Here is a 72089-nt window from a genome sequence, read left to right as displayed (position 1 = left end):
CTTTCAGGGAAATATATTTTTGATATTAGGAGAATTTGTTTATCCAAACATATCTCAATATTGAATTATCTCTCTCTAGAATTTTTTATCCAAACATATCTCAATATTGAATTATCTCTCTCTAGAATTTTTTATCTCTCTAGGCAAAAACAAGAAAAAATAACATTTTCGTGTATTCAGAAATAGGGAATGATTACAGGGGATTGAAGTAAAGCTTATTCATTATTCAGGCTGAGGAGGAGTCTTACATCCTCTCCCACTTGAAAAACGCGAGATGTCATCTCGCAAAGTGGGGGTAATCTTTCGCCAACTCTTCTTCTTTCTTCCAAGTGGCGTCTTCTAGAGGGAAGAACTTCCACTTGACTAAAAACTCTATGAGGACTCTACTCCTAAGAACCTTCTCCCGAACGTCAAGGATTTCTTCAGGTTGGATTACCATCTGGGCTTGAGACGGAGAAATCAATTATTCATCATCAAGCACGTGACTCGAGCTGGGTACATATTTCTTAAGCAAATTGATGTGGAATACATTATGTACCTTGAGATGGGGAGGGAGAAGTTTATCAGCTAGATCGCCCATTCTCTTTATAATAGCATACGGCCCATAGTATTTGGGAGAGAGCTTCTTGTACTTTCCTAAAGATAAGGAACTTCTTTTTGGTCATACTCGAATAAAGACCATATCTGATTCTTCAAATTCTCTCCCTGATCTCTTTTTATCTACATACTGCTTTTGCCTACCTTGGGCTGCCTTTATATCTTTACGGATTGATTGCATTTGCTGGTCCATGTCGTCAAGCATTTGTCTAGACATTTCAACTCTGATCAATGGGTCAAACCAATTCAAGCATTTGTCTAGACATTTCAACTCAACACCATATTGGGGAATATGGAAATTTCCCACAAGTTTGGGACACGTGGTCAAAAGTTTGGATTAACCATAACTTGAACACCACTAATCCAAAATGAGCGCTTTATAGCTCTTTAGATTCCATTTTTCAAGCGCTTTCCAACGATAGGTCATATGATAGGGTTTTGAGAAACTTACAAACATGTTATCCATGTCCCCTTTTTTAAGTATTCAAAAATGGGAATTGGGAAATTCCCAAATTCACTAATATGGTGTTACTCTGATCAATGGGTCAAACCAATTCAACAGTGTAAGGCAATCTTGTCCATACAAAGCTTTGAAAGGTCTCATCCCAATGCTTCGATGATAAGAAGCATTGTAAGCAAATTCAACCAGATGCAAATGGCTTAACCACTTCTTGGGTTCCCTGCCGTAGCATGACCGAAGGATATCTTCTATTACTTGGTTCACTCTCTCAGTCTGGCCATCGGTTTTGGGGTGATAGGCTGTGCTGAGATCCAAGAAAGTTCCTACTGCTTCGAAGAATGCAGTCCAGAATTTTGATGTGAATTTGGGATCTCTATCACTTACTATCCTCCTGGGTAAGCCATGCAATCTGAAGATCTCTTTAAGAAAAACTCAGGCAACCTCCACTCTAGTGTATGTTTCTTTTACTGGAATCACATGCGCAACTTTGGTTAGCCTGTCAACCACCACAAAAATGGAGTTGTAACCTAATTGCACTGAAGGTAATCGAGTGACAAAGTCCATACTAATACATTCCCACTTCATCTAAGGAATGTCTAGCGGCGGCTGCAGTTTACCTGGCATCTTGACTCTTTGACACATTAAGCATTTCTGCACATGATCAAGTATATCCTTTTTGAGTCCTGGCCAGAAGAAGCTTTTCTTTTCATAGACATATAGGTTTTTATAAACCCTAGATGTCCAGCTATCAGGCTATCATGGGCTTCTCTCAGAATTCTTTCCTGTATTCCCTCATCATTGTTGGGAATACATAGCCGATTATTATAATACATGCATCCTTCATCCAATTTGTACCTAAGAACTCGACTCATTTCCTGAGGAGTCTTGCTTTCCTGCATCAGAAGGGTAGCAATAGGGGCAAAGAATTTGTCTTCTTGCATGATTTTCTCCTTTGCTTCACTAATCAATGGATTTGACACCACTGTAATTGCAAGCAAGGAGGCTTTTCTGCTGAGTGCATCTGCCACCACATTTTCTTTCCCCAGCCGATACTTAATTTCAAAATCGAATTCCTGCAGGGTCTGCATCCATCTCCTTTGACGCTGTTGAGATCCCTTTGGGTGAAGATCCACTTCAGACTTTGATGATCTATCTCATCAAGGTGAACCTTTGTCCCAAAAGATAATGTCTCCACAACTTCAGAGCATAAACTACTGAGAGTAACTCCAAGTCATGGACGGCATAATTTCTCTCATATGTTCTGAGTTTTCTAGATTCATATGCCACTACATGACCTTCCTGCATAAGAGCACCGCCTAAGGCAAACCCACTAGTATCAGTCAAACTACCTCAAAGGGTTTGGTAAAATCTGACAACTTAAGGATAGGGTTGGTTACTAAGGCTGTCGTCAGCTTATCAAAGGCACTCTGACACATTGCAGTAGTCCACTGAAAAAGTGTACTCTTCATGAGAAGGCTAGTTAAAGGGGATGCTATCTGAGCATACCTCGGTATAAAGATCCTATACCATCCGGTTAATCCTAAGAATCCTCTGACTTCCTTTACTATCTTGGGTTCCGACCATTCTATGACTGCTTGGATCTTTGCGGGGTCAGGAGAAATCCCATCTTTTGACACTATGAATCCCAAGCATTCTATCTAGTCAACAAAGAAAGAAAACTTGCTCTTTTTTGCAAAGAGTTAGTGTTTCCTTAGGATTTCGAGGACCTTGCGCACATGATCTTCATGATCTGCAGCATTCTTTCAGTATACCCAGATATCATCAAAGAAGACAAGAACAAAATCATCCAAGTATTCTCTGAGAATATCTTGCATAAGACGATTATATATCGCTGGGGCATTAGTCAATCCAAACGGCATGACTGTGAACTCATAATGCCCATAGCGAGTATTGAATGCTGTCTTCGTGATGTCCTGTTCCTTGATTCTGATCTGGTAGTACCCAGATTTGAGATCTCATGATCTACTTCACTTCAAGGAACACATCTGCATACTCACTTAACCACTCTGGTTCTTTAGCCTTGCATTTTATGTCTGCTGGATTCATCTTAGCAACATAAACAGCTTTCCTCTTTCTGAGCCCTTTTAACAATTTAGAAGCCTTGACTAATTGCAGCACTGGGGATCCAAAAATTCCAGTTCCTTGAACTTTATTCTCGTGAAGGTCAAGGAAAGAGATGGTTCCTTTGTAACAATGAATGTCAGCTTGATTCTTGTGGAGCCAATCCATTCCAAGGATTCCATCATAGACTCCCCAAGGGTACAACTCTGAACCTGCACTCTATTACGTTCCCATCTAGACTAAATGAATAAGGTCTCAAGGTGTGTGAAAAGAATCTTTCCATTGGCCAATTCCACTTGCATAGGTTTTCTTGATTTTTGATTTAGGACTAAGTTACGCAGACATCTTGGGGAAATAAAAGAATGAGTACACCACCTGAATCAATGAAAAGCTTCAATTACTTACTCTGGTACTCTGCTGGAGTCTGGAGGACTGAGAATTGACGATTCTACCCCTGTACTCAATGGTGGCGGCATAGATCTGTCCTTTTTCTTCCTTCACTTTCTCAACTATAATGACGGCTCTAGCTCTGCTGCAGTCTGAGGTGGAACTCTCTCTCTTTGGTTTTTCCAATTCTGGGAGAGGGAGTTCTGAGACTACTTTGCATGGAGGCTGCAGGCTAAGCTGGCACTCTTCTGGGGTTGCCTGATTTTGGTGAGGAGGTCCCTGATTAGGGACTAATACGAAGGAGTCTGTCTCTGAATTCTAGGACCCTCGCTTCCTTGGCCCACAAAAGGAGATGGACAATCCTTGAGCTGGTGCCCAAACCCCTGACATCCGAAGCACCTGTTCTCACTTCTAAGCTCTTCCCTTTGCATTCTTGAGAGAGCCAGAGTTCCTAAGAAAGTACTTCGAGGGAAAGGTCTTCCTTCATTCCTGAAGCTTCCCGTCTCTAGATTCTGGTTGCAACCTTGGTGTCTCTTTGGAGGTGGAAGGTTGGAAGAACTTCCTGGTGTCTAGAATCTCTTGAAGGATGAGGGAGCTGGCTTTGGCGGGACTTTTACGATGAAGGCTTTGGCGAAGTCCTTCGCCATTCTGACAGCTTCTGCCATGGACACTCGCTTGGCATTCTTGACCAGTGTGTCTAAGGGTTCGTTCATTCCCTGAATGAACCTGGCGATGAGTTGCTCTTCGTTTAGAGGTGGTGAATACTTGAGGAGAAGAGCAAATGCCTATTCTTCGATGGTTTTGCTCCCCTGGTTCAACTCTAAAAATTCATTCATCTTGGTTTCTAAAAATCCGGGGGGACAAAATCTCTTCCTTAGATAGGCTTTAAGATCATTCCAGGATTGGGTATTTCTATCCAGATGGTTGGTGTCACAATGGTTTCTCCATGCCACCCTAGCTGTTTCCAGCCTGGTAAAAGAGCCATTTTGCTCCTCTCATTGTAATCGGTGACATCAAAATACTCCTCCATTGCTTCAACCCATTTCTCTACAGCTTCACCCAAGTTCTCTTCTTCACCTTTGAAGAGTCCTAGGCTGATTTCTATGAAGAGCCTTGCAAACGTCGGGGGTCAAGCTCTTCTTCATCAGTGAGAGGGTCTGGCTAACGGCCACGGTTCCCTCACCTCATGATTCTGCCAAAAATAATATATTATTAAATTTTATATAACATGAAATTTTTCCACCAAACATTTCTTTATTTATATAAAGGTTGCAATATGTACATAGAGCAGCTTGACTCTAGAAGTCAAAATCTCCTCGAGAGACACATAAGACGACGGTATTGTGGGCTATAGCCATGCCCTGATTACAAATGTTCCCTTACTGCTAAGGGAGCTACTATCTTCTCCTTAGGAATAAAGCGACTAAAGAGTCTGTAGATTAGTAGAAAAGTCTAAAATTTCGAGGCATCGAGTGATATAAAATAATACCATATATCACTTTCAGCCTCATCAGAATCATGGTTAATGAGAGATTCTGCATCAGCATTGTACGCTGGTCGCAAGAGGCGTGAACATACTGCCCTCTTGTGCTGCCGTCTCTCCGCTAGGTCAAGGAAATATAGATCCTCGAAATGGCCACGAGTCTGGCTCGGCTCATTCAAGAGATGAGATGCTCGAAGGCGAACGCAGTCATGTCTTGTGAGACTGGGTGAGGTCGGGAACACCAGATAAGTGTGGAACTTCCATCTATAAAACCAAATTCTTTGATTAAAATTCTTCATTAATGAAGCTTAAGTAATGAAAATACAATATGTAAATGCTCTTTCTGAGTTTTTATTATAAATTTCTGATAAGAATTCATTTTTCCTTTATTAGCTTTCAACAAATCTCTGATACCAGTTGTGAGACCCCCGCCCCCTCCATGGTGCCCCCTCCGCGGTGTCCCCTCCGAGGACACTGGCGACGACGAAAGCAGCGTCAGTCTCTCGTGCGCGGGGCAGGGATCCACACTCGGGGCGTCGCCCACCACGAATGTCCGGACAAGAGACTAGTCTGGCAACTCCTTCGAAAACCGAGCCCGAAAAAACTTCCCTCACCCGGAAGGCACGGGCGATTCCTCCAGGGAAAATCTTCTAATGGAAGAATTAATCTAACAGGTCAAAGTCTTAACTATTTAAACTGATCCCACCGAACCTGAAGTCACATGGTCAAATCAAAGAAGAAGAGACTTACACTTGGTCCATAGAATCACCGCTTTTTTTCTCCTTTAATGAGACACAGCCGTTGATTCCCTCCCATAGAACAAGGGTCTTCTTAGGACTTAATCTAACTAACGTAACTAATCGTAACTTAATAGTATCACAAGAATCCCCCGATCCAGCCTACCCCAACTGGCCCATGGGTTAGCCAACCACCCGACCATTGTATTGGTGGGATTCCTTTTAAGGATTTGGTTATGTTTTGCCCGAGTACCGAGGAAAAGAGTTCCCAGGTCCCCTAACATTTCATGCAAAAATTAAGGTAGGCATACAATGTACACACACCCAATATGAAATTGCCATTATAACAGAATCGGTTGTCTTTAAAACAATCCTTCAATAAAAATCATAATATTATTGATCATCATCCTCCAAAATTCTGAGTCCATTATATTACAAAATATGTCATCTGGACTCTCCGTTGTTGAAGACCAGCTGGCCAACCAATGAGATCCAATATCAAAATTTGATTCCCAAAAGTCATTCTTTTAGTCTATCCGAATCTTCCTCGACGCACGCATGGGTGTTCTAGCAACCGCGAGCCCATGCATCACCTGGTCAAAACCCTCCAAGATCCTACATAGGTGTCCTAGCACTTCACTCAGGGACCGCTTCGTCGTTCCTCGCCTATCGTACCGGAAGCGTACCATTTTAACCATACCAAGGCTGGTCAAGACCTCGGCAGGCTTTATCGCGAGCAGCGTCCTCCTCGACGACTCTCCGCCAGCTGTGCAACGAGCCTCTTCTTCGATTAAACACATACCAAATGCTTCCTCTAGCATTCTAGCATAAAATTGTCTTTTAAAAGAAAACAGAGGTTCTATGCAAGTAAAATTCCCAGTTTAAGATTGGTTCCATAAAACCCTTTTTCCTTAAGCCCTAATTTCATAATGAGAATCCTTGATCTCTCATCAAGATAATTTACCCATCATTTGAGTGACTATCCAACTAGATTCTTGGTGATTTCGATCAAGGGAGAACTAGTTAATTCAACGATACTCCATTATTTGTATTAATACTCCATTCTTTGTATTAATAACTGAAATCGGTCACTCATGAGATTTTTGCTTGATTCAGATCGAGAGATAGACAAGTAGTTTGTTGACCATCTCTCTCATAGTCATGGTCTAACTAAAATCATTCAGTTTCGTTCTAGTTTGATTCTAAGGATTTTCTTCAGAGATAAACATCTACTCAGCTTCTAATCGTAAGGAAATTCCAACTTTGTGAATTTCTTTCTTCTTAACCATAATAGATTAAGAATTGATTTTATATGAGAATATCGAATTTTAATAAAAATACTCTTCTTCTATTTAATCTAATTTTGGATAAATACCAATTCAATGATTTAACCACATAAAATATCTAAAGATATTCTTTCTACGACTTAATTTATCAACCTTAACTCCCTAGATGAAATTATGATAAAAATTCCTCTTTTGTCACACCAAAAATTAATTCAAATATTTCTCTACTTAAATATCATAAAAATTCTTCTTTTAACTAAATACAACTATCCATTTTTTTGAATAAGCTTAAAGTTTCTCTTTTCCTCATTTAATGATTGGATTTTAATTGTCGTGGAAATTCTTCTTTTATCATAAAATAAATTTTAATTAAAATTTCTCTTTAAATTAAAAATAATAATCATTATTCGAAGTATACCAAGAATTCTACTTTTTCTATTTAAATGATTGAATTCTAATTATGATGATAATTTCTCTTTTATAATTTAAGTTTTCTCATGTATAAAAATAAATTTAACTAAAACTTCTCTTAAAATTAAATAAAAATATCTATTAATTTAAATATGACAAGAATTTCACTTTTATCATTTAAATGATTGAATTCCAAATATGATGAAAATTTCTCTTTTATCATTTAAGTTTTCTCATGCATAAAAAAAATAACTAAAATTTCTCTTAAAATTAAATAAAAATATCCATTAATTTAAATATGATAAGAATTTTACTTTTATCATTTAAATGATTGAATTCTAAATATGATAGGATTTTCTCTTTTATTATTTAAATTTATTCATTAATAAAATAATCTATCTAAAATTTCTATTTAATTTTAAGTAAAAAATATTCATTATTTTAATATACAAAATTTTCTCTTTCCCCATTGAAAAACATAGATCTTCATTATCATGAAAATTTCTTTTTTTGCATAAAAATAAAATTACTAAAAATATCTCTTTTTCTCGAATTAATTATTTAAATATAAACACTAAAAATTAGTTTTTCATGAATGTAATGAAAATTATTCTTTTAGCATAGGGTAACTAATCGTAGAATATGATAAGAAGTCCTCTTTTTACATTATGCATAAAAATAATTTATGTATTAATTTTCTAAAAATTTTACCATAGCTCCACTGCTATTACTGATAATTTTTAATAGTTTCTAAAAGAATAAGACTTAATAATACGATTATGATAGAGTAACTATCATTCGGACCTAAATCTAATTTATGAAATTCATCATAATTTTATAATAATTTTATTAGTAAAAGCATTAAAAAAAGTCATTTTCTAACCTCTAGCTTAACTAGAGGTTAGAAAATGACTTTTTGATCTTTAAAGTGAGAATTTATCAATGAGAAGCATCATTTGAATAAGAATTGATCATAGAAATAAAAGAGAGATATACATAAAAAGTATCCTAATTAAGCATAAATGTAAACTTTTTGTGATTAATCATTTAGAATTCTTTAGAAAACTTAATTTGCATTGAAAAACCATTCATTTGAAACTTCTCAAGCTTGAGAGGGGTTGAGAAGTGAAAACATTGAGAATATTAGAGAAAAAAATCATAAAATTACATCTTACCTCTTGATTTACTTGCTTCTCTATCTTAGAAGGAAGCTCCCAACCATTCAATTGGTTAGTGTGTTGAGAGGAAAGTTCCAAGGATGGTTGAAGAGAGAGAGAAGCTCCAATCTCTCTAAAATGTAGAGGATTTTTAAGGGATAATAAAAAATATGCTTATTTTAATGTAATACTGGCATGATCTAGTTTACATATGAGAATACAAAAGAATGAGGGTCTATTTATAGATGAGGTAGGCCACTAACTGAGTCCAACTAAGTTCTAAAATTTTTCAGATTCAATTTGGCTGAATTTAGATTTGGATCAGTTTAGCTCCCATTTTGATCTAGTTTCATTCAAGAGAGAGGAGAGATAAAAATATCTTAATATTTTTAAATTAAAAACTCATCCACATGTGTGAAATAGGTGCCTACCTCAAAGTCTCCCCCTCCTTACCAAGGTGTCAAAAATGTATCATTATTCTAAAATATCTCATATTTTAAGTAATATCTCATAGTTTTTAACTAATAAACCTTGTACTCGATCAACTCTTCATCTTATGTGAGCATTTACTCATTTTTGGGTATTTTCTTTTATTCATTGGATTTATCTCATCCCAACACTTGGATTAATCTTATTGGTCCATAAGAATCTTAATTGAATCATAATCTAAACATTTTAAAAAATCTTGACCCTTAAGCTAAGGTCTTTTAAATCATTTTTAATTGATTCCTAATGCACCTTAGAGAATTTATTTTAAACTTCTGTTTTAGCAAAATATTTTTTTGATATTAGGAGAATTTGTTTATCCAAAAATATCTCAATATTGAATTATCTCTCTAGAATTTTTCATCTCTAACCAAAAATAAAGAAAAATAATATTTTCTTGTATTCAAAAATAGGAAATGATTACAGGGGATTGAAGTAAAGCTTATTCATTATTCAGGCTGAGGAGAAATAAGGATAAGCAGATGCACAATGCTATGTATTCACAAAACAGGTCAGCTATATAGTACATGATTATGCATTAGTAATGTGCTATATAGCTCATACTGATTGCTATCTAGTACATGTGAGCTATATAGCACATGCACAGTGCTATTTATGAATCTTAGACTCATGCATCATTGTACAAATGCTATATAATTGGTTCAGTGCTATATAACTGGTTGAGTGTGTTGTAGAGAGTGCTTTATATAGTACATGGTTATGCAATAGAACCCCAGGCTTTAATGATGTGTGCTATATTAGGGGTGGTCATTGAACATGTGCTATGTAACTGGTTAACTGTGCTATATAGCTCGTTAGTGACTGCTACATGGCCATGCCAAATAGCCCTGGAGTTAGTAGTCAATGTGGTATACCAAGGTGTTGTGACTATATAGCACAAAGATGGTACAATGATAGTGCTGCATAAAACAATGATATGCATCATATCTCTATGCTTGAGTGATCATGTGATTCTTTCAGCTATATAGCCCGTGCACAGTGCTATTTGTGAATCTTAGACTTATACATCATTGTACAAATGCTATATAACTGGTTCAATGCTATATAACTAGTACATGGCTAGGTTTTAATGATGCGTGCTATATTAGGAATGGTCATTCAACATGTGCTATGTAATTGGTTAACTATGCTATATAGCTCGTAGAGAGTTCTATTTACTACATGATCATGCTATATTAGGGACGTTCATTCAACATGTGCTATGTAATTGGTTAACTATGCTATATAGCTAGTAGAGAGTGCTATTTACTACATGATCATGCTATATTAGGGATGGTCATTCAACATGTGCTATGTAATTGGTTAACTATGCTATATAGCTCGTAGAGACTGCTATTTACTACATGATCATGCTATATTAGGGATGGTCATTCAAATGTGCTATGTAATTGGTTAACTATGCTATATAGCTTGTAGAGACTGCTATTTACTACATGATCATACAAAATAGCCCTCTGCATTAGTCAATGTGCTATACTAGGGTGTTGTGAGCTATATAGCACAAGGATTGTGAAACATGAATGCTATAGAGGACACTCATATGCACCACAACTACTTGCTTGAGATATCATGTGCTATATAACTAGTTACATGAGCTATAGAGAACATGCATTGTGCTATGAATGGAGAACACGTGTGTTTTATTATCATGAAACTTCATTGAGCAGGTGCTAGGTAGTAGTGCATAACTTGTAGAGAGTGCGTGGTCATGCTCATGGCTTGAGACTTCAATGACATACTATATCACGAGTAGTAAGAGCTATATAGCACAAGGTAGTATATATCACGGGTAGTGTGAGCTATATAGCATTCTTCAATGAGTAATCCATGACCCCTACACCATGATATGCAAGACATGAATAACAAACTACACTCTTATCCACACAGTGGTGGAGGTATGTACCTGAGAGAATATCCAACAAGTGTATCGGATGTTTGATTGATTTCTTGTAGCCAGTTCGAAGCCGACAAACATCTTTCTTGTTTGGAGACACCCTTGTATGCTCTGTCCAAAATTTCACTACTATTTCCTTAACCTCTTCAGTCAGCCTAGAATGGGAAATCTTTCTTTTACATTCCAGTGGCAATGGAGAAGCCTGAGCATCACTACTAGCTCTACTTACCGTAGCATAAAGGTTTCTTAGGTGAATGTTAAAAAGCTTTGCAACTTCTTGAAGAAGGGTGAGTTCTTTGTCACCATATCTGAAAATGTGATTTAATCCATGAACAAGCATTGTTAGAGTGCTGCGCTTCAAAAATAATTCATCCGAGGATCGTGGAGTCTTCAACACCTGTAATGAGCTACTGATTGCAGAGACCAAAAGAGAGAGAGACTTTTTGATTTGTCCTCTGTATATGGTAGAATCTGTTCATTACTGAGGACTTGCTTAAAGATATCTTCCCTATCATTTTTCTCGTAAGGTTTTAGCTCTGTCAAAATGTGCTCAACTAGGTGCTCTACACTTTTTTGTTTCCTTAATTTAATGTCTTCCTCATTGTCTATGACCTGTGATTGGTTCTGTAACCGACGCCTTTTTCGATACTCCCTCTTCGTAAAAGCTTCATACTTTTTGACTGCATCCTGTTCATCTTCAGTGAGAAGCTAATTTCTTCTTGAAGAATGGGAACATGCTTGAAATGAAATGGAATGTGCCTGTGAAGAGTTGCTTGCAACCATCAAATGCGCAACAGAATATCCTTCCTGATTTGATGGCTCTATTCTATCTTCTCTGCCTTCCATTAAACAAAACCAAGAATAGATATGGAAATAGCCTCAAGCAGATATGGAAATACCCTGTTAATCTGTGTCAAGGTTGTTAGAGACGTCAGAGGCGTTTGGTATGAGGCGGGTATGGTACGCGCCTCGAAAGACTCGTATTTTTTAGAGACGTTGTGTGAAGATTTTTTAAAACCTCAAACTCAACTTGTACATGTGTACATGAGTGATGTTCCGTATTGTGGTAAAGTCATGGGAGCACTCATTGACTCAGTGTGGTTGTGCATGGCTACGTGTGTGTATGATGGTCATGGAGGGAAGGTAGTATCAAGGTTTTGTGCAAAGCATCTTCATGCTCAAGTTTTGCAAAATGAGGCATATACTAAAGGCAACCTAGCTCAAAATCTTGAAAATGCATTTTTAAGAATGGATGACGAGGAGTGGACGCACGTGGAGTTTGAAGCAAATAAAGAAATATTCAAACACAAGGATGGCGGGCGTGGTGGTTGCCAAATGCAGGGCGTCGTTTGAGGAGTTGCCCGATATTGTTAGAGGGAGTTTTTCTTGTTGGCGGTGACTAGTGGCAAGGAGGGAGAGAATATTGCTGCCGGCGCCAGAGTTGGTGTGTTTGGCGCAGCTGCTGGTAGCACAGCAGAGGAGGATAGAGGGTGGCATCCACTGTAGAAAAACAGCGAAGGAGCAAGGGTGGCGTCAACTGCAGCGAAGCCAAAAAAGAAGACGGTGGCGTCAACTGCGGAGAAGCAGTGAAGGAAGAGATAGAGGGCGTCGACTGCAGAGGAAGAGAGAAGGGCGTGGATTGCAGAGAAGCAGAGATAGAAGGTGGCGGCGACTGCAGAGGCGAGGAGACAGAGGAGGATGATGAGAAGTGGTGGGAGGCAAGCCGGCCGTGGCTATCTCGAAGAAGAATAAGACGAGGGGGCAGTACCCACGGAGGCTGAAGAGAGAAGGAGAGCGAGCAGCTGGAAGAGACTCGAGCGCAGGAGCATGAGTTGCTGTGGGCTGGAATGAAGGACGATGCAGGGGCAATAAAGGTGGAGGCGAGTTGCTGCTGAGAGGAAGCCTTCTGAGAAAGGCCGACAACTGTGTGGTTATTCTCTTGAGAGCTCGTGTGTTGCAACCGCAAAACACATAGATAGATGGCTGGGGTTTGGTTCAACAGAAGCGAAGCTACAAGACATGGTGATAGGAAATGTAGAGGAAAGGTGACTGGAAGGTGTTTGAAACCCGGCGTTGTGTGACGGTTACCAAAGCATGTAGGAAGTGAGGAGTTCAGTAGGAGGCGTGTAAGTTACTACAGGCCAAGAGAGGTGAACAAACAAGAAGGATGGGTTGCTTGAGAGCAGCGAGAGCCTGAATATCAGGCTGAACTGTGATGTGTATGCAGAGGGAAGCTCTCAGGCGACAGTTGTGCTTGTTCCAACAAAAGAGGCAGCTTGTGAAAGGGAGTCGCTGTGCTGAGGCAAAAAAAACAGGCTGGAGCCTATGTGTTGGGCCCAAAGGAAGAAGCAAGCTGGAGCAAATGTGGGCTGCCAAGAAGCGCAAAGAAGAGAATTAGTGTGAGGATGTCGGTTCTTCAGGCTACAGTCTGGGTAGAAGTGAGCATGCCGTGGAGAGTTTGTTGCTGGTTGTGAGGCAGTTCATGTTTAGAGGAAATCAAGGACATAGGGATGCCAAGCTTGGAGGTGGTGTGCAGTTTGCATGGGCTGAAAGATGCTTTCTGGATACCAAAAACGAGGAGCCTTGGAGGTCGGTTGCCACGTTTTGCTGAGAGCTGGTTGAAGCACTTCTTCACATCATCAAGGCTAGCCATGTTATATGTGGTGAGGTGGCTGTAGACAAAGATATATTGAAATTAAGTTTTGTTCATGCTCTTGGGTCTGGTGTTCTGGGTGTGTTTGTATCAGTGTGTGGAAGTGTGACACTCTATAAAGGCATATACAGCTATACCGCTTCCGTGTCATCACTTTTTGGTGCCTCCACAGAGGAAGAAATTTCCTTCGGTTTGTGAAAGAAGACAAGGGTTTGTGTGAAGAAGGATTGAAGAGATGGCTCAAGATTTTCCAGAGTATTGGGGATTGCCACAGGAGAGTGCAATCAGGTTTCTGGAAAAGATCGAATTTACAGCTTTGATGAAAGACAGGGCGACCCCAGAGATCCTCTCTCAGATTTTGACTTATTGCTTACAGGGTGATGCAAAAGCATGGCTACAGATATTTGTGACTACACACAGGAATGCTCATCAACAGGATCCTGAGTACCATGTAGCTAGAGCTACATTTTTGGCACAGTTTGTCCATGTGAGGAGTCCGAATGAAGTGTGGAAAGAGTTGTGTAAAATTCAGCAAAGGGATGGTCAGGATGTGGATTAGTATCTGATAGAGTTTGGTAGATTGTGAAGTCTATGGTGTGAGGCTTTGATTCCTGAAGTACCCTGCAGATGATAAAGGGAGACCTGTTTGTGGCTGGTCTGGAGCCGACCCTCCGTCTGAAGGTGGAGCTGAAGAACCTGGATAGCTTTGAGGAAGTTGTCAGAGTTGCTCGAGAGGAGTGGAAGGTGAAGCGTCTGAGGTAGTTGGGAATACAGGAAAAGCCAAAGAAGTTTGTGAAGATGCCAGAGATTGAGAGTATGCATCCTGAAAGAGAGGGTGCTGCTGTTTCTAAACAAGAGGATTCATTGAAGAAAGATGTTCATGAAGCAGTGGAGCTCATGAAGTCTTTAAGTGTGAATTGGATAGAGTTTGCAGGAAGAGGAAGAGGCATATGTGTTATGGGAAGGAAGACTGATGCATCATCTGGTTCTAAAGGAAATTCAGCAGATATTGGAAGAGGGAGAGGGTATCCGAGAGATGTGCAATGCTGGAATTGTGGTGAGTGGGGTCATATCAGTCCGCAATGTGAGAAACTAGCCAAAGCCAATGGTGGTATGTATCAATTGTCTATAGGAATGAATGATAGGGTGATTGACCCTAGTATGCAGATGAAGGATGCAATTCAGCCCAATGTTCGTGAAGTCCGTAGGGTCACATTTGCAGAGCAGGATATGAGACAGATTAACCTGTTGGAAATTGGTGGAACCGGTTGTGTTGTAGTAGTAGAAGGTAATTCATCCATGTCGTCATCCTCTTCTAGCTCTAGCATGAAAAAGTATCCTATCCCTCGCATCGACGAACTTCTTAACAGGCTTCATGGGGCCAAAGTCTTCTCAAAAATAGATTGGAGGTCTAGTTACTATCAAATCAAAGTCAAGGAAGCAAATATACCCAAGATAGCCTTCAATATCCGTTATGGCCTTTATGAGTTTACTGTAATGTCATTCGGGTTAACTAATTCTCCTACAACCTTCAACCGCCTAATGCAAGATATATTCCGTCCTTACTTGGATGAATTTGTGCTTGTTTTCTTTGATGACATCTTAATCTACTCCAAATCAATGGAAGAGCATGAGGAGCATGTGCGTAGAGTTCTACACTTGTTGCGCAGACACAAACTCTATGCCAAAAGAGCAAATGTACCTTCTTTACTCATCAAATTGAGTATCTTGGGTTCATCGTCTCCAAAGATGGCATTTCAGTAGACCCTGCCAAGGTCAAAGATATTCTAGAGTGGCCATCCCCTAAATCACTTCGTGAAGTTCGTGGGTTTTTGGGAATCACGGGATGGTATAAGATTTTTATCAAAGATTATGCCTTGGTAGCTGCACCTTTGACGGATCTTCTCAAGAAGGATGCAAAATAGTGTGGCTGCCAATCCATCAAAATAGTTTTGATCAGCTCAAGGTCATTATTATTTCTGCCCCAGTCCTGAAACTTCCTGATTTCACCAAGGAATTTGAAGTGGTTACTAATGCCAGTATTCTAGCACTTGGTGGTGTCTTAGGCCAAGAAGGAAGACCAGTCGCTTATACTTCCCGTAAGCTGAAGCAATATGAAGCAAATTATGCCACCCATGATTTGGAGCTCTTAGCAGTTGTTCATTGCCTCAAATTATGGAGACATTATCTCTTGGGGGGCAAATTCTAGCTTGTAACTGACCACAAAAGTCTAAAGTGGATTTTCACCCAGCCTAACCTCAACATGCAGTAAAGGAGATGGATTGAAATTCTACAAGAATATGACTTTAACATCAAATTTTGCCCCGGGAAAGATAATGTGGTAGCAGATGCACTTAGCCCCGCAAATCTTTCTTGAGTGCAATTTCAATGCCAAATAATCCCATACTGGTCAAGGTGGAAGAAGTCTCATCTCATGATCTAGATTATCAGAGGATGATGAAGTTAGTAGAAGAAGGGGGGAAATTCAGAGAAAGAGAAGAATCTAATCAAGGGATACTATACTCATGAAGGAAGCCTCTACTTCAATCACAGGCTATGTATCCCTAAGGATCCTGCTTTAAAGAAACTAATCCTCCATAAGGCTCATGATAGTCCTACTGCGGGACACCCAGGCTATGCAAAAACATTAAATGCTGTAAGAGGGAGCTTTCATTGGGCAGGCTTGAAAAATGATGTCCTTCGGTACTTGAAGCAATGTCTCTCATGCGCCAAAGGATCAAAGCTGAAAGGGTCAAGATGCCTGGGAAACTTCAACCCTTGGGGATATTCCCCAAATGAAGTGGGAGTGCATTAGTATGGATGTTGTGACAAGTCTCCCCACTGTTCAAGGAGGATATGACTCCATTCTAGTAGTAGTGGACTTACTTACCAAAGTAGCTCACCTTATACCAGTAAAGAAGACCTTCAAAGCTTTTGATGTTGCTCGAATATTCATCAAGGAAGTCCTCAAACTTCATGGTCTCCCAAAAAGGACAGTAAGTGACCAGGATTCTGACTTCACTTCAAAGTTCTGGTAGTCCTTATTTCAAGCCCTGGGAACTCAACTTTGCTTTAGCACAGCTTATCATCCAGAGACCGATGGCCACACTGAGAGAGTCAATCAAGTAATTGAAGACATTCTCAGAGAATATTGTGGACGGGGTGGATTCAATACCTTCCTCTGGTAGAATTTGCCTACAATGCATCTTATTATTAGAGCATAGGAATGTCACCATTCAAAGCACTCTATGGGCAAGAATGCTTGTCTCCTCTAAATTTCTCTGATCCGACCATAAGAGTTGAGGCATCCAGGAAAATGCTCGAAGAGATGCAAGAACAAACCAAGGCAATCCAAAAGGATATTAAAGCTGCCCAAGATCGACAAAAGCATTATGCTGACACCAAGAGGTCTGAAAGGATCTTCAAGGAAGGAGACAAAGTTCTTCTATGAGTGTGACCCAAACGAAGTTCTCTATCACTTGGGAAATATAAGAAGCTCAGCCCTAGGTATTGTGGTCCCTATACAGTTATCAAGTGTCTAGGTAAAAGTCCCTATAAACTCCAACTCCCAGCCCATATCAAAGTCCACAATGTATTTCATGTAAGTTTGTTAAGACCTTATGTACCCAGTCTCGATCATATTATTGATGATGAACAAGTTGTAATCCCTACTCAAGGAGTCCTTGAATTATAGCCCAGTAGCATCATAGATTCTAGGGAAAGGCAACTCCGAAAATAGAACTCTTGCAGAACATCTAGTACAGTGGAAAGATTACCCTGAAGAGGATGCAACTTGGAAAGATGAATCTACACTCTTAAAGGATTATCCCCAATTCATGACGAGATGAGGACATCTCAATTTCTTTCAGGGGAGAAGGATGTAACATACCCATCTTCATTAATAAAGAAATGTCCATGTAATAGATAAATTTATGAGGTTTTTATGGTTTAAAAATCAATGATTTTATTATTTGAGTCATTTCTACTTAGAATCTTCAAATTTTGAGCCCAAATTTGGAATCTGCGCGTGATTTTACCCTGATATAGGATTTTAGAGCATCCAAAACGGACACCGGATCAAGCTTATACATAAATTTGTCATTTTTTGTTAAAAAGCAACGACCTTTAAACCTTAATAAATGCACGACCGGGCGTCCGATTAATGAATGGTCTGAACCCCAACGACAAGGAGCACCTCCTGGACAAAAAAAAAATTCGTCCCCGGGACGGTCCGGCACGCAAATCGAGGCCGACGTCCCAAATTTAGGGACCCTGTCCCAAAATTTGGACCGTACACACTTACCAAGGTACTCATACGATGGCTGCACAAGAACCAAAGGACGACCGCCCACTGTGTGGTCCACACGTACCGCTACGTGGACACCCATGCTGCCCCTGAGCAGAAAAAAATGCAAGCACTGAGCTATTGGGCTCTAGATTTCTACATATATTCTCTAGCTCAACACTATAACAAAACCTAGGGTAAATTTGGTTCCAAATCTGACCGTTTAACGGGTTTCACTCATCCACTGTGCGAACACATCATGATGAGAAGCCATGGTGAAGGCGTAAAGGGAGGAATAAGCAAGGTGGATAGAAAGTGAGAGATAGATAATGCAATAGAAGTGAATGAAAATAACCCCTACTTATACTTATAAATATAAATTTATATATTATTTCATTAAAACTTTAATAAAGAAATATATTTTTTATTAAAGTTTTAATAAAGTAATATTTATTTCATTAAAACTCCAAAAGCTCCAACACATCCTACATGAGGAGGTAGTCCACCCCTTCAATGGTGATGACACTCAATGAAGCTGGTGGTGGGTCATGACTTTGGGTTTCGTGAGGCTAGATGGATGCAATTTATACTTATGTTTATTATAGTACTTAAAATATCTATAAACTTATATTTATTTTAATACCTTATGTTTATACTTTAGTAAATAAAGGACACTTCAATAAAATATAATAAATAATAAATCATACTTCTATTTCTTATACATATTATTATTACTATTATTATTATTGTATTATATTATTTACAAAGTAACTTATATTATTATTTGCACTTAAGTATATACTTAAAGTTATATTTATTTTTATACTTATATCCATAGACTTAAAATTAATGACACTTCATTGAAATATGAGAAATCATAAATCATATTTATATGTCTAAGATAATTAATTATATTATTATTTACACTTAAATATATATTTATACTTCTATTTACAATTGTACTTACTTATACTTATCTTTATTTTCTTACATATTAATATGTTCAAAACATAGTAGACTTAAAAAAACCACTACAATTTATAAAAATGAAATAAAATTAAATTTACAATATTTTTAGAGAAATAGTTTTTAATATTCACTTAGAAGAATAAAAATTACATAGACTCTACAATGTCAAGGATGTGTTGAGTAACACACTGCTTGCATGTTTTGCAATGTTCACTTCCGCTCTCCCAACCTTCCTACCATCCAACTTGAAATAAAAATTACGAGGGGGATCATTGGACATGAGTTGGATTTCCTGCCTCTTAGAAAACTAAGGGGCCAGTAACTTTCTAGATTAATGCTAAAAGGGTCATGACCCTCCCAAAGAATATTCACATCAATGAGTGCTGAATGCATGCCATCTCGCATGAGTTGGTCCAAGCTGAGCCACTCCCCTCATAAAAGTTGCCACCTCCTACACTTGAAGCCGAATGCACAAAGTTTGTCTTGCAACAAAGTACCTGTCATAAAAAACAAACAACCAACATAAAAACAACAATCAACAATCAACAATAAACATGAAAACATAAAAACAACAACAATCAACGATCGGTGTCTTGCAATGAAGTACTTATGAATAAAAACTATAAACAATCAACAACACTGTATGTGATTCTGCACTCAATGATATCATCATGATGAGTTCTCTTCAGATGCCATGACTCACCTAGTAACTGAGTCATCCAATCCTCAGATGGGCACCTGCATTAATACGTAATCTTAGTTTTCTTTACTACTTCACAGGATCTAAACAAATGTGCAAACAAACTAACTGGAACAAACCAACTTAGATGCACATCTCTAGAGCTTGTGGAGGGATTCATGGTAGCATGAACATCAGTTTTTATCTTTACCCTACATGCTTTTGACATGTCTAAGCTAGGATTATACCATTCTTGGCTAGACAACGGTGGTAGTGGAATGTACTCTAAACTATGTCTCTCCACAACATATGTGGAATCATAAAAGTAAACATTCTGAGATGCCAATTCGATTGCACTCTTATTGTCATAGATCAAGGCACCTATCTCTGCATGTAAAACATTTAGGTTTCCACTTAAGCACTCTACATTTTGCCATTCATGTAGAGTTGATGGATATAAAGCTGCAAGCAACAAATATACTTGTATTAAAACATGCTTGGACTCAAAGTACAGGAACACAAAGCACAGAGATATAAACTTACTGTTAGGCTTATGTCTCGCACTGAAGTTGTCATGATGCACTCAAATCTCTTTATGCATATAAACATGCTGAATGAAAGCCTCTATTATTGTACCATTGGTGCATCTCCTGAACTCTTTGATTCTACCTTTCCATTGTTTGTTGGGGTCTATTACATCTTTGAGCTTGACCTTGAAACTCACACGAGTACTTGGTCTCATTAAAATCCAATTTAACTTACTGTATTGATTAGGGATCCAATTACCTTCATCATCTCTCCTATTAAACACCTCCACTGTGGTGTAGAGAAGATTATAAGCAACAAATAAAGATTAAAACAACACGAAATAAATAGCAACTTACTACTTTGATTTGCACAATCTTGTTGCTCACAACCTTGCTCCTGTGAAAATAAACAACAACACATCAAGACAAAACATAAACAAACCTATCTTACATCAAGACAAAACGTAGACAATCCCTAAACATATGATCATTACTCATAAGAATTTGATGCCACTTTAGATCAAGATAGCTATTTGTGGCGCAAAGAAAAGAAGGTTCATGTGAGAAAACGTACATAACTCATAGAGGTTTTGTCCAAATGAGATGAAATTTTATGAGGAGAGAGCTATGGTGGAGAATAACATACCTGTAAAATTTTGTGAAGAAAGAACTAGAGTTGCAGAAGACATGGCAAAATTAAATTTCGCTAAAAAAGGGGGGGGGGGAAATGAAAAGGTAGTGAAATGCAAAAGGAGGGAAAGTAAAAAGTCAAACATAAAAAAAGAGAAAAAATAAAATTTGGTTTTCAAACTTCCATGTGCTGACCACAAGGTACATCTAACATGAAGCATATGGAATCTGACATGAAATCTGACATTTCTCTATATTTTTATGATATTATGGACTCTATTATTTTATTGTCTTAAGAGATTTGGGCAAAGATATGACAAAAAGATCAATGTTACATAGATCTAAAATCCCATGTCTCTCATTGGTTAGGCTAATCTTTTTTTATTCACTCCTTACGGGGAAAAATGGAGAGTCCATATTTTTCCTAATGTACCCACCCCCAGCAAAGCCACCTATGAATATAGTGAAACAACCTGCCATTACAATGCTATAAACATGTATTGCATGGGTATTTTCTTATTGCCATGCAAACACACATATAATGTTTTATAACATTATGCCTTAAAGAAGAGCTGTGCTATGTGCTATGTTGTTCACAATAAGTCTTGTTAGTTTCCAAATAGCTGGTCATGGTGTACCAAACAATAAATCTTGTTAGCTACCAAACGTTGGCCATGTGTTATGTTGTTCACAGCAAATCATGTTAGCAAATAGATAGTTATGGGGTGCTAAGATAAAGTAACTAAGAGCCCACTCAAATGTATGTATAGTGTTCCTTAAAACAATCGTATTGGTCCCAGTTAGTGATGATATCACTTTTTGTTTGCAGTGGTAGTACTGCTTTACTAGCACTACTAGCACACTATTTGCAATGTTAGTTGTGCTTACTAGCACAACTAGCAATGCTAATAGGGCTTACTAGCACAATTATCAATGCTTAAAGTGCTTACCAGCACTCTTGGCAATGTATCAACACTAATACAAACAATGAACACACTCTCATAGATACAAGTACATGTGTGTGTGTACCTAATATGTTTGGTCGCATATGTGAGTGCACAAAGACACAAATTCACATGCATAAACACATTGTGTGTGGGCACGCATGTGCACGCGCACACACACACACACACACACACACACATCTCCATATGTTTTACGAGGGATTGTGGATGCAAATTACACATGTTTTTATGTTGAAAACTCCTATTGTGCACCATTCATTATTTTATATGCATGAGTTGCTATCACTACCTTTATGCCTTAATGCAATGCAGGATAAGTGGACATGAGATAATTTGTCGGGAGAATAGGCAATATACCCATTGAAAGTTGAAGCAATGCTTAGAGGTTCGTCCCCCATTAAAATTTTCATAGGTAAGTTAACATGAAGGAGACTAAGGCAAGTTAATATGAAGGAGGCTAAGGTTACCCATTGAAAGTTGAATGGAATAAGTTGAAGCCATGCGTAGAGGTTTGTTCCCCATTAAATTTTTCATAGTAGGTAAGTCAACATGAAAGAGGCTAAGGCAAGTTAACATGAAGGAGGCTAAGGTTACCTTGATGAAAGCAGGCCCCAAGACACAACTTGGATATACATAGTCACAACTTCACCTCATGCATGCTTTCAATCTTAAAATGTCACCTATCTAGTATAGTGTAGCGTTCAAAAATATTGAATTTACATCTCGATGGACCCCAGATGCCTTATCCAAATTCATCAACGGCACCATGCCCTTGTGTTGAGGATGCAAGAATATGTATTTGGACAGGTTCAATTATGAGATTCAAGTCACACCAATGGGTAAGCGTGTGCGCCTTGTAAGCTATGGTGAAGAAGTTGGCGGTCTTTGTTTTGTTGATGTGGAGGTAAGTGGAGGGAATGAGGTGGTCAGGGCGAGAGTTATATTTGAGCAAGGATGACCGAAGGATGCTGATTGGCACGTGCTGATTGGCTTTGAAGTAGGTGATGTAGGAGGCCGAGAAAATGAAGTCGTGGGTGCTCACGTAGAGATGGACACAAACTTGTGAAGCTCCTGCCGGTGTGTTGCGTGTCTTCTTTCCTAGAGCACGTCCGAGAGGACTTTGGCGACTGTGTTGTGCATGTAATGGTAGGTGGTTGTAATACTACACGGGATGGGCATGGGAATAGAGAGTGGGCGTTCTATGCGAAGTGTAGGGTGTGGTAGGTTGAAGACATGGTCTTTTAGAAAGTAGCCTTCCTCCCCACCAGCAACGCTAGTGCCATCCCTTTGGAATGTCTGTCTTATGGGGGTTTTGATAGAGACGCCCTCACTCTCCGTGTGAAGCCCAGGAGGGCAAAGTTGAGAAAGAACGCCATAGCCAGGTCATTACGCACAGGCTGGGAGTAGAGATGTGCAACTCATCGGATAGTAGTCTACTCCCTCACTATTTCCCTCACCAAAAATAACACAACAAATACATCACCCTCCTGTAACAAATCTGTCAGGTCATCATAGCTGGCCACCATGAACACATGACCTGTGTGCTCATCGGACAACACTGGGATGTGAAGGATGCTCGAGGGAGAGGACTGTCTATATCCATGCATCTGCCCATCCTCTCAAGGCACAATGTGACCAATCGCCATCCATGCATCCTCCACACAGAAGCATGCAAACCGTCATGTGTAAATAGTGGGGACTGCCATGCACGTGCTCCTAATGGAATGTAAGCCCAAGGTGCTAGGTACTGTGTGGCAATCATGGGAGGCTCTATGGTCAATCATGCCACCATCCACGTGCAAAAAAATCTCCTGACAATCTAAGCATCACGATTGGGATACAATGATGTTGCACCACTCAACCACGTGGCCCGCATCTCTGAATCGCTCGACATCCTGCCACAATTAATGATGTCTCAGAGCACATTTCACACACATGCCCGCACCATCATGCTCTCCCTTCCCATGACTAGTCTCAAAAAAACACTACAAGAGAATCATTGTTTTTCGATGCTTAGTTTCCACACCTAGTCATGTCGTCGATATGTGCATCAAAATAGGCATCGAAATATGCGTGGAAAAAGGCGTCGAAATAACATTCAAAATATGTGTGAAAAAAGTCGTCGAAATAACAATCAAAATTTATTTTTTTAAAAAATTAAATTTATATATAATATTTGCTAGTTCCCATCTTGGGGTGTCTTTTAGCCTTCTCTTTCTACCTCTTTGCAAGCATATGTGTCTATGAGAGAGAGAGAGAGAGAGAGAGAGAGAGAGAGAGGAGGGAGAGAGATAGATAAAGAGAGAGAGAGAGAGAGAGAGAGAGAGAGAGATAGAGAGAGAGAGAGGAGGGAGAGAGATAGATAAAGAGAGAGAGAGAGAGGGGGGGGAGCCGAGGGAGAGAGGAGCGTATAACTTCCATCATGCTCTTTGAAGGAGAAAAAATGCTAGCTCCTCCTCCTCATCACTAAGGTGCAATTAAGAAAGTGCTCTATTTTACAATGAAATTAAAGTTCATCATCAACTTACTCGTCCTCAGCGAGATCCATGGCAGTTTATCAAGGTCAGTTTGCTGAAAAGAGACCCACAACCTGTTAAAGTATTTAATGCTGATAAATCCCACGTGTTCACACTAAGCTACCATGGCCACCTTGTGCATGCTACTAGGCAGCCTTCTACGTTGGCCAATTGGGTGTTGGGAAGCACCCAGGCCTGGCCGCCTGGTTGGGCTGGCTTATAGGCTAGTTGGCTGCTTGTTGGCGAAGCCCTCTTGGGCTGGCCGAGAGCCTGTCCAGCCCCTCCTTGGGCTAGTGGGCAAGTCCTGGGGCCTACCTGGCCCCTCTGCCCAAACATGGGGTATAATACCCCTTTCTGCTAGGGTAGCCCTAAGGGATGCCCCCTTCTTCATGCCACCTACACAGATGTCTGGCATGTGGTCACATACCAAACACACAGAGCAACTGACATCATTCCAGAGGGAGGGTCACAGTGTGGACTGGCACACTGTTTCATGTGCAGGATAATGCACACCTGACCTCGGACGAATGGAGTGGAACGTTGGCTGACGACTCATCCCAGATTGCGCTCACATGGGACTAGTTTTCCACCCCATGTCCTGCACCTTCTTGTTCAGATATGTCTACGTGGCATCCAAGTGCGGGATGCACGTAACATCCCCTTCTGCTTAACTTGACGGAAGCTTCATAGCCTCCGAATAGACATCGAAGAACTATTTGTCAAGCCGTACGGCTTCGTGTGTCCCTTGGTCCTGAAACTTTGTGAGGAACTGTCTTTGCCTTTGGCTTGAGCCATGCTTGAAGCGGTGCAAAAGGTTCTGTTCTGGAACCATCACTTCAGCTTCATCCAATGATATCTCGTTCTGCTTCGTCGTTCACTTCTGAAGGGATCAGACATGCATATGGTGTTAACCAATTAACATGGAACAAATCATGCATAGTCCAACTCGGAGGTAGATTCAACTTCATTGAAACCTTGTTAATCTTTCTCTGAATGGAAAAAGATTTGAAGCTCCTAAATGACAACTTTGGGCATCGCTTGCCCACTTGTTTCAACCTTTGCTTCATAATCCGAAGATAAACCCAATCACCTTCTGAAAACTTCATATCCCTTCGGTCTTTGTTGGCATGTCAAGTGTAGGCCTCCTACGCTTTAGCCAACATGTCCTTTACTGACTCCAAAAACTCCTAGTAAGACTCTGTCAATCTGTTCACTCTTCAGGTACTGAAGACAAGGTTCTGGTCAATGGCGACTAGAATGGTCTTCCAAACGGTACCTCATATGGAGTCCTGTCCAATAGCTGAAGAAAAAGAATCATTCAAAACATCTTGAACTAAAGGTAAATAAGATTCCCACTTACCTTGCTAATCGTGGACATAACACTTCAGCACATCAAAGACCAACTGGTTGTAGATTTTTGTATGGCTGTCCGTCAATGGGTGAAATGTACTAGAAAAACTCAATTTAGTACCAAAGTTATGAGGAGCTTTCACCTTTTGAAAAATATCACAGTGTTGTACATATGAAAACACATCTCGCCTCTTTGGCCAATAGTATTTCCGTTCTAATTTCTCAAAAGTCGAATTCATGCCCCAGCAGTCTGGATGTAAATCATCACACAATGTGCGCCTTTCTTGATTGCTTGTTTAGCCTGCAAGTGGCTAATGGGTGGAAAGTTTGGGATTCCTAGCTCACACTTAATGGACTGGGGCATTGGACACATTCCGGCTAATCTAGAAAGTGTAGCCGGCTGGGAAGTCTTCGGCTTTCTGCCGTTGTGCTTCATTTCTGCACTCTACGCAAGCGAGAGTGCGTCTTCGAAGGTGGTTGGCCTAAACATACGCACCTCCCACTGGATTTGCATGTCAAGACCATACAGGAATTGCCCTTTCTTGTACGTTAACAGATAAGTCTAACTGCAAACATAAGTTTGAAATTTAATTAGCAAACTGAAGGACTGGTTGTGCATTCTAACACGCTCTCCTAAACTCTTCTTCGAGTCGCTCAAGGTAATGGGGCAGTAGAAACCGCTACTTAAGGTCGCAGACAAACTCATCCCAAACATAAGCTGCCATACCTCATCTAGTGTGGGCATGAGCCCAGTGGGTCCTCCAAGGAATGGCCTCACCTTCCAAGTACCAATTGGCTAAGATCACCTTGTCAGTATCATTTTTTCTAACTGCGGCAAAGTAAGCTTCAAATTGATGCAACCATGAATAAAGAGTTATGGGGTCTAGTTTACCATTATACTTACTAAAATTCATTTTCTCAAGAAAATGATTTAAGGAAGCCGTTGATGTTAATCTTGCATCCAAAGCCGCAAGGTATCGCTCATGTTCCACGCATCGCATGGCATCGTCTTCACGTTGTCAGATCTCCAATGCACGCATCTGCAACTCAAGCATCGAACTCTGGGTGCGGTCATGACCCTTCAAAAGGGTCCCTGTGTAGAGGATAAAGAATCTGGGAAACGGAGAGAGAGGGAGGAGGAGACAGAAAACACGGAGGTAGAGAACGGGTGCTCTCTTCCAGAGCCAGTACCTATGCCTTCTGCTCTTCCAACTTGGTACTCTGGTCTGCGATTGCTCGCATCATCTGTTGGAACATCTCTTTTACACTCATGCTTAATGCCCTAGCTCAGCTGCCTGGTGCACTTTGGTCCCAAGGTTCTTGGTCTCTCTCGCCGTCGTAGCTTGCCACGTAGCAAGAAAATGCACCTCCTTTCCGGAGCGCAATCTGACCATCCACTATGTGTGTGGGACACTTTCGGAGGCTCAAACCAACCGTCCTTCGAGGGACAAGAGTCACTCCGAAAGGGGTGGTCCACCGGAGTCTGAAAACCAACCACACGAGCGAGGAGAAAAAAATTGGTTTCTTGCTGAATATTTACACTTGAAGTAGGCTGTGATACCACTGTAACATGCGGAAGCTTCGGGGGAGAACAGTAACTTCAATGCTCAGAAATCAGCACATGTTTCACGAATGAGAATAACACACAAAATTGAAATAGATGTGCAGAAAAAGAGAGAGAGAGAGAGAGAGAGAGAGAGAGAGAGAGAGAGAGAGAGAGAGAGAGAGAGAAGAGGACACAATATTGGGTCCAGAATACCCTCTGTAGAGCCCCCACCACGGATGGTGTATTTGCTTTTATTAGAATGATGCAAAATCTAGAATAAAAGATTGAACCTGAACCTTCTTAGCTAAGATAGATCTCGGCCCTTGACCTTCAATCCTTCACCCTTGCGTTAGCTTTTCCATTAGCTATCCTGGCCCTTGAGTAGCTTCAGCACCTTGTCAATTATGAGATGAGTAGGACTGAATTATCCCTTGGGTATTTATACCCCCTAAAGATGATGGTAGGCTTGTTTATCAAGGTGGGTTTGCTGAAAAGGACTGAATTATCCCTTGGGTATTTATACCCCCTAAAGATGATGGTCGGCTTGTTTATCAAGGTGGGTTTGCTTGTTTATCAAGGTGGGTTTGCTGAAAAGAGACCCACGACCTGTTAAAGTAGCCTTTAATGCTCATAAAGCCCACATGTTCACACCAAGCTGCCCTGGCCACCTTGCGCATGCTGTTGGGCAGCCTTCTAGGCTGACCGATTGGGTGTTGGGCAGCACCCAGGCCTGGCCGCCTGGCTAGGCTGGTTTATAGGCTAGTCGGCTACCTGGCTAAGCCCTCTTGGGCTGGTCAACAGCCTGCCCAGCCCCTCCTTGGGCTAGTGGGCAAGTGGTCCTGGGGCCCTCCCTGGCCCCTCTGCCCAAACATGGGGTATAATACCCCCTTTCTGGGGTAGAGCCCTGAATGAGGGATGCCCCCTTCTACATGCAACCTACATAGATGTCTGGCATTTGGTCACAGACCAAACACACAGAGCAACAATGGAGTGGAACCCTAGTTGACTCGTCCCGGACTATGCTCACATGGGACAAATTTTCCACCCCAGGTCCTGCACCTTCTTGTTCAAATATGTCTATGTGGCATCCAAGTGCGGGATACATGTGACAACTACTTAGGAAATCAGGTCATTTCTGGGTATTTTCTAGGCCTATAGTACACATGGATAGGTTTTCAAACCTTACAGCACCTCTCACAAAGCTGTTCAAAGGGGTGAAGATGCATCACCAAAAAGTGTTCATTTATGGAAAAGGCTCTCGAAGCATTTCATGTATTGAAGAAAGTGACCTTAGAAGCCCTAGTTCACAAGCTCGCATCTTAGGATGACCATTCAAAGTTATTACCACCGATGCTAGAAATCTTTCTATTGGAGTTATTTTACAACAAGATGGAAAACCAGTGGCTTGTTACAACCGAAATTTGAATGTAGCCAAAAAGAGGAGATATTGGGGGTGATCACAACACTCAAGCATTGAAGGCCTTTTGTTTATGAGAGGAGTTCACAATAAATATAGATCATCGCTAGGCACTTAAATGGGAGGGAGTTCACCATAAAGACAGATCACCAGGCACTTAAATGGTTACAAACCATGCCTAATGAAGTGACAAGAAAGCAAGGTGGTGGACTCAACTTTTCCAATAGTTTGGAGGCATGATTAAATATGTCCCAGTAACCCTGTTGTTAATGCTCTTAGTCAAAGGACTACCATTTAGACCATGCAGGAATCCACTCTGCTAGAGATTCAAGGAAAAGATTTCGATAGTACGAAGGCACAGTATTATGTGGACTCTCCATTTTTGGGACTCGGTGTAACTTGGTCCTCTGAGTTCAAAACTACACCACTATATATAATTCAAAATGTTTGATTATTCTATTAAAAAAAAAACTTTGTGTACTAAGGGAAGAAACAATAGAAACTTATTGATGATGCCCATGATTCTCTTACAGGGAGTCATCAGATCAATAGTGCTAGAGTTATTTTTCTATTAGGGCCAAAAATGCAAAAAGAAATCAACTAGTATGTGTAGCCATGTCATATTTGCCAAAAAATTAAAGATTCTAGAAGGTAGGTATGTGTAGCCCTTCCCGAGGAGAATTTTCAAGATATGAACATGGACTTTGTAGGGCCTCTTTCAATAGCTATGGGAACTAGAAATACACATTGTATGTCACCCGTGTGTTATGATTGGTTTAGTGAGCTTTGCATGCTCATTATTTCTTGCAAGAAGATAGCCACAACAAAAAAAATCAGTCGTCTCTTTATCAGACTTTGGTACCCCATTTATGGTTTAACATGGATAATCACATGGCACTTAAATGGGAGGGAGTTCACCATAAAGACAGATCACCAAGCAATTAAATGCTTACAAACCATGCCTAATGAAGTGACAAGAAAGCAAGGTGGTGGACTCAACTTTTCCAATAGTTTGGAGGCGTGATTAAATATGTCCCAGTAACCCTGTTGTTAATGCTCTTAGTCAAAGGACTACCATTTAGACCATCCAGGAATCCATTGTGCTAGAGATTCAAGGAAAAGATTTGGATAGCACGAAGGCACAGTATTATGTGGACTCTCCATTTTTGGGACTCGGTGTAACTTGGTCCTTTGAGTTCAAAACTGTACCACTATATATAATTCAAAATGTTTGATTATTCTATTAAAAAAAACACTGTGTACTAAGGGAAGAAACAATAGAAACTTATTCATGATGCCCATGATTCTCTTATAGGGAGTCATCAGATCAATAGTGCTAGAGTTATTTTTCTATTAGGGCCAAAAATGCAAAAAGAAATCAACTAGTATGTGTAGCCATGTCATATTTGCCAAAAAATTAAAGATTCTAGAAGGTAGGTATGTGTAGCCCTTCCCGAGGAGAATTTTCAAGATATGAACATGGACTTTGTAGGGCCTCTTTCAATAGCTATGGGAACTAGAAATACACATTGTATGTCACCAGTGTGTTATGATTGGTTTAGTGAGCTTTGCATGCTCATTATTTCTTGCAAGAAGATAGCCACAACAAAAAAAATCAGTCGTCTCTTTATCAGACTTTGGTACCCCATTTATGGTTTAGCATGGATAATCACATGGCACTTAAATGGGAGGGAGTTCACCATAAAGACAGATCACCGGGCACTTAAATGGTTACAAACCATGCCTAATGAAGTACAAGAAAGCAAGGTGGTGGACTCAACTTTTCCAATAGTTTGGAGGCGTGATTAAATATGTCCCAGTAACCCTGTTGTTAATGCTCTTAGTCAAAGGACTACCATTTAGACCATGCAGGAATCCACTGTGCTAGAGATTCAAGGAAAAGATTTGGATAGCACGAAGGCACAGTATTACGTGGACTCTCCATTTTTGGGACTCGGTGTAACTTGGTCCTTTGAGTTCAAAACTACACCAGTATATATAATTCAAAATGTTTGATTAAAAAAAAAACTGTGCACTAAGGGAAGAAACAATAGAAACTTATCCATGATGCCCATGATTCTCTTATAGGGAGTCATCAGATCAATAGTGCTAGAGTTATTTTTCTATTAGGGCCAAAAATGCAAAAAGAAATCAACTAGTATGTGTAGCCATGTCATATTTGCCAAAAAATTAAAGATTCTAGAAGGTAGGTATGTGTAGCCCTTGCCTATTCCCGAGGAGAATTTTCAAGATATGAACATGGTCTTTGTAGGGCCTCTTTCAATAGCTATGGGAACTAGAAATACACATTGTATGTCACCAGTGTGTTATGATTGGTTTAGTGAGCTTTACATGCTCATTATTTCTTGCAAGGAGATAGTCACAACAGAAAACATCAGTCGTCTCTTTATCAGACTTTGGTACCCCATTTATGGTTTAACATGGATAATCACATGGCACTTAAATGGGAGGGAGTTCACCATAAAGACAGATCACCAGGCACTTAAATGGTTACAAACCATGCTTAATGAAGTGACAAGAAAGAAAGACGGTGGACTCAACTTTTCAAATAGTTTGGAGGCGTGATTAAATATGTCCCAGTAACCCTGTTGTTAATGCTCTTAGTCAAAGGACTACCATTTAGACCATGCAAGAATCCACTCTGCTAGAGATTCAAGGAAAAGATTTGGATAGCACGAAGGCATAGTATTATGTGGACTCTCCATTTTTGGGACTCGGTGTAACTTGGTCCTCTGAGTCCAAAACTCTACCACTCTATATAATTCAAAATGTTTGATTATTCTATTAAAAAAAACTTTGTGTACTAAGGGAAGAAACAATAGAAACTTATTCATGATGCCCATGATTCTCTTATAGGGAGTCATCAGATCAATAGTGCCTTGGAGAAGATACAGTTATTTTTCTATTAGGGCCAAAAATGCAAAAAGAAATCAACTAGTATGTGTAGCCATGTCATATTTGCCAAAAAATTAAAGATTCTAGAAGGTAGGTATGTGTAGCCCTTCCCGAGGAGAATTTTCAAGATATGAACATGGACTTTGTAGGGCCTCTTTCAATAGCTATGGGAACTAGAAATACACATTGTATGTCACCAGTGTGTTATGATTGGTTTAGTAAGCTTTGTATGCTCATTATTTCTTGCAAGAAGATAGCCACAACAGGATACATCAATCGTCTCTTTATCAGACTTTGGTACCCCATTTATGGTTTAACATGGATAATCACATGGCACTTAAATGGGAGGGAGTTCACCATAAAGACAGATCACCAGGCACTTAAATGGTTACAAACCATGCCTAATGAAGTGACAAGAAAGCAAGGTGTGGACTCAACTTTTCCAATAGTTTGGAGGCGTGATTAAATATGTCCCAGTAACCCTATTGTTAATGCTCTTAGTCAAAGGACTACCATTTAGACCATGCAGGAATCCACTGTGCTAGAGATTCAAGGAAAAGATTTGGATAGCACGAAGGCACAGTATTATGTGGACTCTCCATTTTTGGGACTCGGTGTAACTTGGTCCTCTGAGTTCAAAACTGTACCACTATATATAATTCAAAATGTTTGATTATTCTATTAAAAAAAACTTTGTGTACTAAGGGAAGAAACAATAGAAACTTATTCATGATGCCCATGATTCTCTTATAGGGAGTCATCAGATCAATAGTGCCTTGGAGAAGATAGAGTTATTTTTCTATTAGGGCCAAAAATGCAAAAAGAAATCAACTAGTATGTGTAGCCATGTCATATTTGCCAAAAAAGTAAAGATTCTAGAAGGTAGGTATGTGTAGCTCTTGCCTATTCCCGAGGAGAATTTTCAAGATTAAACATGGACTTTGTAGGGCCTCTTTCAATAGCTATGGGAACTAGAAATACACATTGTATGTCACCAGTGTGTTATGATTGGTTTAGTGAGCTTTGCATGCTCATTAGTTCTTGCAAGAAGATAGCCACAACAGAAAACATCAATCATCTCTTTATCAGACTTTGGTACCCCATTTATGGTTTAACATGGATAATCACATGAGATAGAGATTAAAACCGGCCTCTGATAGAAAAACCAGAGTGCGGTAGGAGCAATCACCCGTCCACTTGTAGTCTAGATGAAAAACAAAACACAGATTGGGGCTAGAGTGCCCAAATCTGAAAACACAGCGACACCTGTTGGCCCCAAAGCTTGGCGCCCCTTGCGGTATTTCTTTATTCAATTATAATAATATGTATGGCTGAGTACAACACAAAAACCAGCCAAGAGTTTACACCTGTAAGTCCAATCTGACTGCCCACAAATCCTTCTCAGCACAGAGGATCTATGCACACAGATCTGTGTCTTCAAACAACACACTGTGCCTCCCTCTGATCAGCCAAGATCACTAAGCAGGCCAGCCATGGGCATACATCTGGCATAACTCAAGAGCATGATACATCTTCTCAGCTCAAACATACATGTGCTGTCCAATCTCTGTCTTAATCCCTTGTCAATCTGCCAAACCCCTCCTCTCACAAGGAGCCAGATAACACATACCTGCAGCAGACATCAAGCAGTAGAAAGAGAGATGGATGAACAGAAACAGAGCTTACCAAGTTCAGCTCGTGAATCAACACTGGAGGAAGCAACAGCACCAATCTGTGCCTGCAGGCACTTGAATCCACAATCCTGCTTCACACATGTGATTGCACTTGCCTGTATCCTCCTCCTGATGCTCACTCCTATGCTGTCCTTGAAAATACAGATCTGAAAATCAGCACAGTACCCGTCTGTACCGCCTCGGGATACGTGCCAGGAGTTGTACTTGCACAAACAGTTGGCTGTCTTGATTCTGGTCGCCTGAATTTGAGAAAACAGGCCTGTCCAGCACCTGTCGAGCACCTGTTAACACCTCTGCAGCAACTGTACCTTCTGTACCCTGCTGCCCGTACACTGTACGGCAGCTGTACAAGGTGTACTTGCTGAAAAACAGTCTGTACAGCCTGTACAGGGCTTCTGCGCAGCCAAACCAGCAGCAGCCCTGAGCGCCGCCAGCAACAAAGGAGAAAGAGAGAGAGAGAGTGTGCCCAGTTCTGGCCGTACAGTGCTGTACGGCTGGTTCCACTCAGAAAAACAGCAACCAAACTGGTCTTCAGCAGTCGCCTCCTCCTTCTTGAGCTTTTCCACGCTAGCCTTCAAGCGCATGAGGGAACTCCACTTTTGCTACACGATTCCCCAAAAAGGGAAGAGAGAGAGAGAAGAGAGAGAAAACTCCTCCCCAATTTAATCCCTAGGGCCCCAACTTAAATAAGTTCCTAGGGCCACTAAGGCCTAGGGGCAAACTTCAATAAACATTAAAACTTAATGTTTTTAGTTTCCCCCTTCACACCTAGGGATGTCCACACATCTTAAACACTGTCCGGGCACCCCCCATGTGAATCATAAAATATTCTGACCCTGCAACCACCATGCCCACACTTGTCCTGCTCCATTTTCACAGGGCCATGACATACCCCCCTCTTGAAAGATGGCAAGCGTCCTCGATTGCATTCTGGTGAGGCATCAAAATATCCAAAGTGAAATATAAAATATGGCAAGATCAGCGTCCCAATCTCTCTGAGCCATACACATGTATCAACATTCACTGCAAACCAATGGCATAGTAATAGTCCAAGTTGTATACCACTGTGAACCATACATATCCACAAAAATCTCCATGTGACTAGTACACATATATCATAGAAGTCCCATAAACAGATGTACTGTCAGCCTCAGTACCTTCGGATGAGATAAAATCTGCACCAAGCGACCTCTAGATGTCATCTGAGCCTGTCTGTATCAAGGGAGTGGAGGTGCTACCCCCCTCTTGAGCATCAGGTAATGCTCCAGACCCATGCTCTGCTGAACCTGAATGAGCCACAATAAGAGTCGGCTCTAACTCAAAGGCATCGAGATAAAGCTGCAAAACCTGAGGTGAATCTTCCACATGCACAATCTGAAAGTGAAACATTGACAAAAAGTTTGCCCAACGCATATGCTTCTCTGAAAGCTTAGTCTGCGTGAGGAAATATCGCAAGGTCTGATGATCTGTCTGCACAGTGAAATCAGCCCCAAGCAAGTAGTGTTTCCAAGTAGAAAGAGCGTGAATTACAGCCAACATCTCTTTCTCATACACCTGTAAATGCTTCTCAGCATCTTGCAAAACTCTACTCTCATAGGCTATCACATGTCCCTCTTGCATGAGAATTGCACCAATGCTACTTCCACATGCATCACACTGGACAACAAAAGCCTTTCGGAGATCCGGTAACACCAATACTGGGTCCGAAGTAAGCTTTTCTTTGAGCTTTTTGAATGCTGTAATTTCCCGATCAGCCCATCTAAACGGAGTTGCTTTCTTCGTCAAAGCATGAAGAGGCGAAGCAATTTCAGCAAAGTGCCGTATGTAACGCCTGTAATAGGAACACAATCCTAGAAAGCTGTGTACATCATGCACGGTCCTCAAAGCTGGCCAATTAAGTATTGCTTCCACCTTTGCTGGATCCATACGGACTCCATGACCAGACACAATATGCCCCAAGAAATGTATCTCCTGCAAAAAGAACTCACTCTTCTTGCCATTAACCACAAACCTATGGTTTCTGAGTTCTGCAAACACAATGGCCAGATGCCTTCTATGCTCTTCCTCAGTTCGTGAATGCACAATCATATCATCAAAGAATGTGCCCACAAACTCTCTATGAGGCCTGAAAATCTTGTCCATCATTCTGTTAAATGTGGCAGGCGCATTTGTCAAACCAAAGGGCATAACCAAGAACTCATACAACCCAAACGTGGTTCGGAATGCTGTCTTATGCACATCCTCAGGTCTAATGCGTATCTGATGATACCCGCTTTTCAAGTCAATACGACTAAAAACTGTGGAGCCCTGTAAGCGGTCCAAGATGTCATCGATCCTCGGTATGGGGAATCGATTCTTGATGGTATTCTTGTTCAGCGCCCTGTAATCAATACACATGCGCCAAGAACCATCCTTCTTCTGCACTAAGAGCACAGGTGAGCAAAAGGGTGATGAGCTAGGCTGTATCAACCCCTTATTCAATAGCTCCTGCACCTGACTCATAATCTCTTCCTGTTGGGCTGGACTAACACGGTACGGCGGTCTATTCGGTGGAGTACTTCCAGGAATCAGATCTATGGCATGATCTTCTGGCCTCTCAGGAGGTAATTCTCCTGGCAATGACTCGGAAAAACAGTCTTGAAACCCACTTAAGAAATCAGCCCTGTCCTTATCTAACATTGACAAATTAGACTTAGACTCATCATCCTGTGCATCCTTTACATAAATCAAGTACGCGGAAAGATGCTTTTTCATTACTGATGAAATCGCCGAAGCGGATACAATAGGAACAGATTCCCCTTTGAGTTTTACATCCAATACATGCTCTTTCCCTCTATGAGTCAGAGTAATTTTCCTGTTGTAAGTATCCACCACCGCATGTACCCTGTGGCACCATGGCATCCCCAACAAAACATCACAGCCATCCAAAGGCATGATGAAGAACTCCTCACTGTCCACATAACCCTGCAAATGAAGCCGAAGCTTCCCAATAATAGGAGTAACGGGTTCTGCATACCCTGGACAAGCCATATTAGCCTCATGTAACGGCCCCATCTCCTCTGCGCGAATCCCCAATCGGCCAGCCAAATCTGGTGAAATGAAGTTGGCTCTAGCACCTGTGTCAAAGAAGATCAAAGCATTCTGATCTCTCACTTTGCCCCATGCCCTGCACAACTCTGATGCTTCACCACTTAGCTGCTCCCCCACAAGATCAGGAACTAAGCCTGCAGAAGGCTTTGGTTTCTTTGGCTTGGGCTCTCCTTTATTGTCAGGGTCCTTTTTGGACGTTCTTTTGGGACAATTGAATGACATATGCCCCTCTTCAGTACAGTAAAAACACTTTTGAGCATCTCTCAAAGCTTGTCTTTCCTCAGAAGTCCTCTTGGGCATTGGCAACTTCTTATACTTTGTCTCTGAAGACCCTTTAGCATCACGAGAAGCAGGCCCAAATTTTTCAGCTTTCTTGCTCAATTTCTTACTGCCCTTAAATCCAGATGAACCACCTGTGAGTAACGCATTAGCTGTCATAGCATTTTCAATCATCTGTGACATGTTCGTTACTCTTGTCTTTATACAATAATCTCGTACCTCCTTGGGCAGCCCACAACAATACTTCTCTACCTGCTCAGATAATGGCACGGCACGATAAGAAGTCACTGGGAGTAGAGCTTCCCAAAACTTCTTGTTATAATCCTCCAAACTATCACACTTTGAAGCATCCAGCTTGTGCCATGCGGTCATAACATCCACCTCAAATGTAGATGTGAGCCATACGGAAGAGAAAACCTGTTTGAATTGGACCCATGTGGTGGGTGCTATGCCTTGCAAAAGAAGAGTAGACCACCACTGCAAAGCATTGCCCTTGAGAAAAGTGGCAGCTTTCCTCACCTTAGAGGACTCTGTGTAATTCCCACCAAAAAAAGCAGCATCAAACTGCTGTAAAAAGGTAAGTGCTTTAAGTTTATCCTTGGCCCCACTGAAAGTGTCAAACTTCACTGCAGCTCCTCCTTCCTTGTAATCCTTCGCCTTTCCCATAGGCGTTAGATTATCATATGGAAGTGGTTCCGCAAGATTGCTGCCCCCAACATTCATACCCATCATTGGGTCAACATTTCCCATTCCCATGCCAGGCATACCATACATTCCAGCCATGTTTCCATACATTCCATTATGCATACCTGGCTGCATGCCACCAAACATATTGCCTTGCATCCCAGGTTGCATGCTTCCAAACATATTTCCTTGCATACCGGACTGCATACCACCATACATATTCCCTTGCATGCCAGGCTGAAAATTGGCTCCAAAAGGCCCATACATACCCATGCCTCCCTGAGGATAACCCCCAGTCATGGATTGAAACACCGAGCCACCACCAAAATAACCTGGATGCATGTTCTGCTGAGGAATAGGTGGCTGTCCATAGAAGGAACTCTGAGAGTTTGCACCATAAGCATGCTGCATATTCGGAAACTGGCCAAAAGATGGTTCCTGTGGGATGGCACCACTATGACCCTGCGGAAGATTCTTCGAACGATCCTTCTTCTTCTTTTTCTGGGGCTCTGTGCGGGGCTCTGTGCGAGATCTCATAAATTCAGCAAATCTCTCGCTCTGTGTGAGCTGCATAAAAGTATCCAGAAGACTAGCCAAACGATCTTTGAACCGAGCATCATCATCCTCTTTACCATGCACATCTTCTGGCTGTGTTACATCCTCATAAGGCTCAACATCTGCAGCCTGTTCTCCTGCAAAAATATCCTCAGATACATCTCTTTCAGGAGAAGTCTCTTGCTCTTCTTCTTCATGATAGAAGTACTCATCCTCTGTATCAGACATGATTGCTGAATTTTCAGCGATGGCTTTCTTCAAAGCAACCATGAGCTCACCCCCTTCAGAAAGTTGATGATTGGTCCCGGCAACGGAACCTTGAAACCGGCCTCTGATAGAAAAACCAGAGTGCGGTAGGAGCAATCACCCGTCCACTTGTAGTCTAGATGAAAAACAAAACACAGATTGGAGCTAGAGTGCCCAAATCTGAAAACACAGCGACACCTGTTGGCCCCAAAGCTTGGCGCCCCTTGCGGTATTTCTTTATTCAATTATAATAATATGTATGGCTGAGTACAACACAAAAACCAGCCAAGAGTTTACACCTGTAAGTCCAATCTGACTGCCCACAAATCCTTCTCAGCACAGAGGATCTATGCACACAGATCTGTGTCTTCAAACAACACACTGTGCCTCCCTCTGATCAGCCAAGATCACTAAGCAGGCCAGCCATGGGCATACATCTGGCATAACTCAAGAGCATGATACATCTTCTCAGCTCAAACATACATGTGCTGTCCAATCTCTGTCTTAATCCCTTGTCAATCTGCCAAACCCCTCCTCTCACAAGGAGCCAGATAACACATACCTGCAGCAGACATCAAGCAGTAGAAAGAGAGATGGATGAACAGAAACAGAGCTTACCAAGTTCAGCTCGTGAATCAACACTGGAGGAAGCAACAGCACCAATCTGTGCCTGCAGGCACTTGAATCCACAATCCTGCTTCACACATGTGATTGCACTTGCCTGTATCCTCCTCCTGATGCTCACTCCTATGCTGTCCTTGAAAATACAGATCTGAAAATCAGCACAGTACCCGTCTGTACCGCCTCGGGATACGTGCCAGGAGTTGTACTTGCACAAACAGTTGGCTGTCTTGATTCTGGTCGCCTGAATTTGAGAGAACAGGCCTGTCCAGCACCTGTTAACACCTCTGCAGCAACTGTACCTTCTGTACCCTGCTGCCCGTACACTGTACGGCAGCTATACAAGGTGTACTTGCTGAAAAACAGTCTGTACAGCCTGTACAGGGCTTCTGCGCAGCCAAACCAGCAGCAGCCCTGAGCGCCGCCAGCAACAAAGGAGAAAGAGAGAGAGAGAGTGTGCCCAGTTCTGGCCGTACAGTGCTGTACGGCTGGTTCCACTCAGAAAAACAGCAACCAAACTGGTCTTCAGCAGTCGCCTCCTCCTTCTTGAGCTTTTCCACGCTAGCCTTCAAGCGCATGAGGGAACTCCACTTTTGCTACACGATTCCCCAAAAAGGGAAGAGAGAGAGAGAAGAGAGAGAAAACTCCTCCCCAATTTAATCCCTAGGGCCCCAACTTAAATAAGTTCCTAGGGCCACTAAGGCCTAGGGGCAAACTTCAATAAACATTAAAACTTAATGTTTTTAGTTTCCCCCTTCACACCTAGGGATGTCCACACATCTTAAACACTGTCCGGGCACCCCCCATGTGAATCATAAAATATTCTGACCCTGCAACCACCATGCCCACACTTGTCCTGCTCCATTTTCACAGGGCCATGACAGAGATCCCAAGTTCACTTCTTATTTATGGGGTTCATTATTTGATAACTTTGGATTACACATGCATTCCACACAAAAATGGTGAGCCATAAATTTTGATAATCAATTGGCTTTTGATGTTCTTTAATCATATTTCCATGCCCCAATAATCAAAATGGGAGTACTATCTTCCATTGGTGGAGGCTATCTTGAATGATACCAGTATTGGTCAAACTGTATATTATATTATAAGGTAACATTTGGTCGTCGTTTCTCGTCTTTTCTTATTATGAGGATGGTGTCTCCACCATTGGAGGCCAACAAAACTAGAGAGACATTTTTAGATATTATTAAGTCTTTAAAGGAGAACCTATCCAAATCACAAAAAGGCTATGCCAGGCAAGCCAACAAGTCTAGAGTCAAAGTTCCAACTACGAGGAAGATTGGGTATTTCTCTTTGAAGAATCGGTTGAAGCAAGTGGGCAAGCATTGTCCCAAGCTCTCTTCCAAAGATTTGGCACAATTTCTATCTTAAAGAGGATTAGTGATGTCTTCATAAAGTTCAAGTTACTAGATAATTAGACTATGCATGATGTCTTCATGAATTTAACGTTACAAGACAGTTGCAAGATGAATTCCATGTCTCATAGTTGAAGCCTTACATTGGACCATCTTTGCAAGACATTTCTGAATGAGAAATAATAGCTTGAAGTGGTCGACAACACAAAAGTAATCAAGCCCAAGCAAATTCTCTTCCACAAGTGGAAGCATGGTTCCACTCGGAGACTCAAATAGTTCAAATTCAAGGGCCAAACACTCACGACGTCATTTGGCTCAACAAGGAGTTTCTTGGAGTTGCCCACAAATATTGGTGGACTACTTGGAAGCCATGGAGTTTTCACCCCAAGCTAAGCAAGAATACATCCATGCACTCAGATTCTATGTGACATACTGATCCATCATCGTTGCTACATTCATACATCAATAGAACCTTTTTTAGCATTTATTTATCATATGTCGTGACCCCATTTTGAGCTCTAGTCAAGGGACATATCAAGCACAACCTACGTAGGGTCAACATCTAAAGCCTTATGTGTTAGTATGTGTCACATAAACCACTTGGAGAATAGAGCAATTAGGTTATCTTAGGGTAGAAACATGTAGGTATCATAGAACAGAAGCATTACAGAAGCATGTAGGTATCATAGAGTAGAAGCATTATAGAAGCATGTAGGTATAGTAGGGTAGAAGCATTGTAGAAGCATGTAGGTATCATAGGTGCTTTAGGCTATTTGCCTTAGGGGCAAGACTCCCATATGGGATGCCCAAGAGCTACAAAAGGGGCAAACCATGAGCTCTTGGCTTATAGGCTAGTTGACCCAGTAGAAAGGCATGTCAGCCACATTAACCAAATCCCACTAGCCTTATGTGTGTGAAAGCATTACATAAAAGCTATTTATCAAGTTGTGAACATATAAACACAAGCCAAGTTGAACGATATGATAGCAAGCCAACTTACATTAGGTTCTTGCGTTAGTTGTTTTATATAAGCAACTCCTCAGTCTCTTACAAAAAGTGAAACAGAGTAGCTACTATCATGTGTGCTTGAGTCTTCTGACTTGTGCATACATATTTTCAATAAAGAGTCACATATTTTCAACAAAGCGTCATATGTGCTTGAGTCTTTTGACTTGTGCAAACATATTTTCAACAAAGCACCTTCATAGTGCATCCCATGCATCTATAACGCATGAATGGATGTGAGGACCTACTCCTCGACAGCATCCATGTCCACCACTAGTCAAAACCCTTTGCCAAAACACCAATCAATGCTACAAATCTATGGTTCTAATTAGTCTTTATTTGGTTGCTCTCCTCAGGATTAACTTGGGATTAGCCAGTGCATGTCTTCCACATGACATCCTCCTCTGCTAAACTTGATGACAGGATTCCAATTTGTGTTCTTTGATGACTATCATCATCCCATTCTCTATTCTCGGAATCCCTCTGTCATCCTTCCCTCTCTAGCAACCTTTGATGACTATCATCATCCCATTCTCTATTCTCGGAATCCCTCTGTCATCCTTCCCTCTCTAGCAACCTTTTCATTGAACACCCAGTCCGGTATCCAAATCCACTCTAGCTCTGATGAAGATCTATGCATTTGTTCCATCTAGTCCCCATTCTGTTCTTGCCCTATCCCTGAACACTGTCTTTGGTCTTCTTTCCTGAGAAATGAGTCTGGCACTCTCACTCCACCCCTTGGAGGATCAACCTCCCCTGGAACCGTTGCCTGAAAGCCTTTCCTAGTGTGCCCCAAGTGGCACCCACTCACAAGACTGCCATCCCCTTGGGCTTTATGGAACACCACCAACCAACCTCCTGGGAATTCTTCCTTGCCTTGGGCCTCGTACATGTGCACTTTCTTGTGCCTTGGACCTATGCACCTTCATTTGGGACTGAATCAGTGTTTAGCTTTGGTGAGTTTGATGCTTTGATACCAATGTCATATGCGGAAGCAGTCTTCTTTCAACCCTAAACACCATCTTGGAACATGCTGATGCAAAACGCGAACAGAAGATAGAGAAGAGAGAGAGATAGCTAAGTATTCAGTATATTCTATAGTACAAAAAGGAACCCTATGACCCAGCCAAACAAGGGCTGAATGAGTCAATACGTTGAGCAACAATGCTATTTATAGGCCTTGTGGTGACCAGGTGAACTGGCCGACTGCTACTGGTCGGCCAGCTCCTGGACAAGATAATTCACATGTTGTAGCCGACAGGACCTACTCATCTTCTATGTGCTGGCTGCTGACAGCATCCATGTCCACCACTAGTCAAACCCCTTTGCCAAAACAACAATCAATGCTCCAAATCTATGGTCCTAATCAATCTTTATCTGGTTGCTCTCCTCAGGATTAGCTTGGGATTAGCCAATGCATGTCTTGCACATGACACCCCCACGAATCAAGAAACGCTCAAGAATACCATCCACAATAGTGAAAGTGTCCTATCTCTAATCAAGAATGGGTGCATAATCCCTAAACCATTGAATGCTGAGAATCATATCACACCCCAAAAGAGATGAGACAGTGAAGTCTTGTTGAAATGTGTCCTTTTTTTGAACCATGAATTCAAACTATTGAGCCTTATGAGATATGTGAGTGCGAAGAGCGGGTGTGAACCCGTCTACATCCAAATGATGGGGTAGAAGTGTACAACTCATCTGAGCTTTCCATATTGAAGAGGACAATGAATTATTGTCCCTTTGCTATGCCACAAGCACAAATGAGGGCTTTCTTTTTTCCCTCAACATCACTCTCTTGCTTATCGTCACATACCACTGTGGTATTGTGTTTAAGGTGGGTATGAGTTGAACAGTGTTAGTGGTCGATGTGAGAGGCATGGATGCAGCTATAGTGGTGGCTACTATCAAAGAGAGGCTTGTACAGCCTATCACTTGGTATAATCTTTCTTACCATACCCCACAATGTGGCAGAAAAAACAACCTACCACTTGGTATAATCTTTCTTACCATACCCCACAATGTGGCAGAAAAAACATCCGTTCTTCCCCTTATACCACGCTTTCTCTTCTGGTTGGAGATATCCACCAGTAATGGCCTTTTCCTCCTGTGTTTTCTTTCCTTCTGAGGTGCTTTAAAAATCTTTCTTGTTATCTTTGCTATTCTAAGCTCCCTTTCCACCTTGGGATGATGACTATTGGGTGGTGGATGACTAATGTTTTGGAGCTAGACTGGATCTGCTTGGGCTTACCTCTGTTCAGCATCATTTCTTGATTCTGAGTGAGAATGAGAGCCCTGTCATATGATTGTGGCTCAAAATTACCTATAGTAAACCTAATGTTAGTATCCAAACATCTAATGAAGTGTTTCAATTTATCCTCCTTGGATATACCTAATATACTAATGTGATTACACTATTAGAGTATGTCAGTATTAGAGACCCATTTTGGGAGAGTCTATAAAACTCATTCTCCAGGTTGGTCATATATTGGGGAGAGGTGAAAACCTTTTTTTGAGATCAAATACGAAGGTGTCCCATACATATCGAGGAGTCCCTATGATCAGGTCTATATGTAGACTCGACCAATGCTACCACCAAGTGACTACTTCGCCCATCAAAATGCAAGGAAGCCCGTGCTACATGTGGAGGTTATGTTGCTTTGGTGATTTCCTTGTATGATGAAGAAGAAGGAAACTCTTCCTCCATGTGGCATGGTTGTTCTTGGAATAATACCACATGACAGATCACTATGATCTTCTTTGCCTAACGATCATAGAGCCAATATCCCTTCAACTCCATGCTGTAAACCCAGAAGATGCATTTGTGGCTTTTAGCATTCAATTTGATTCTCTGAGCATCTAGAACATGTACATAACATTCACACCCAAAAACTTTCAAGTGTGCAACTCAAGGTTTCTTACCCAAGTAGGCCTGATCAAGTCATCCCTTTGACGGCCTTTGTTGCACTCTTGTTAAGAATGTACACAGCCATTGTTAACTACCTCAGCCTAAAAGGATTTAGATAGATTCCTGCAATTAAGCATGCTTCTTTCCATCTCAATAATAGCATGAGTCTTGTGCTCTCTCCAACAACATTTGCTGGAGTGTGAGCGCTAGTGAGCTACGTCTTTCGTTGCAAAAACTCAAGAATTCATCAGACATAAATTCTCCTCCTCGGTATGTTCTAAACTGCTTAATTTTTTTCATGGCTAAGTTTCAACCAATGCAAGCCATTCCTTAAACTTTCCAAATGCCTTAGACTTTTCCTTAAGAAAATACATCCAAATCTTCCTACTATAATCATCTATCGATAATGTGAAAAAATAGGAAGAACCTCCAAGTGCAATTCTACTCATCTTTCCACAAAGATCATCGTGTACGAGCTGAAGAGAAGCCTTGGACCTAAAACTAGCCTCTTGTGGAAAGGATTTCCAGTGTTGCTTACCCATCATGCAAGCTTCACATACATCCGGATTGTGAGAAATTAGTGGCAAATGCTCAATTAGCTTACCTTTCTACATCGCTGAAAGAGTCTGTATACTAAGATGTCCATATCTCTCATGCTAACTCAAGTCGTCTGGACTGCAAACACTAAAAGCTCATACAAGGTGTTCCTCCAAATGCCCTTTGCTATGACTTGTCATCTCCATCAAGAATGACTCTACCATTCTTGTCAAAGTGAACCCGCAAGTCACGGTCCGTGATGGCCGAGACAGAAAGGAGGTTTATCTTCATATCTGGAACCCAAAGAACATTTGAAATCATAGTCACAAGGGACGAGGGCTTGGAACGGAGGGACGCCGAAACGTGACGGACCGGCGAGACAGGGACGGACGGACGTCCCCTTGGAAGCGTTACTCACAAGGGACGGGGACGGGGACGCCTTCAGGAACGGGGACAGCTGTGGGGGGACGGCAGGGAGCCGTTGCGCCGCATTCTGCCAGTTTTTTTGCCCGTTTTTCTGACCGTTTCTAGCTATTTGGGGACGCTTTGCCATTTCTAGCTGTTTATGGCTGTTGGCTTGGCCGTTTGGGGATGGCTTGGGCCTTGGCCCTTGCCTCTCTCTTGCCTTGGCCTTTAGGTTTGGGGCCTTAAGGCTTGGCCTAGGCTTGCCTCTCTCTGTTGCCTATCTAATATCTATATAAGAACAAGCCTCTACAAGGCTACAAGCACACACACACCCCTTCAACTTTCAAGGCTTCAAAGTTCAAGAAACTCTCTCTCTCTCAACTTTCAAGCCTCAAGCCACACTCTATGAGACTTGAGTGTATCTACTCTCTCTAGTCTCTCTAGAGAGAGTGTATCTACTCTCTCTAGTCTCTCTCCCTCAACTTTCAAGCTTCTTCTAGCTTACCATTTTAGTGTAAATTTGTGCTCATTTTGATGTACTTCCAAAGTAGAATAAGTGTAGAGTAGAAAAACTTTTAAAAAAAAGTTTTTTTTGAGTGCCGTTCCCTCCCCCTCCCCCGTCCCCGTTCCCTACTTATGGTCGTTCCCTCCCCCATCCCCGTTCCCTACTTATGGCCGTCCCCCGTCCAATCCCCATTCCCGTCCCCGTCCCGTGTGACTATGTTTGAAATACTTTTTGTACAACCTTCTTTAGATATAAGTGAAATAGTGCCTGAACCTTTTATTGGACACTTCGCATCATTGCCCATTGCTACCATGATGTATGTCATCTCTCATAGGGTTTAGGAAGGAATACCAATCCTTTCCACTGGTCATGCGCCTAGAAGCCCCATTGTTGATGATCCACGAATCATCACATGGTGCAACATTAGTTGTCTTGTTGCACACTTCTTCAATGGCAACAAATAGATCTATTTCTGTAGCATGAATGGATTCTTCCTTGGTCTTTGGAGTGCCATTCTTAGTATCTCCTTGCAATTTCCTGCATTCTTTAGCTATGTGCCCTTTCTTGTTGCAGTAAAAGCATTTAACCTTTTTCTTCTAATTTGAAGAGTTAGAATCCCTGCCCTTCTTCTTTGTGTTAGTGGGAGAAAGCTTGGTCCCCACCATGCAACTCTGATCCTCATCTCCCCATCCCGAAGCAATGAAAACTGCTTAAATGTAAGAGTAGGTCTGACACCAACATTCAAAGATGTAACAAAACTATCATACTTAGGCGACAATACCCTTAGATTGCAGCGAGCAAGATCCAAGGAGAGCACACTCATGCTGACTGTAGCCATCTAGTTAAGGAGATCTTTGATTCTCGTGAGAAACACCTCCACCGTTGCACTTTTATTCAGCTTCTCTTGTTGAAGCTGATTTTCAAAATCAACTTCAGCTTCTCTTGCTGAAGCTGATTTTCAAGATTCTAAATCCTTTACGAATTAGTGGTCTTGTACTAGCTCTGCAACAAGGTCCATGCTTTTGTAGCTGTGACATCTTGAACCATGGTCAGCACACTATCTTCCACACTCCTGAAAATGGCACAAAGCACATCTGAATCCCTTCGCCTCCAAGCTTGGACAAGGTTGACAGCAATGGTACAAGAATTCTCTCTACATCCCTTACTGTATATGCAGGGTGGCTCTAACATGACCGCATAGGTCCACAGTCATAGTTGGTGCCACCGTGCACAATGAAATGATACGATACATGGCAAATACCCATATCCATGTGCTCCTTTGAAGGGACCTTCGATGGCTCATCTTGGGCCCCGTTAATGCCCCACAATGTCAAGATAGGTTGTCCAAGAGTAAAGTCTACCTACTCCATGTGTGGAATGTTATGAGATAACAATCTAGTGTAGCATGTAGCTTGTTTGACAGTCAAATCTAATCCAAGCCATCTCGAAACCATCTGGTCTCATATGCCATCTTCCCGTGTATGAATGCAAGGATACCAAGCACTCGAGCTACTCAACCATGGCTACTCCTCATAATGCGGGCTATACAAACATGAGCTAGAGGGTGCCTGGACAATACAATATGAGGGTGGAGCATTGATATCCAACATAGATATCGGTAATTGAGACGTGCTTGTCCTAGATATGTCCATGTCCCGCTGCCAAGTTTACACAATACACATGATCACTCCGTTGTGTCTTCACTCGCAGCTTTTGCAGAACTTTAGCATTAATGAAGTTGTGGGTGACCAGGGTCAAAAAGGATGCATACAGTCTCCCCTAACACCAACCCGTACATACGTATCAGGTCATTAGGGCCAAAAACTACCATATTAAAAGTACATTCCATACAAGCACTCGGACCTAAGATAATAGTATCAACGGATAAATTTAAGGGTTACATGTTACTTCGGTCAAATGAGCTCCTTTGCTCTTGGCCTCGAGGAAACTTACCTTCAAATGGCCCTTCTGACCGCATGTAAAACATATGCTCTTCCCAATGTTTTGAAGGGTCTACTGATGCTTATGTTCTTTCTTCGGATTGTATTCACCCGCAGTCTGGGTTTGATTCTGTAGAGCCTTCTCAGACTTAAACTTTTGTTTGCGCCTAGAAGCCTACCCAAAGGTTTCTGAGAGACGTTCTCCTAAGTCTGGCTAGGCACTATCTCCTCATAAATCCTAGCATACTAGATGGCATCCTCCAGTTTTTTGCTATGGTTAATGTAGCTCTCTCTCCTCTCAACTCTCTCTCTCTCACACACACACCATAGACACAAGAGAGCAACGAGATAGACCGAGACTGCAACTCTCTGTAGCATTATACATGTGTGATATTCTTCTTGTCCAAGCCTGCAAACTTGGCCTCTATATCAAACGCATCCTCCACCTTGAGGAACTCTTCCCGAAACTATCTCTTGAAATCTGCCCAAGTACTAGGTTTGTTTTGTAGCCCCTAAAGGACACCTGAAACATCTAGATCTTTCGGGCATCTAGAAAAGGATGAAACTCAAAGTGAGCATTCCATCAATTCGACCAAGAGTCAACCGCCTCCTGAGTCTACTTCTTGTTCTGTAACACGCGGAAGCTCTGGGAGTCTCTTTCAATCCTAAACACCACTGAGAACATGCTGATGCATAAACGCAGACAAAAGGGAGAGTAGAGAGAGAGAGAGAGAGATATGCAGGAAATTCATTATATTTCATATAGTACAAAAAGGTACTCAGTCTACAGCCCTAGGCTGCCTTGTAAAAAAGGTGAACATCACCGAAAACAGTCCCTAACTTGGACCCTAAGGACCCACTCCTTATGGGAGTGAATGATTACAATGAATAGCACACTTGGCTTGTTTTCTCTATTAATGCAGCGCTTGCAGTCGACTGAGCCCTCCTCCAAGTCCTCCAAGCCTTGCTCCAAGTCCAACCTACTGCCATATCTGTACTTTGTGCTCCAAATCCTAGCTCTAATGATCTTTTTCTTGGCTGTCCCTTCTGGATTAGCTCTAGGAATGTTCATGGCAATGCTTGCACATGACATCCCCCTCTGCTAAACTTGATGACGAGCTTCCAACTTGTTCCTTGGATGACTGTCATCATCCCACTCTATTCCCGGAGTCCCTCTGTCATCCATCCAACTAGGCCAACCCTTTTCACTGAAAACCCGGACCGGTCTCCAAAACCACTCTGCCTCTGAATAATATCTATGCATCTGTTCCATCCAGTCCCCAATCCATTCTTGCCCTAACTCTAAACATTGTCTTGGTTCTTCATTCCTGAGAAATGAGTCTGGCACTCTCACATCACCCCTTGGAGGATAATCCTCCCTTGGGACCGTTGCCCGAGAACCTATCTGGCTCACAGGACTACCATCCCCTCTAGCTTTGTGGAACACCACCAACAAACCTCCTGGGAGCTCTTCCCCATCCTGTGTTCATTGCCTTGGGCTTCGTACCCGTGTACTTTCATGTACCTTGGACCTGTACACCTTCATATGGGACTAAATCAGTGTTTAGCTTTGCTGAGCCTGATGCTCTGATACCAATGTAACACGCGGAAGCTCTGGGAGTCTTCTTTCAGCCCTAAACACCACTGAGAACATGCTGATGCATAAACGCAGACAGAAAGGAGTAGAGAGAGAGAGATGCTGGAAATTCAGTATATTTCATATAGTACAAAAAGGTACTCAGTCTACAGCCCTAGGCTGGCTTGTAAAAAAGGTGAACATCACCCAAAACAGTCCCTAACTTGGACCCTAAGGACCCACTCCTTATGGGAATGAATGATTACAATGAATAGCACACTTGCCCTTTTATAGGCCATTGGACAAATGAAACGCTGGCCGACTGCTGGTCGGCCAGCTGACTGGGCTTGTTTTCTCCATTAATGCAGCGCTTGCAGCTGCCTTTGCTCTTGTACAGCCGACTCCACTGTCTTGCAGCCGACCGAGCTCTCCAAGTCCTCCAAGCCTTGCTCCAAGTCCAACCTACTGCCATATCTGTACTTTGTGCTCCAAATCCTAGCTCTAATGATCTTTTTCTTGGCTGCGGGTGGTCGGCGGTCACAGACAAGAAGCGACATGCAAAAATGGCGCAGCTTCGAAAAACATGAATCGCAGGAAAGTACAAAAAGTACACAGCACCCATCAAATCCCAACATCGGGGGACAAAAAGATTTTAAAAAAACCTACACGTATGAAACGCTGATAACCTTCGCGTTTGTAGCAAACGTTTGCAAACGTTGGCCTCATGAACCATGCATGTATGATATGGACTATGATCATCGTCATGATCTGACACATCATCAACAAAGGGTAGAGCGTGTGCCATCGCACAAAAAAGAAGGTAGTATGATGTCCTTACCAAGTAAAAGCACCCAAAATCTTCAAGTATGGACTGGCCGCTTCAGATTTCAGGATTCCAGCTCTTGCTATGCGTGATGATGGAGACAAATAATATCTTACATATCCAGAATTCCGCATACACCCACGCTTTCCTCTTTTACCCTCAAAACCATACATGACAAAAGACCATAAAAGCACCAACGTTTAAACCATAAAAACAACATAAAGAAGAATAGCTAGGCTTTGCAACACAATTTTCTGCCATGTAAAAGACACGCAAACCTTGCTTTGCTTCCGTCTGCACCATTAGGATGGCTCTGATACCAAGTGTGAGATCCTCCCATACATCGTTCCTAATACACATGCAAAAACAAGATTAGTACAAACCAGATAGAAAGGGTGCAGGCAAGCTCACCACCCAAGTTCCACTCCTATGAAAGAGTGCACAGAGCGGAAGCAGAGTGGCACTAGAATGTGCTGAACAGAGAGTGCAAGAGAGAGAGAGAGATGGAGAGAACTATGCTGAATAGACTGAAGCAAAACAGTCCCAAGCAAGAGACACAAATAGTCTCATAAGTGAGGGAGCAAAATATGTACAAGACTGAATGAAACAAGAGAGGCCAGCACCCACTATTTACAGTGAGGGAATGCTGGCCGACTGGAGCTGATAAACAGGCCGACTGGAGCTACTGGGCATGGCCGACTGGAAAATGCCAGAAAGGCTGGAAAAAATCCCAGAAAAAAAGTAAAAAAGGGGTGGCCAGCCCACAAGCAAGGGCCATGCAAAAGGGGGACCAAATGGGCATCATAAAAGAGCAGAATCTGAGGATGAATGTGCTAACACCCCCTCTCAGCACCAGATGCTGAACAAACTCTGAGAATCCGAAGATGAGGAGCCAAGGAAGCCTGAGAACTGGCTTGGTGAACAAATCTGCAGCATTCTCCGCGGAAGGACAATACTCCAAACGCAAATCTCCAGCAAGAACCCGTTCATGAACATAGTGATACTGAATCTCAATGTGTTTCGTACGAGCATGAAACACAGGGTTCTTGGCGATGGCGATGCAACTCTGATTGTCACACCAAAGAAGAGTAGATCCGGTAGGAGGACAGCCGAGCTCCTCCAATAATCTCCGCAACCATATCGCCTCACATGCAGCATAACAAACTGCACGGTACTCTGCCTCGGTAGAGGAAAGCGCCACAGTAGGCTGCTTTTTATTGCTCCAAGAAATGGCTCCAAACCCAAGTGAAAAAACACAACCAGTGGTCGAGCGCCGTGTATCTGGATCTCCAGCCTAGTCTGAGACCATCCAACAAGAGCGTGTCCTTGGCCATAAAAGATGCCAAAATCCAGAGTGCCACGCAAGTACCGAAGAACTCTGAGAGCACACCGCCAATGCTGCTGACGGGGTTTGGATGAGAAGGAACTCAATAAGCTGACTGCAAAGCATATGCCCAATCGGGAGTAGGTTAACCATACCAAACAACCGACGAGAACCCGATACTGTCCATGATCAGTCCCTAGAGAAGCATCAAGTGAAGAAAGCTTCTCACCAATATCCATAGGAGAAGATATTGGTTTGCACCCAGTCATCTGAAATCTGTCGAGAATCTCCCGAGTGTACTTCTGCTGAGAGAGGAAAATGCCCTTCGAGGTCTGCAAAATCTCAAAGCCAAGAAAATAATGCAAGAGGCCAAGATCCGTCATCTCAAACTCTATCTCCAAAGCATCCATAACAGAACAGATCCGCACAGAATACGAACCTGTAAAGATAAGGTCAACATAGACCACAATGATAACAATCAACCCCCTCTCAAGGAGGATATAAAGGTTCGAATCTGCATGAGAACGGTGCAGGCTGAGCTTCTGAAAGAACTCATCAATCCGCTACCAAGCCCGCGGAGCCTGCTTTAGACCATATAAAGCCTCCTTCAGCCGATACACATGATCCTGTTTGCCCGGAACAACAAATCCTAGCGGCTGATCAATATTCACCTCCTGTGTAAGCTCTCCATTCAGGAAAGCCGACTTGACGTCCATCTGGAAAATGGGCCATCTATGATGTCCTGCAAGTGCAAGAACGGTGCGAATGGTAGTCATCCGGGCCGTCGGAGCGAAGGTCTCATCGAAGTCGACATCAGGGCGCTGAGCATAACCCTTGGCAACCAACCTCGCCTTGTGCTTGTCCAAGCTACCCATCAACTCGCAACTTTGATTTGAAAATCCAACGCACACCAATCACCTTACGCTGCAAAGGCCGAGGCACCAAAGTCCAAGTGCCATTCCGTTCAATAGCATCCAGCTCTGCCGGCATAGCATGACGCAAAGGCTCATGTGAAAGAGCCTCGTCTACAGAAGTGGGATCAGAAGGACCATTAATAATTGTAGACATAAGAGCATAATTAACAAATATGTTGCCCTCATGAATTTGTTTCCCTGTAACTCTGGAAGAACGCCGAAGAGAACCAGGCGGAGGAGCAGAAGGAAGCTCACGTAACCTAGAGTCACGAACTGTCTGATAATACCAACCAGGTACAGATCTGCTCGAACTCGCCGGAGGAGGAGCAAGGTCATCATCATCTGACTGAGTATCCTCAGCTGGAGGTGTTACAGAAACAGCGGGAGCAGGAGGAGGAGGAGAAGGAGGTGCAGGAAGGAGAAGCTCACCACCCCCCTCTGAAGATGTAGGAGTCTCGTCGAACACCACATCACGGCTCACAACAACTTTACCGGCTTGAGGATCATAAAGACGATATGCCTTGGACGACACAGTGATGTATCTAAGAAAAGTCATGCGCTGAGACTTCGAGTCCAACTTGGAGTGGTGCTCCTTAGGCACATGAGCATACGCCGTACACCAAGATATCCGGAAATGAACAACGGAGGGCTTCTCACCATGGAAAGCAGAAGACGAAGCCTTGATGGTCGGTAATCCCTAAACCAACCCATCCTTCGAGGCTCGCTGCAAAGCTGATGGCTCAAATGGCCAAACCGAGCATGCCAAAGAGCAGAAGAAGCACCAGAAGAAAGCAGAGCAGTCAACTTGAAGAGACCACTATCTTGGACTCCCTGAGCCAAGATGCTACCAGTCGCCTTATCACGAATGGTAATCTCATAACGAGAAAAGATCACCTCCGCACCCTGAGATGTAAGAGCACTCACTGACAAAAGGTTAAAAGCCAAATCTGGAATATACAGAACGTCAAAGAAGTACCTCTTATCCTCGTCAGAATGGAAGATGGGGATATAGTGCCATGACCATGCACTTGCACAGAAGAAGAATCACCCAGAGTGATCTCGCCTGATCTGGCAATGAAGTCCTGGAACCAATCTCGATGGGGTGTCATATGAGCAGTAGCACCGCTATCAACAATCCAAGACCGTGACTGAGAAGTCACAAGAGCAAGTATACGCCGAGTACTTGCTAAGAGAAGAATGCCATCATCCTTCTTGGGTTGAGACACCGCCGTTGAGGAAGAGTTCTTTGCTGCTTCATCACGCTTCTTCTTGTGACATTGGGGTGACTTGTGACTCTTCTTGCCACAATAATGACATTGAATGTCCTTATTCTTTGAAGATTTGTTGTCTTTATCCTTGTCGGAATCCTTGGAGTTCTTGTCAGAACCCCCTTTTCCTTTCTTTTGTTGAGTTTTCCCTTTATCTCGTGCTGCCAAAGCTCCATCAGGGCCACCAGAAGTGCTAGTCCGCTCCTCAAAGCGAGACTCAATCTGCATAACGGAGGGGAGAACTTCCTCCCAAGTAACTGGAACAAGACGAGGAGAAGAAACCAGAGTCTGAAAGTATGCATCAAACCTCTCTAGAAGTTTGAAGAGCAGCCGAATAGCCATATCCTCTGTGGAGATGTCCTTGCCACAAATAGCAAGCTCGTCCCAGAGATCTTTCATCTTCGAGATGAAAGCAGATACAGATGGAAACACAAAAACTGATAAGTTCATAAGTTGCTTTTTCAACGCCAAAATCCGACCCGGAGACTTAATCTCATAGAGATCTGCAAAAGCCTTCCAAACTTCATGTGCATCATCTGCTGTACGCACATGAGAGAGAATAGCATCCTGACAGTTCAACATCAGGAAGGAGAAAACGCGTCAATCATTCGACTGCCAAATATCAATCTGTGCCTGAGTCACAACACCGGAAGCAAGGGTGGGAGGGGTGGCATTGGCCAGTGTAACAAGCCAATCCCAGAGATCCACGCCATGCAAGGCCGATTTCACCTTCACCTTCCATAGGGTGTAGTTGGAACCATCCAACTTGGCAGACTCAACAAACATATGAAGAGAAGTCGTGCAGCCATCACAAAAGCTTGGGCTCAGTCTCAAAAAAATGCACAAACTCTGAAGAAAAAGTGTCCTCCACAGGTACCAAGAGTGCAACCAAAGCCTGCAACACCCCAAGCCCCCTCTCCGCCTATTGTCCAATCTCCAAGTGGGAAAGAAAACGCTGGCCAACAAGGACCTAATGGCTGAGTTGATGAAGCCAATCTGAAGGAAAAGCGACCAGCAGGGTGCTGTCCAAAAAACGCAGCAGCAAAGGCTATGGATCTGGAAGAAAAACGCAGAGGAGAGGGTGCTGAAAACAGGGCTGAATCTGGGGCAGCAAAGAGGTTGCTAAACCGGGAGCGATGATACCATAAAAGAGTGCACAGAGCGGAAGCAGAGTGGCACTAGAATGTGCTGAACAGAGAGTGCAAGAGGGAGAGAGATATGGAGAGAACTATGCTGAATATACTGAAGCAAAACAGTCCCAAGCAAGAGACAGATAGTCTCATAAGTGAGGGAGTAAAATATGTACAAGACTGAATGAAACAAGAGAGGCCAGCACCCACTATTTATAGTGAGGGAATGCTGGCCGACTGGAGCTGATAAACAGGCCGACTGGAGCTACTGGACATGGCCGACTAGAAAATGCCAGAAAGGCTGGGGAAAAATCACAAAAAAATAGTAAAAAAGGGGTGGCCAGCCCACAAGCAAGGGCCATGCAAAAGGGGACCAAATGGGCACCATAAAAGAGCAGAATCTTGGGGATGAATGTGCTAACATCCCACAGGTCCATGCCATTCAACCCCGGCGTCCCACACCCCACTACCCACCCACAAGGACCCTCAGCAAGGCTACCCATGATCCGCCATGTCCATGTCCATGTCCATGGTAAGAGTAGGCCTCTTAGTCCAGGTCCTGACCACACTGAATCAATAATAACCCAAGACTCACTTATATAGTGTTTATTGCTGCAATAATAATAGTCTAGTCATAAATAGCCATTATAGATTTACTAATATTGAATCTTAGCCACCTAAATGTGCCTGCTTTCCCTAGTCCCAGGGCTCCCCTAACCTTGCTAGATTAGTCCCTAACCCCAAAGGTTAGTGCTTGGTATATAACACCTGTAGTAACAACACGAGGGTGGAGCATTGAGGAAATGCTTTTCCAACAATTCCCAACTTAGAAGGCAGCCTGTTTGTGCATGTATCCCTGCTCAGGTGGGCAAGTCAAGCATCCTGTTCAACCCTTAATCTAGCCCATGCTCGATTCAGAAGAGGACCCAAACCAGCTAGGAATTAGCATAAGTCTTCCAAACCTCCTCAACTTAGAAGGCAGCCAGCTTGTGCACAGATCCTTGCTCAAGTGAGCAAGTCCTGCCTCCTGTTCAGCCCCAAATTTAGCCCATGCTCAATTCAAAACGGAAGGTTAGCTAAATCCAAAGGTAAAGAAAATACACCACAAGACGGCGCTTCAGTATGTTATTGGGACCCAATCACGTGCCTAGTGTACTCTATCTATCTCTCTCTCCTCTCTTCACTTAATGCACCAAAGCAGTTAATCGCATGCCTTTATCATGTCTTCCACTAGTGCATGTACCAGCTGCACACACAGACAACGGAACACAACTGATTCTCATAGCCGATGATGTAACTTTCAACCATTCATGAAGCGCATCTTAACATGAGAGAGAGAGAGAGAGAGAGAGAATTCTCACTCCCAATGGCTACTTATGTGAGCCCAAACATAGAAACAATACAAGAGTAGAGAATGTTTCACATGAACATTCTATCAGGCACTGGATACTGGAGTCACTGCTGCTTCAAATGTGTGCATATATGTCTCAGGTTTGTTGCCCATGCAAAGTGGGCTGTGACTCTCCTACTATTTTGAATGCTTGGGGCTGGTTTTTTATCTTCGAGAAGTGGAAGAATGTCACTTTATGGTGGGCAAGGAGGACCTTTTATAAGCCCCATGTTGGTCAACAGGCCCATGGTTCCTTCCAAGGAGCTAATTTCCCCCTTGGGGGCAGCTGCTCTCCCTTCAAGCTAGAGCGCCCCAATGCTGCACCCAGCTTCTGCCTGAACTTGGTTGCCCCACTTGCTTATGCTTGTTCTGTAAGTCTGCTGCAGTATCCTTTTGTGCACGATGTTTACTGCAGAGTATTTCATCCTGGCTGTGAAAATCCTGGTTATGTAAGTTTGCTGTCTCATCCTCCTGTGGATGGTATTTGCCTCGGGGTAGTTCATCCCCTTCCTTGGAGTGCAAGCAAGCTCAACCCCGAGCCCATAGTTGTTACAGCACTTTTCCTACCTTTTCAGGCCTCACAACGCCAGCTGCTCGTGTCATGTATGCTTGTCCTGGCCCTAGTAATGTCCACTGCATTCAGGGATTAGTGATCCATGGGACAGTCTTGACTACCCAATCCCTTAGCAATCAATAAGATCAACACTTTTTGCATACAAATTCCACATGGTTACATATGGTGAAGCACTGTCTGGATCTATCTTGATAAGGTGTTTTGCTGCTTGTAGACCCCGTTCTAGATCACCATGAACCTTGCACGCACCCAGCAAGCTTAACCATGCTAAACTAGTCTCGTGTAAGGGCATCAGCTTGATCAAGTCCTCTGCCTCATTCAAGAGTCCTGCACGTCCGAGAAGATCAATCATGCACATGTAATGCCCCTCTGAATGTATTATACCATAGTCCTCCTTCATAGAGACAAAAATGTGCCTAGCATCATCAACTTGTCCTGTATGATTGCATGCAGTGAGAACAGCAATGAAGGTGATCTCGTCCGGCTTAACACCATCAAGAAGCATTTGTTGAATGAGATCCAAAATCCTTTCATTGTGACCATTCTGGGCATATGATGCAATCATGGAATTCCACGAGACAATGTTGCGCTGCATCAGTCTTCCAAACACACTCCTTGCTGCATGAAGGCTGGCACACTTGCCATACATGTTAATGATGGCATTACCCATGGCAATATCATCATCATAGCCATAAGCAACAAGGGACATATGGATCACATGCCCCTCTTCTAAAGCTGCCAAGCTAGCACATGCATCAAGACACTCAATGAAAGCAACCTTATTTGGCACTACACCTAGAAGTTGCATTTGATTGAATAAGTTCAAACCCTCCTCAGCTTGACCATTGCAGGTGCATGCTGCAATCATCGCACTCCATGCCACCACATCTCGCTGAGACATTTTTCCAAATATTTTCCATGCATTTTCCAGGTCCCCACATTTCCCAAACATGTTGACAAGCGCAGTGGCCACAACATTGTCCCCCTCATACCCTAACTGTCGAATTGACATACAGATGTCTCGTCCCTCCTTTACAGCTGACACATCATTGCATGCCTCCAAGGCACAAATGAAGGCAACCTTGTCAGGCCTAACACCATCATTCTGCATTTCATGGAAGAGGTGAAGAGCTTCTTTACTATGATTGTTATCACTACAAGCTGCAATGGCCGTGCTCCAGGAGACAACGTCCCGATTGTGCATCTTGAAAAACACAAGTAAGGCAAAATCCAGTTTCCCACACTTGCTATACATGTTGATGAGCACATTTCCAACAACAGTATCTTGGTCACATCCACTGTTGACAACGGCAGCATGGATCTTTTGCCCCTCATCTAGTGATGCTAGTCTCATGCATGCATCAAGAGTGCCAACAAAGGTAATGCTGTTGGGCTTGATGCCCTCATCTTGCATTTGATAAAAAAGATTCAAGGCCACATGGCTATGCTCATTCTGTGAGCATGCTGCAATCATGGCGCTCCAAGATACCACATCTTTCTTGGGCATTTTATCAAATGTAATGCTTGCTTCTTGCAAAAATCCATTGTGGGCATATGCATGCAGTAATATATTCCATGCATATAGATTAGCGTAGGGTAATGCATCAAAAACTACTTGTGCATCATTCATTTTCCCACAAATTCCATACATCTTGATAAGGCAGCTAACTACAGTATTGTTGCATTCAAGTCCATGCTTGATAATGTGTATATGCAAAAGCCTACCTTCAGATAGGTTCTTTGAATTGCTGCAAAGCTTGAGAAGAGAAACTAGGGTATTGAAGCTTACCGGTTCTGGCTCTTCATCTTGCTCTGATGGGTGCGTTTCTGGGGCCATGGGGTTTGCGATAAGTTCTGTTTGCTGTGTTTTTGATTCACATGTTATGTTGCTGGTGGTCATCAAGGGGGCTAACGCTCGTGTGCTGGGAGTGCTTTTCACTTGCCCACCACCATCAAGGGACATTTGTTTTTGCTTTCCCAATGGGCTCACAGCAAAGGCGCCATGGCATTCATGGTATGTAAGAACTTCACATGCGTTCATGTCGGAATAGAAATGGACGCTACTCAAATTTTAGGTTTGAGCACAAAAAACATCTCTATATCTCTATATTATTATGAAGGAAGAGTTTCACACCGGTCAGAGATGTCGCAGGTGATGGTGGCAGCTCTTGGTGGAGTGTGGAGGACCTGGCTCCCCGTCCAAAGGTCGCCCACTATTACTCAATTCACCGTCCCAATGAATGCCACAAAAAAAAAACATAGGTGGTTCTCTAGCAAGCTAGCCTCCGAGCAAAACATCTGGCAAGCACGCTCCTAGGCATACCTCATACAATGATCCTTCCAAGCAAACCTTCTTTCTGGAGAGATACACAAATAATAAAAATGATTCAAGTAGGCTCGTGAGCAACTTCATCTAGCAAGCCATTTCTGAGAGCTCCTGGGCACTTCATCCCAGCAAGCTAGCACTACCTATATTACCATGTCGTCCCTCGGGCAAAGCATCCAGCAATAACACCAATAAAATCACAAAACCAATCTAAACAATAATCATCACTAGCCACCTCGTCTGGGCAAAACTTCTGACATGAAGTTTAGAACATAAAGATACAAAATGAACCTAGCCATGGCCAGTACATAAAAGATCCACTTCTCAGTTAACAGAAAAGATCCACTTCTCCTAAGCATCAGTAGCATGTTCCATGGTAGCCTCCAAGAGGACTTGTGCTTCAGGGTCAAGACTGCTCATAGAGATGACCATACCAAGAGATCTACAGCCAATTTAGGGGAAAGTTGCACATGCACATGCTGTGTTATGGTATTGCTGCAGAGCGATGAAGAAGGGGTGTGCCCTTGAGAGTTTCTCTATAATCTAGCTGCACCCCATGCCAAGAGCTCTTTAACACATTTAGATGATCCTCCATGTGCTTCAAAATGCAATGATGTGCTTCCAAAACCACAGTCGCTTCCACTAGATCTTGTAGACGTTGCACACATGAGAGATGCCTTACTTAAAAAAAGCAAGCGGACTACTGTAGAATGGCTAGACCGGGTTGCCAAGTGTAGAGGTGTAGCTCCACATGTTTGTGCCACTATGGGCATCAGCATCCAGAACTTGTTGGACACAATCAAAGTGGCTGCTCTTTGCTGCATAATGGAGGCATGTCCTCCCATTGGGAGCATCAAACACAAGGATATCAGCTCCCCATGCCACAAGCCACTCAATGAAAAATACCCTTCCATTTTTATAAGTAAGCATGAGAGACATATGTCTATGATGATTCATTGCATTCAACGACACACCCTTCTCCAGCAACAAAAGTACCTGAGATTGGCCATGTGAGGCACCATAATTCAAAGATGAGAGGTGGCTCGAGAGAGGGTGCCGGTGGGGAGTAACCGGAGGGGGGCCGGGTGAGAGAGGGAGAGAAGGGAGCGGTGAGTGGGGGGAGTGAAGAGCGGGGGGTGGTTGGTGGGGTGAGGGAGATAAGGGGGGGGAGGGAAGGTGACGGGTAAGTAGTGAAGAGAGGGAATGGTCGATGGGGTGAGGGAGGGGGGCCTTGTCGGTGGTGTGAGGGAGATAAGGGGAGGGGGGGTGACGGTGAGGGGGAGTGAAGGTGGGGTGAGGGAGTGAAGAAGGGGGTGGTTGGTGGGGTGAGGGAGATGGGGGGGGTGACGGTGACGGTGACGGTGAGGGTGAGGGGGAGGGGGAGAGAAGGTGGGTTGAGGGAGTGAGGGGGAGTAAAGAGAGGGGGTGTGGGGTAGGGGGGAGTTTGTTGGTGGGTGTGGATGGGAAGCCAATTCCTCCACACTCCACCGACTGCTCCGACCGCCGTCACCGCCAGTGCCCTCTGATGACTCTGACCGCTGTCACCGCTGGTGTGCTCCGACCGCCGTCGGTGCCCTTCGACTGCTCCGACCACTCTGACCGCCGGTGCCCTCCGACCACTTCGAACGCCGGTGCCCTCCGATGACTCCAACCACCATCACCGCCAGTGCCCTCCGACCGCCGTCACTGCCGGTGCCCTTCGACCGCCAGTGCTCTTTAACCCCTCTGACTACCGCAGGTCCCCTTTGACATCTCATACGTGCAGCATGGCCAATTGTGATGGCACTCATGGAGGCAACACCCCTCTCCCTTTCCCAAGGCAGGGAGAGATCCCCTTCGAGATCCTGAGCACCATCTTCCTTTCCCCTCTCCCTTTCCCAAGGTAGGGAGAGATCTTCGTGAGCACCAACCGAGGAGGAGGACACCCAAGGAGGAGTTAAGGGAAGCACTCTCTCAGCAGCATACACACAGTCTGGGACATACTCTCAGAGGAGAGGACACTCTCTGGTGTATCACCTTAAGTTCTAGCACAGTCCTTCTATCGGAGAGCAGAGTCTCCTTTGTATCACTCCTTTTGTAAGATTCCTCCCCCACCCCCTTTTTGATGTCTAGTATCTTTCCCTGTAATCAATCCCTCTTCAGAAATATGAAGACCTTGTTTCTATCTGTTTTAGCCTAGAGAGAGAAAAATATTCTAGAGAGAGAATATTCAGATTTTGAATATTTTTGGATAGAAAAATATCTCTTCTAATTCAGATGAGTTCCCCTGAAACAGAAATTCAAAAAGAATTTTCCAATGTGCAATTGGAATTAATTGAAAATAGGTATAAAGAACCTTAGCCTAAGGGTCTAGATTTTCAGAAATCTTTAGACTATGGTCCAATTAAGGTTCCTATGGAGCAATAGCATCAATCCATGTGTAGGGAGGAGATAAATCCAACTTGTAAAAAGAAAACACCCAAAAATGAGTAAATGCTCACATGAGGTGAAGAGTTGAAAATGTACAAGGTTTATTAGTAAAAAATTATGTGCAATATTAAAAATATGAGATATTTTGGGTATCCAAAAATGAGTAAATGCTCACATAAGATGAAGAGTTGAAAATGTACAAGGTTTATTAGTAAAAAACTATGAGCAATATTAAAATGATTTCATTATGACACATATGTAAGGAAGGGGAGTTCTTTAAAGAAGGTGCATATTTCACATAAGATGAAGAGTTGAAAATGTACAAGGTTTATTAGTAAAAAACTATGAGCAATATTAAAATGATTTCATTATGACACATATGTAAGGAAGGGGAGTTCTTTAAAGGAGGTGCATATTTCACATAAGATGAAGAGTTGAAAATGTACAAGGTTTATTAGTAAAAAAACTATGAGTAATATTAAAATGATTCCATTATGACACATATGTAAGGAAGGGGAGTTCTTTAAAGGAGGTGCATATTTCACATGCTTGAATGAGTTTTAAACTCATAAAAATTGAGATATTTCATCTCTCCTCTCTCCTCATTCAAGTCTAGTTCCAAAAAGTTAGCTTAACTGACCTAAAAATGGTCAAATATTGACCAAACTGATTTAGAAAATTCTAGAATCAGTTTGTTTGGTTAGGAGCTCAATTTTTCCTATAAATAGAAGCCTCCCCCTTTGTTGAAAAATATATAGTGTTTATGCATCGTTACTCTACTCCACCTAAGCCAAGAACTGTGAATTCATTTAATAATTCACTAGTTTTTGGAGCTTCCCTCTTTCTTCAATCCCCATTAGTGGCTCCATCAACATACTTAACCAATTGATTGGTTGGGGGCCTCTACCGTGAACAAAGAATCAAGCAAGTTGTAAGGTAATTAGTGAATATTGATCTTTCTATAATTTCTCAATGTTTCTCTCTTCTCAACCCCTCTCAAGCTTGAGAAGTTTAATTGGTATGGTTTTTTTTTAAATACTATTGAAGTTTGAATAGTAGTAAAGAGTTACATAAGTTAATAAATGCTATTGAAGTTAATTTTCATTTATGTTTAAATTCTAATGATTTTTATGTAAATTCTCTCTCTCACTCAAGAAATGGTCATACTCATGACCCGTTCTCAATCCAAATCAAGCTTTTCATAAAGCTTTTCCTTAACCCAAGATTAAGCTATGCTTGAGGCCAATTTAATGGCTTTTTTCTATGCTTTTAGTTTATACATATTGATGATTCAATCCACTATAGATTAATGATCCAATTAGAGATCATTTTAATTATTTCCTTAATGATAAGCTTTATCCCTTAGAAAAATTTGAGATTTATCAGTCATAGCAGCGGAGCTATGGCAAAATTTTTATAAAAATTATGCATAAAATAATTTCATTCAAAGCATAAAAAGAGGACTTCCTACCATATTCTAGGAATTATCATCCTAGATTAATTGAAAGAATTTCATTATAATCATGGAGAAATTGAATTTTAATATCATGCATAAAGGATAATTTTTTTATATCAAAAGTGTTACTTTTATCATTTTTTAATTTTTCATGCATAGAAGTATGCATAAAGAAAAAAATTTTATATCAAAAGTGATACTTTTATCATTTTTAATTTTCATGCATAGAAGTATGCATAAAGGATAATTTTTTTATATTAAAAGTGTTATTTTTATCATTTTTAATTTTCATGCATAGAAGGATGCATAAAGGAAATTTTTTTTATATCAAAAGTGTTACTTTTATCATTTTCATGCATAGAAGTATGCATAAAGGATAATTTTTTTATATCAAAAGTGTTACTTTTATCATATTGGATTTCATGCATAGAGGTATGCATAAAAGTTGAATATTTTATTATAAAAGTGTTACTTTTAGCATAATTGAATTTCATGCATAGAGGTATGCATAAAAGATATGGGAAGTGATAAGATATGATAAGATGCATGTGGATGTGGATGTGGATGTGGATGTATGAATGTGGATGTATGGATGTGAATGTGGATGTGGATGTGGATGTATGAATGTGGATGTATGGATGTGGATGTGGATGTATGAATGTGGATGTATGGATGTGAATGTGGATGTGGATGTATGAATGTGGATGTATGGATGTATGAATGTGGATGTATGGATGTGAATGAGGATGTAGATGTGGATGCATGGATGTAAATGTGGATGTGGATGTATGGATGTATGCATGTAGATGTGGATGCATGAATGTGGATGTATGGATGTGAATGAGGATATAGATGTGGATGTATGGATGTGAATGTGCATGTAGATATGGATGTATATATGTGAATGGGAATGTGGATGTGGATGTATGTATGCATGTGGATGTGGATATGGATGTGTATGTATGAATGTGGATATGGGATGTGGATGTATAAATGAGGATGTGAAAATGGAGATAAGCATGTAGATGTGGATGCATGAATGTGGATGTATGGATGTGAATGAGGATATAGATGTGGATGTATGGATGTGAATGTGCATGTAGATATGGATGTATATATGTGAATGGGAATGTGGATGTGGATGTATGTATGCATGTGGATATGGGATGTGGATGTATAAATGAGGATGTGAAAATGGAGATAAGCATGTAGATGTGGATGTATGGATGTGAATGTGGATGTGGATGTGGATGTATGAATGTGGATGTATGGATGTGAATGAGGATGTGGATGTGGATGCATGGATGTAAATGTGGATGTGTATGTATGGATGTAGGCATGTAGATGTGGATGCATGAATGTGGATGTATGGATGTGAATGAGGATATAGATGTGGATGTATGGATGTGAATGTGCATGTAGATATGGATGTATAGATGTGAATGAGAATGTGGATGTGGATGTGGATGTATGTATGTATGTATGTGGATGTGGATGTATGAATGAGGACGTGATAATGAATGTATGCATGTGGATGTGGATATGGATGTGTATGTATGAATGCGGATATGGATGTGTATGTATGAATGTGGATATGGGATGTGGATGTATAAATGAGGATGTGAAAATGGAGATAAGCATGTAGATGTGGATGTATGGATGTGAATGTGGATGTGGATGTGGATGTGGATGTATGGATGTGGATATGGATGTGAATATATGATATGTGACGTGAAGGAATCTGAAGTGAAGAGATGGAAAATGATGTGATTGGATGAGTACACATATAAATGAAATGTGGAATAAGTAATGTGGATTGTATGAGGGATAATGTGGAAAAATGAGAGTTAACATAGAAATTGTATTTGTAAACTGTTTGTAAATGGCTGTTTTATGTCAAGAATGCTGGGAAAGCATTTTGACCGTCTTGTGATTAAGGTCGTGGAGACCTAACTGATAAAGTTGCAACTGCTGACGGAGAGTCAATGGAGGACGTCTCGCGTAGCAAGGTCGGCCGAGGTCTTGACCAGCCTCGGTTCGATTAAAATGGTGAGCTTCCGGTACGGTGGATGAGGGACCAAGGAAGCGGCCTATGAGTGAAGCGCTAGGTCACCTGCGAAGGATCCTAGAGGGTGCTGACCATACGGTGCTCGGGCTCTGGGTCGCCCAGGATACCCACGCATGCGTCGAGGAAGATATTGGAACAAGGAGTAAGAGTTGTTTTGTGAAACCGGGCATGGATCTGGTTGATTGACCTTGCTGGTCTTCAATGGATGAGTCCATGGCTCTTTATATGGATCTGTTGGTTGATCTTGCTGATCTTCAACGAGAGTCCATCTTGATTTTTATAAGTGATTATATTGCCGAGTATTATGGGCTAGGAACTATTGAAAAGGCCCCTGTGTGGACAGGTGGTGAGCGTTCTAGTTGCCAATGATGCCATAGATACTCTGATGAAGGAATGATGGGAAATTATGAATCAACTGGATAAATTGGGAGATTGTGATCAGTGGTACTATGGTTTCATTAAAGGATTGTTTTAAAGTTAGCTGATGCTAAGAAAAAGGCAATTTTCATATTGGGTGTGTAAGTGGTGTGGCTAGTTTTATGTTTGCATGAAATTCCGGCTAGGGGGCCTTGGAACTCTTTTCCTTGGTACCCGGGACAAAACCTAACCAAGTTCCAAATTGGATCCCATCACTACAGTGGTTGGGCGGTTGGCTAACCCATGGGATCGGATGGGGTTAGGCTGGACTGATGGATCCATAAATCGAGATTTAACTTCTATTATTACGATAGATGAAGTAAATCCCGGATAGAAATTGTTCTATGGATAGGAATCAACGGCTGTGCCTCTTGATGGGGAAAAAAGCGTTGATCCCAATGATCCAAGTGCAAGTTCTTCCTTGATTTGACCAAGTACCGTTAAAGGTGCAGTCAGATCAGTTTGATCAGTAATGATCTTGACTACGTTAGAGTAAAGAGTTATCCTGGTGGAATCGCCCGTGCTTTCCGGGTAAAGAAAGTTTTTTCGGTTTCGGTTTTGGACAAACCGACGGATTAGTCTCTTGTCCGGATATCCGTGGGCGAGGCCGCGAGTGTGGGACCCCTGTCCCGCGCGAGAAGTGCTACTTCCGCTGCTAGTACCCCGAATCCGTTGCTCGGTGGGAACAGGGACCTCACACCTTTTTGGTATTATGATGGTAGTGTTGCGCTCTGTTTGGTGTTTTGTCTATCTCTTTGTGTGAGCGAGGTGAGTGAGGTGAGTGGTGTGTGTGGTGTGAGTGAGAGGCCTATAGGGGTACTGCGGTGCTAGGTGGTGGTCGGAGAGCACGATAGACAGTGTAGAGCATAGGTCTTGCATGTCTAGCCAGTGAGGTCGACTCATCCTTGACGGGTATACTTCCCTGAGAGGATCCACGCTCCCTTCTCCCCAACCATAGTGTTTGTGTTGGTTGTCTTTGAGTTCCCTAGCAAGGACTGGCGGAGTCATCCATAGTGGGGTGAGGGAGGGGGGGTGATGGTGAGGGGAGTGAAGGTGGGGTGAGGGAGTGAAGAAGGGGATGGTCGGTGGGGTGAGGGAGATTAGTGAAGAGAGGGAATGGTCGGTGGGGTGAGGGATATAAGGGGAGGTGATGGTGAGGGGGAGTGAAGGTGGGGTGAGGGAGTGAAGAAGGGGGTGGTTGGTGGGGTGAGGGAGATAAGGGGGGGAGGGAACGGTGAGGGGGAGAGAAGGTGGGTTGAGGGAGTGAGGGGGAGTGAAGAGAGGGGGTGTGGGGTAGGGGGGATTTTGTCGGTGGGGTGAGGGAGAGGGGGGAGAGGGTGGTTGGTGGGGTGAGGGCGAGGGTGGTTGGTGGGGGCAAAGATTAGGGGAGAAAGAGAAAGAGAGGTCTTGGGTTTTTTTTTCTTGTTTTTTAAAAAATAAAAAATAAAAGAGGAGGCATATACTCCATGTCCCATTCCAATTACTTCAATGACTTGATCCTCTATTCTACCTTCAACCAGGCACCTAGCCTAGAAGAGTATTGGACCCTGGAAGAGACCTTCGCTTCTCCTCAAAATGCTTGGGCCCACAAGAGTATTGACGTTGGAACCAACCTTCGCTACTCCTCAAAATGCTTGGGTATGCTGTTGGGCATCAAATGTTGAGGTGAACAATGGCCCAACAATCTTTGAGAACCAATCATCATAAGCAAGCATAAGTACCTCAAGAAACAATCTCAATCCCAATAGCGATTTGTTTGAGGGGGGTTCGAGGGGTTGCGAGGGAGTGGGGGGAGTGAAGAGAGGGGGGTGGTCAGTGGGGCGAGGGAGATAAGTAGTTGGGGGGGTGATGGTGAGGGGGAGAGAGGGGATTTGCCAGTAGAGCCTGCCATCGCCTTCATGATTTGTTTTAATCTTTAATTTTCCTACGCAGCTGATGAAGGTGGTGCTGGTAGCCAAAACACACGTTCTCTCAGCTGATGAAGGTGGTGCTGGTAGCCAAAACACACGTTCTCTCACAGAGTGTAACGCATCATCTTACACTCTAAAGCCCTTGCACATGAGTTAGCTGGTTTTTGCAAAAGCCAAGCTGTTTCCCCTACCTCTTTTGCTTTATCTTTTGGCTAATTTGGGCTCTCTAAAGTGATGAAAGAGGTAAAAATCAGGACAACCCACCACATGGAGAACAACCCATTATGCGGAATCACGCAAAGAGGCCAAAGGAAGACAACCCAACAACACCATGCGCCGAGAGAAAGGGGGGGTGGAGGCTGTGCACAAGTGAGGGGGAGGGGGGGCGAGGAGTGAGAGGGGGAGTGGGGGAGTTGACGCACAAGAGAGAGGGAGAAAGGGGGGGTTTGACGATGAGAGAGAGAGAGAGAGAGAGAGAGAGAGAGAGAGAGAGAGAGAGAGAGAGAGAGAGAGAGAGGGGGGGGGGTGGGTTGGGGGTGACGATGAGCAATAGATAAGAGGGGGGGGAGGGCGGGGTGGTTGGTGAGGGAGAGAGATAGGGGGGAGGGGGGGTTGACGGGGAGGGAGAGAGAGAGAGAGAGAGAGAGAGAGAGAGAGAGAGAGATTGTTTTTTTTTATTTTTTTGTTTTAATTCGTGGGGTGGCACAGGGGTGCAGATTGCAAAGAGAGAGAGGAAAGAGAGGATGGCTGGGGGGGGTCGCGAAGGAGAGGAGGAACGAGGGGGTTTGGCACACAGGGAGCTACGGGGGAGTGGGATGGTGAGGGGGAAAGAGAGAGAGAGAGAGAGAGGGCCTGGCACGAGAGGCAGGCAAGAAGTAGGGTGAGAGGGTGACGGTGAGGGGGGAGATGGATGAGCATCACGAGGGAGAGAGAAGGTGGGGTTGGGACCTCGCCCACACGAATGTCCGAACAAGAGACTAATGTGACACTTCTTCCAAAACCAAACCCGAAAAAAAGTTCCCTTGCCCAGAAAGCATAGGCGATTCGTCCAGGAAAATATTCTAATATAGTCAAGGGGGGCCTTATCTATCCTTTGTATTCCGACCGAACCCACGGGTCACATGGCCGAATCAAGGAGGAACTTGCACTTGGTTCATAGAAATCATCGCTTTATTGCCCTGAAGCGAGGCACAACCGTTGATTCTTTTCCATAGAACAAAATCTCCCTGTGACTTATTTTAACTATCATAACTTAAACCTAAGTGAATTTTGTTATAGGAATCCACTGATCCAACCGCCCAACCACTGTATTGGTCGGATTCTTTTTAATAAAAATTTGGTTGTGTTTTAACCCGGATACCAAGGAAAAGAGTTCCCAGCCCCCCTAGCTAGCACTCATGCAATTATATTAAACAGACACACCACTTACACACCCAATATGAAATTACCTTTTTCTCAGATTCAACTATCTTCAAGAAAGAATTAGAATAAAACCATAGTGTTTCCATCATGATTCTCAATGTTCCAGTTCCATTGTTTTACAAACAAGTCTCATCCAGACTGTCTGTTGAAGACTAGCTAGTCAACCAACGAGATCTAATTTCATAGTTTTACAGTTCACTTAAATAATTCTCTTGCCAATCCATGAATATCTTCCTCGACATATGCATGGGTGTCCTAGTAGCCCGCGAGCCCATGCATCGCCTGGTCAGAACCCTCTAGGATCCTCCTTAGGTGTCCTAGTACTTCACTGAGGGACCGCTTTGTCGGCCCTCATCCATCGTACCGGAAGCGCACCATTTTCAACCATACCGAGGTTGGTCAAGACCTTGGCAGACTTTGCCACGGGAGACGTCCTTCGATGACTCCCTGCCAGCTGTTGCAACATAACTCTCCTTAGATTAAACCATAAGCTAAATGCTTCCTCCACAACATTTTGGCGTAAGATAGTCCTTTAAAAAAAATAGAGTTTCTATGCAAGTAAGAATTTCCCATTGAGTTTGGTTTCAGGAGGCACCCTTATTTTCAACCCAGGCTTTCTCAATGAAAATCATAAATCACGTATCTCGGTGATCCATCGCTCAATTACAATGAATTTCTAACTTGTTTCTAGACGATTTTGGGTCTTAGGGAAAACTTCACTAGAACAGTCGGTTATCCATTCTTCGTAGTTACAAGTATTGATTCAAGAGATAGACAGGTATCTTACTAGCCCACCTTTCTCTCGTGGATATGGTCTAGTATCGAATTACTCCAATTTATTCCTAAAGATATTTTCTAAAGATAATTCTCCATTTATCTGATAAATTAACTAAGATTTCTAATCATAAGGGTAAATATCCAAAATTAATTATGAAAATTCATTCTTCCTTGGACATAATAGAACTATAAATAATTCTATTCATAAAAAATGAAATTTAACAACGATATTTCTTTTTCCAATGATTCTTTTTGTGAATATGCATACATCATTTATTTAAAATATTCACATAGGATTATACTAAAATATTCTTTTCTCCATTTGGACCTAGGCATCAACATGCCCTAAATTATCTACGTAGAATTATGATGAAACTTTCTCTTTTGATAACGAAATTAATTTATGCATTTTTCCTAATTAAAGGTACGATGAAAATTCTACTTTTTGATAAGTAAAAATATCCATGTATATACCATGCTATTTTGAAATATGACAAAAATTTCTCTTTTAATATTTAAAATGTTTGTTCATAGAATATTATGAGAATTTCTCTTTTTGCATCTAGATTTTTATGCATGCACATATAAAAATAAACATAACAAAAATTCCTCTTTTCTCCATTTAAACATTTATTCATAAATACTATAAAAGTATTTTCAAAAAATGTAACAAAAATAATGCTTATGCATAGAATATGATGAGAATTTCTCTTTTTGCATTATCAATTTTATGGATAAAATTAAATTCATTTTTTAAAGGGTAAAAATTTTGCCATAGCTTCACTGCATTTTCTGAGAATACTAAAAAATTCTGCCATAGCTTCACTGCATTTTTTGAGAATACTAAAAAATTCTACTTTTAATATTTACTCCTAATTATCTAAAATATGGTGGGATTACCTCTTTTAATTTAAAAATTTATTATTATACCTAAGCATAATTACATTTAAACCTCTTGTTTATTTTTAAAAATATCCCATTATCGTTCCCATATGAAAATAGTTAGTATAAACTCTCTTTCAACTTAAAGTGAATAATTATGAATTTTCTAATCATAAAACAAGCTTAAATGAATTAATCCTCATTTTAATTAGAATAAAAATCATAAAAATGCTTAATCTCTATCTCTAGCTTGTTAAGCCTAGATTTTTGGTTAAGAAAATGAGATTAATACTAAGATCCATCCTTCCAAGAAGGATTAATCAATAAAGGTGAGTATTCTTACAAAAAGAGAGATTTACTAATAAAAAAAGATGAGTATTCTTACAAAAAGAGAGATTTACTAATCAAAAATATTATATTTAAGCATAAAGGATTAGCATTAATCCATTTAAACAATATGAATCACTAAAAGCTTGGCTTTAAGAAAAAAACCATTGATTAAAGTGCTTCCCAAGCAGTAGAGTGGTTGGGAAGAAATTACCATTCCAAAAAAGAGAAAAACACCATTGATTTAAGGCTTACCCTTGGTTTTTGGCTTGATTCTTTAAGAAGAAGTAAAGCCCCCAAGATAAAGCTTGACCACCAAGATGAAGAGGGTAATCTCTAAGAGAGGACGAAGATTAGTGAAGCTCCAAAGCTTCCCAAAGGAGAGGCAAAATAGAGGGATAATAAAATTACACTAAATTGAAGATTATACTGGCATGTAAATACAGAAAGATGAAAATACAAAGGAATAAGGGTCTATTTATAGGTGAGGGAGGCCACCAACCAAGTCCAAGTGCTATCTAGAGGCTTCCAGCTTCAATTTCATTCATTTTGGACAAGTTTTGGACCAGTTTGGCTCACTTTTTGATCAAGTTTGAAAGAGGAGAGATGAAAATATCTCATTTTTTTGAATTAAAAATGTGAATTAATGATGGATTTAGGCGCCTCATTCATGAGTCCCCTCCCCCCTTCTTGAGGTGTCAAAAATTCATTTTTTTACTAATAAACATCTTATGTGAGAATTTACTCATTTTTGGGAGATTTTTCTTTATTATTTATATTTTTGTTATTCCAACACTTGGATTAATCCTATTGGCCCTTTAGAACACTCTTTTGACCTTAATAAAAAATTTCTGAAAATGTGGACCCTTAGGCTAAGGTGTCTAATACACATCAATTAATTTCTAATACACATTGGAAAACTCTTTTTAAACATCTATTTCAAGGGAATTCATCTTAAATAAAAGGGATAACTTTATATCCAAAAAATCTCAAAACTGTATTATCTCTCTCTAGAACATTTTCTCTCTCTAGACCAAAAACAAGGAAAAACAATGTTTTATTGCATTCTGAAATAGCGGATGGTTACAAGGGCCTGAGAGAAGAGCTTATACATCTTTTAGGGCTGAGGAGGAACCTTAAATCCTTTCCCACTTGAGAAATGCGAGATGTCCTCATCTTGCAAAGTGGGGGTAGTCATTTATTAGCTCTTCTTCTTTCTCCCAAGTGGCGTCCTCTAAAGGATAGAACTTCCACTTGACCAAAAATTCTCTAAGGACTCTGTTCCTGAGAGCCTTCTCCCGAACATCAAAGGATTTCTTCGGGTTGTAGTTCCATCTAGCCTTTAGTCCATCTGAGAAGTAAACTGTTCATCATCATCCAGCACATGACTTGGGCTGGGTACATACTTTTTAAGTAAACTGACATGGAACACATTATGCACCTTGAGATGGGGAGGTAGAAGAAGTTCATAAGCTAGATCTCCTACTTTCTTAGTAATGGCGTACGGTTCACAGTATCTGGGAGAGAGCTTTTTGTACTTCCCTAGAGATAAAGAACTTCTTTTGGGTCGTACTCGAATGAAGACCATATCTGATTCTTCAAACTCTCTTTCTGTTCTCCTCTTATGAGCATACTGCTTTTGCCTATCCAAGGCAGCCTTAATATATTTGTGGATTGCCTGCATTTGCTGCTCCATTTTATCAAGCATCTGTCTGGACATCTTGACCCTGATCTGTGAGACACCGCGGAGGGGACCCTCGCCCCCTCCGAGGGCACTGGCACAGCAGAAGC

At 42.0% G+C, this 72089-nt stretch overlaps 1 protein-coding gene across 2 annotated transcripts; it reads right to left on the bottom strand.

The window, feature by feature from the left end:
- Nucleotides 1–19129: 19129 nt before the first annotated feature.
- LOC147619877 (pentatricopeptide repeat-containing protein At2g13600-like) lies at nucleotides 19130–58559 on the bottom strand. Of its 2 annotated transcripts, XR_015270095.1 has the most exons (7): nucleotides 58094–58559; nucleotides 49983–50053; nucleotides 49720–49854; nucleotides 20472–20511; nucleotides 20131–20299; nucleotides 19612–20049; nucleotides 19130–19405 (listed from the first exon to the last, which is right to left on the bottom strand). XR_015270095.1 is itself a non-coding variant. In XM_086825728.1 (1 exon), the coding sequence occupies exon 1, from the start codon at nucleotides 58343–58345 to the stop codon at nucleotides 56414–56416; it is 1932 nt and encodes a 643-aa protein (XP_086681854.1). In that variant the 5' UTR covers nucleotides 58346–58547; the 3' UTR covers nucleotides 55420–56413. The 2 variants fall into 2 exon arrangements, 1 of the variants encoding a protein (XP_086681854.1); XM_086825728.1 differs by lacking the exons at nucleotides 19130–19405; nucleotides 19612–20049; nucleotides 20131–20299; ... (1 more) ...; nucleotides 49720–49854; nucleotides 49983–50053 and having other exon boundaries at nucleotides 55420–58547.
- Between the last annotated feature and the right edge of the window lie 13530 nt (nucleotides 58560–72089).

Source organism: Cibotium barometz, chromosome 32 (genome assembly GCF_041138505.1).
Source record: "Cibotium barometz isolate CiBa-2024 chromosome 32, ASM4113850v1, whole genome shotgun sequence".
In the NCBI taxonomy this organism is placed as follows: Eukaryota; Viridiplantae; Streptophyta; class Polypodiopsida; order Cyatheales; family Cibotiaceae; genus Cibotium; species Cibotium barometz.
The sequence above is the reverse complement of the archived record's forward strand: the minus strand, read 5'-3'. Positions and strand labels throughout refer to the sequence as shown.

Excerpts from the sequence above, each read along its gene's own strand:
- LOC147619877 (XM_086825728.1), bottom strand. The coding sequence starts at position 58,345 with ATGAACGCATGTGAAGTTCTTACATACCATGAATGCCATGGCGCCTTT.